This window comes from Mytilus trossulus, chromosome 2 (genome assembly GCF_036588685.1).
Source record: "Mytilus trossulus isolate FHL-02 chromosome 2, PNRI_Mtr1.1.1.hap1, whole genome shotgun sequence".
Lineage (NCBI taxonomy): Eukaryota > Metazoa > Mollusca > Bivalvia > Mytilida > Mytilidae > Mytilus > Mytilus trossulus.
This window is the reverse complement of record NC_086374.1, coordinates 84501679-84563926: the sequence shown is the minus strand read 5'-3', so window position 1 is coordinate 84563926 and position 62248 is coordinate 84501679. Positions and strand designations below refer to the sequence as shown.

Sequence of the window (62248 nt, the reverse complement as noted above, 5' to 3'; positions counted from 1 at the left end):
GTACACATCTATGATTGGTTAAAAGACCGAAGACACATAAGTTCTTCTATTTAAGTAAGGTTCTATGGCAACTTGTTGAAAAACACAATTGCTGCCTGTAAACTTCCAGGGCAAGAACTAATTTGCAGCAGCTTGTTCAATTATGCCTTGTCATATCCTGTTTTACTAATTTATTTTTAGATTCGATCTCGTGCTGAACAGTCATGAAAAATTTACAAACGGTTGTGAAGAAAACTGTAGAGTTTTTCTCATTTGTGTTTTCTAAATTTAAAAAAAAATGAGATGTGGTATAATTGCCAACGGAACAACTATTCACCAGTTACTGGCGACGATTAAGACTGTTATCAAAGGACTAATCTTAATATTATACGGATTACAACGATATTTTTCCGAAACATTTGACTTCTTTATAATTTTTAAGGGGAACTAGAACCAGAGTGTACCCCTTGGTGAACTTTGTTGCAGATCGTGCGTTACTCATTTTTGTTTTGTAACTTGATGTTGCCCACATTGCACGTTCCCATTTAGTTCTACTTAAAGTTTGCAGGTTAATATTAACCGTCGTTAAAATTCTCGAGCCGTTCTCGTATTATTCAAAAGATGTATGCTGCCTTTACACTGTCAACGAATTTTCAGTATGATTTAAGCAAATTTATTACAAATCTTGCTTTTGCATTTTCATACATCTTTAAAGTTTTACTATTGCATTTCCGAACTTTTTCGATTGGTCGATATTGTAGACAAAATATTCATACTTCTTAAAAGCAGTTCATGCCACAAAGAAATGCGCAATATATCAAAGGAATATTTAAAGTCATGAGTCAAAATAAACTGACAACGCCATGGTAAAAAAAAAAGGACAAACAGACAAAAAACAGTACAAAAATAAAACTGAGTTTGGTTGGCATTTCTAATGGACAAAAGTGTGATGTAATTTTTCTTGTTGCAGGATTGTTACCATACATTGTCATGCTTATCTTGCTTCGAATCATATACGTAGGATTTTTTCGCTGTTCCAATATTGTCCTTTCTTTTCAACATAGTCGGCTCGGAGATTCTTCCTCATTGTTTTTTTACATTTTGTTATGGTCATATAATATACACATGGAAAAAAGTATTGCAACACCTTGTTTTTTTAAAACTTGAAAAATCACCCTCTTTTTTTGGATGAAATATAATAAAATATGTGTATAATATAACTGAAATATAGTTTATGATAACATTGGCATTGAAACGAACAAAAAATGTTTGAAAAAAAAATGATTTATATAACCACAATTTTAATAACAAAATGAAGTTTTTTTTGTACAAAAAAATGCATTTTACAACTTTTACTGTAGTTGAATTTTACAAGGTCAGACATTTCAAAATTAATCTTCAGATGACTGTTCACATCATGGTTGATCGTTATACGCCAAAGAATAAGTACTTTGTGCGCAGCCTCCATTCAAACGGATAACCGCATCTAAACGTCTTCTGATTCCTGCCATAAATCGACTATTTTGTTGCTTAGGTAGCAGCAACCATTTCTGATGAAGGGCATTGTTTATTTCATGATGTGTTTGAACTGGGGTGTCTTTTCGCGAACTTTCCGCCCAATAGTGTCCCAAATATGCTCGATATGGTTCAAATCCAGGCTACGATCGGGCCAAGGAAGATGAACCGAATTCCATTTGAACATTGGATCTTCCTCCATGATGCTTATTTCCAACTTTGGCGAGCTCTGCACTACATTGGATACGGAAAAATTGGTGTCTGCTCATGAGCAAAGGTCTCCGAAATGGTCTTATCGCACGATAACCAGTAGCGATGAGTCGATCTCGAACAGTTCTTGTTAAAATGCTCATGTATGGCCACCACTCTCGTTTTAAGATTGTCTTGTATACGATGGGTTTCCTTCTGACCAACCTTCATTATGCTTGATTTCCCCTAGCAAATGTTATAGGGGGTCTTCGCTATCTCGGAAGGTCTTTAACAGCGTTTATTGCCTGATTTTTATTCTCAAAACGACTTATAGTGGAAAGATGATGACCAACAATACGTGCTGTTGTTATAGCGACATCCCTGCTTCTCTTATGCTGATAATCTGAATTCTTGCTGCAGTTAAGAGTTGTCAAGGACCCATTTCAAGGTGTCAATCACATTACTTTAAAAACTTGAAGAGTTGAAAACAATGAGGATAAAAACATCTGTTTTGCTGTTTACGGGTACAGTAGCTGCATGTGCAGATAAAAACATTATCGAGTCGATATTTATTGATTAAACTCAGGTGATACTTAAATAATGTTTAACTAGTATTATTTTACCAAATTATATCCCAAAAAAATAAAGAGTGTTTTTTTAATTTCAATTTCAATTTGGTGTTGCAATACTTTTTTCCATGTGTAAAGTAAGAACGCCTTCTAACCACTATCGGTATAATATTAGTTGCCAATGATTATACGAATCTTCCAAGGAAATCTGGATAAAATTGGATAGAGGCAATATGCCAATGAGACCAGCGACCAAACAGTAAAATTAAGTAGTCTGGAGCAGTTGTTCAGTGGATATCATCTGTTGTTGTTGTTCATAAGTGTTTCTCGTTTTTCAATGTTAATAAAGATAAGACCGTTGATTTTCCTGTTTGAATGATTTTATACTCGTAATGTTGGAGTCCTTCATAACTTGCTATTCAATGTGAGCCAATGCTCCTTGTTGAAGGTCTTACTCTGACCTCCAATTGTTATTTTTTTTACATTGTGACTTGGATGAAGAGTTGTCTCATTGGCTCTCGTACCACATCTTATTATTCATTTTCATTACTTCCATAAACTCCATATGTTATTAACACCTATATAGAAGCATCTACCCACACATAAACTGCGACAATATATATATATATTAGATTTGTTCATAATTTAACATGCAAGAGTAAGAACAGTACACTATTATGATTGATGTGCCACTTCATTGCAGATCTAAACTCCCAGAACAAATTATTTCCGACAGTCATGTTAAATTTATATAATCTGCTTTTAAATATTATAACATCCTGGAAACAAAAATTTATAGAACCGAATACTTCATAAACTTTTCATGGTAGTAATGTACCATCGATTAATACACGTCGATTATGGTAGTTTACTTGCGCTCTGGTGGATAGATAAATAAAATAATGTTTTATAAAAATCAATAAAAAAAATTAACTACATTTTTCAAATCTATCAAATGCTTTTAAGAATACTGCATCGTAATAATAATGAGATGATTACAAAGGATTTTTCAAAATAATTATAGTCATAATACAATGACAGGGTGTATACGTGGAATATTAAATGAATGTTTACAGCAATGTCTTTCCAGTTTTTAGCTTAAGCTCGATGAAATTTGAAAGTCAAGTACATGTAACGGGGATTGAATCTTTCACATAAGTTCAATGCCGATACATGGAAATGTGTCTGTCCGAATGCTGGAACTTTTTATAGGTTTTCTTCTGTCAATTGTTATTTGCCAAATATGTTGTTGATTGCAATCGATGATTGTTTCTGTTTAAAGTATTCTCATCTTTGTATAATTTTAACATGTATATACTGCACGGTTGTTCAATAGCTATTACTTAATCGGAACTTTTAATGGATCTGAAAAGTGTTATGAGAAAAACGGCAGTGCACATTTAAAAAAGTTTGATGTATTGATTGAATCATAGTTCCCGACATAATTAAAAGATCTTGAAAACAAATATTTTGCATGTGGCAGACATGATTGTTTCGCTAAAATACCGAGTTCAATTTAAATGTATTATATTGGAAATGTACTGAATTTCTGAAAGTATGCAATTTTTTCAGCATGAGAATTCGTTCCGTCACGTTTCGTCCATACCCATTTCTTCATTATATTAATGCAATACATATACTGTTATTCAGAGATATCCTATAATAGATAAATCTTAAAGTCTTCCAAATATTTGTTTATCAATTGTGTAGCATGGGTACTTTTTATGCTCATGGTACCAGGGGTCCTATTTCTGATAGGAGTTTGAAAATTATAGTTCATAGCTATATAGATTGTTCTGGTACTCCACCATAGTTTAGGTTTAACTATGGCTTAGTAGTAGATATCGTCAATATAGTAAAATTAGTTTTGTAGTACACTTAGAGCAGTGCTCCCAGTGGTTTTTATAAAATCAACTGCCGACATAAACATTTACTATACTATGGAAGAACGGCGGTTCCTGATCAATCGTTAACATTATATGTTCATGTTCTTCTGCATAATAAAAATTCGTTAGTCCAAAGCTTTTTGTCTGGATTTAACTTCATCAGGAAATTTCAAAGCCGAATTTTTGAAAGTCAAGGATTTGGAAGAGCAAAAACATTTAAAGAATAGACCTTAAAGTATAGCCAAATCCATTTAAGGTAAAGTTTGCCTACAGGTATATTATATCTCGAATTTTACATACACAGTCATCTCATTACCAGTATCTATGACAAACGAGACGGTTTTAATTTTGAAATTATAAATTTTCCCCACCTTTAAAGTTAGTAGAAATATACCAGCTTCACTTGCTTATGAGATATACATTTCCCAACTTGTTCAATATTCAAGAGCTTGCAGCTCCTACTCAGACTTTGTGAAACGTCACCAATGTGTCTGAGCAGAAAGTTGATGAACCACGGTGTGATATCATTTGACGTAACTTTGTATTTTTACATCCCGTCAATGTGATTGTATTATCTTTCATTTTTGCTGGTGTGATTTGTATATGCGACTTTTTGAGTTTCTTGTGTTTTTTTAACGTGACTCTGTACTGTAAAAGATCCCGTCATTATGTTATTGTTCTAGTATATGTCATTATGTTATAGTTCTATTATAAATTATAAAATACTTTGAACGACAAACGATAAAATTATTTTAATCACGTAGTGGTATTGAAAAGGAGTAGGTCCGGTTAGAGCCCTTTTTGGCCCCAAAATATAGAAGTTTTACAAAATTGTTAAAATGTAAACTTTTAGTTATTTATTGGATAGTAGAATGGTTCTGCTACTTAAATATTGGCTGTTTTTTTGGCAATACAAGGCACATATATTGAGTACTAGCACCATTAAGTCATGCTAAATTACTGAAATCATCAAAATTCAAGCATTTTAGTTAAATTTTAGACGGTTTCCGTGTTAAACAAAAGTGGCCGCATTCGTGTTCATCCAAAATATTAAAATGTAAGTTGTATTTGATGATAATACATAACTTATATAAAGATTGAGGATGAACACGTATGCGGCCACTTTCAAAAGTGACATTTTTTCGCATATTTGGTAGATTTTTCATATTTTAGCTTGAATCGGATCGTTTTTTATGACTAAATGAGTTAAAATCTTTCACAAAAAATAATTGAATCAAATGAAATAGACACTTAAGTGTTTAAAAAGTGGTCAAAATCTTTCGTCAGATGAAACTGAAATTTGATGCCAAAATCGGTCCTTACCGGACCTACTCCTTTGTGGATTCTTTGAACTTCTGGACAATTTAAAATCTAGGTTTATTTCTGATATTAATTCTAACATACTTTTGTGTTTTAACCCAACATTCCCCATGTGAAATTAAAAAAATCATTTGTTAAAACATTGAACGACAAAATTTCTTCCTATGTGACGTATAAATTTTCTGACTTCAGACACGCGAATCAATGAATGTGTTTTTAATTTGATAGATGCTTTTGTGAATTTTTTGGAAAATTGATTGTATTAAGATTGTTACACAGTGATGACTGCTGAACCCATATTTTGACTATTCTATTTTATTATGTCTGTTCACGCATCGTCGTAAATATAACGGAATTTCATGAAACTGTCGTACAAGTGAAAGGTTAAGCGCTATAAAACCAGGTTAAATCCACCATTTTCTACATTTGAACATGCCTGTACCAAGTCAGGAATATAAGAGTTGTTGTCCATTCGTTTGATGTGTTTTGTCATTTGATTTTGCAATGTGATTAGGGACTTTCCGATTGAATTTTCCTTAGAGTCTTTTTGTGATTTTACTTTTTACTAACCGGAATATATAAAACGATACTAATACACTTACCAATCTTGAAATTTAGTTCCTTATATATTCCATAACACAAGAACTACAATTATCCGTGCAGCCCCTTTTATATACTGTTATAGTAAATTTATCTAATAGAGAGTTTTGTGGCATCACCACATACTTTAAAGCTATATTATCAATTCCTTTTATCACTTTATGGCAATATAACATTTTCAGTGATTATGCATAATTATCGGTCATTTTTCAGGGATTATAACACAAATACCAATACCATTTTATTTACTGTAGTGACATGTGTTTTAAAATATAACACAATGTATCAATAAGCAACACCCGGCCCTCCGACCTTATAATTTAAGCATATAAAAAGGTATAATCGTTAGCGACCGACAAAATATTATATGAACATCCCTGATGTTGTGTATTCTATACATGCATGAATCGCTGGGTTTTTTTTTGTATGTATAAGCATACTTGTCTATGTTGTTTTGTGTATGTAAGCATGCATATTTATGTTATGTATTTTATATATGCCTGCATCTCTATGTTGTGTATTGTATGCATGCATTTTTTATGTTGAGTAGTGCATGTATGCATGCATCTCTATGTTATGTATTATATTTTTGAATGCATCTTTATGTTGTGTATTAGTTGTTAGTATGCATCTTTGTGTTATGTATTGTATTTAGGCATGTTGTGTATTGTTTGTAAGTGTGCATCATTGTGTTATGTATTGTATGTAGGCATGCTTCTTTATATTGTATGTTGTATGTATGCATGCATCTTTATGTTACGTACTGTATGTAGGTATGCATTTTAATATTGTGTATTGTATGTATGTGTGTATGTATGTATGTATCTCTATGTTATGCATTGTATGTATGCATGAATGTAATTTTATTGTATTGTTTTATCACACATACGTCCGAATGTTTTGTATTGTATGTATGCATGTATTTTTATATTGTGTACTGACGTATGCATGCATCTTTATGTAGTGTAGTGCATGTGTGCATGCATCTCTATGTTAGGTTAGTTTGTAATTTGATGTTTATTTTGTATTGTTCACATGTGCTTTTTTTTATCTAATGTGATTGTTTATACATATACATTCTCTATTACTAGCCTATGTAATTTATAGTGAATGATAAATAAAATTCATTCATACTATGTTGTTTTTTGTATGTATTCATACATATCTGTGTTGTGTTGTGTATTGTATTAATGCATGTATCTTTATGGTATGTGTTGTATGTCGACATTAGGTAATGTTTTATATGTATGCGTGTATCTCTATGTTGCGCATAGAATGTATGCAAGTCCCATTATATTGTGTAGTGTATGGTTTTTTATTACTATATTGACACAAGTTGGTTAAAGTTTTAACTACGCTTCCATGTTGGATATCGTCAATATGGTACACATGTTATAACTATTGTGCTAGGGGTAAAACAGTACTTTATAAATATTAACACAGTCGATAATCTGTCGTACGGGAACATTACTAGTAGAACAGAGCAGCGATTTCTGATTAAACTTTACATCGGTAATGGTAAAATTTTTCCGAAACAATCATATTCTACAGTAAAATGTGTTTTGGAAAATATATCGAGAAAACATTAAAGAAAAATCCCCTAAAAAACATCACAATTAGAGAGACATGAAGAGTAAAAAATAAAATTACTAAAAAGAAATATAACAAAAGACTAAATAAACTACCAATAACTGACTCTACAGAGAGAAATTCCACCAGAGTGGATTCTACTACGTGTAGGTTGCCGTACCCTATATGTACATATGATATAATATTACTAACACACATATTTAACACAACTTATACGCTTACCTATGTGAAGTAGTTCCTTGTTCATTCCATTCAGTCCACATGAGATACAAATCTCCAAGCATCAACTTTTATCTACTTACTAGGTTACTTTAATAAAGAGTTTATGTCATGACCACATTATTTAAACAACATGATCAATTTCTTTTATTACTTTAAGGCATAATATATAGATACAAAAACAAGATGAAGAGATTTTATTGTAAAGATAAATTTCAAGTGAAATTGAACAAATCGACTGTAAATAAACATTAATCTATTCGGACAAAAAGATTTATACCCTCGGTTTTATAGGGAAATGAATTTACTATTTAATATTTTGCGATTGTACACTCGTTTGAAGTCCAATTTTCGACAAATATTCAGAAGGGTAACAACAGAGTATGTTAGTATTGAGTACGATTTTATATGTCCTTGCAGACTTCTAATGTATATATCCTTTTGTATTAAGTTTTATTTTTATTGATTCAGAAATAAAGTCCAGACATTGGACGATCATTAACTACGACAATTACAACTAGAGTCTCCAAGAAACCTTTTTCGCTCACCTGATATTTTTATTAACAATTATGCATGAAATAAAGCAATTAATAAAGGGCAATAACTCCTTATAATTTGAATTGACCATCTTGGTCAAGTTCACTTATCAGCAGATTTTAATATGCTGAACATTATTGTTGTTTACACCTTATCTCTATCTATAATAATATTCTTGATAAAAACCCAAAACTGTAAAATTTCCTTAAAATAACTATTTCAAGGGCAGCAACACAGCAACGGCTTGTTTGATTGGTCTGAAAATGTCAGGACAGATAAATTTTTACCTGATGAACATTTTTACCGATATCAGATTTGCTCTGAATCCTTTAGTTTCACAAAATATAAGCTAAAAACTGCATTTATCCCTATGTTCGCTTTTTACCCATGTCGGCAATGTTGGTTGGCAGGTGGGGTCATTGGACACATTTTGTAAACTAGATACCCCAATGATGATTGTGGCCAAGTTTGGTTAAATTGGGTCTATAAGTTTCAGATTTTTTTAAACGTTAAAGGACGAAGGACGACGGACGCCAAGTATGAGAAAAGCTCACTTTACCAATTGTGCCAGGTGAGATAAAAATGAACATATATACATGTGTTTAATAAAATGGAGCAAATTATTAAAAAAAAACACTGAACACAACACTTATCATTATTAACATGGCTGAGTTACTTACTGTATATTAGGGTCACGCGATATCTCACGGTTAATCTATTCGCATCGTCAAAGAAGAGATACATTTAAATTTCATTTTTCAACATAAACACTTACCATGTTCAATTTCCGTAAAAATAAAAATAAAATGTGATTTATCTAGTTTATAAGTTAAACAAAATTGTAAGCATTCTTCCAATAATTTACCAACACTTAATAGTTTTATAAATTTAAAGAACAATTACGATACTTGGCTTTCTGATGTGAATGTTATTGGTTGAAACAAACTTCTTAAGAAAAGGCTGATTGATGGAACTTTTCTCACCAATTTATTTTACTTTCATCTATCAAGGAGTCCCCGAGTAAAACATTTTTAAAATGCGAATTTCTCACGATGAACATAATTAAGAGGAAGATACGGTCAAAACGAGGGTCATTATTAAAATTCCTACTGTACTAATAAACGTGACTTAAAACAAGACATCTAAGATATTTTGTCCATTTCTGCCCAAACGGGGAAAGGGCGAAATTTAACAATCAACAAGCACATGCATACACTGGTTGATTTTTTTTTATATAGAAACATGAATGTACTGTATTTAAAAAAAATAGAAAATGTTGATTATAACATTCAGGTAGTACATATTTTTACATGCAAAAACATATATATTTTATTCGAAAAAACCGAAATGTTCAAAGTAAAAAAAGGAGGCACCATTAATCTGCTCATCTGGAATTGTACCTATATGAGCAGAATTTACACAAGGACCCATCGTTTTGGGTGTATAGTAGATGCTTCAGATTGAACAAGCGAGACGACCTGATTGATTCGTGCCATAAACCAACCAACTCTTTGAAAGAGATGATTTGTGACATATCGTTTATTAAGGTTTGTGGAATGTTTGAAGTAATTCCCACTCCATCACTTTGAACACTTACATTATTCCTTCGACCTCTTAAAAAATGTTAATGGTCGTTCGTTTTAGATCAAACCATGCCTCTATGTACATACAAACTGTAAAATTGAGCTTCAAGCTGATCAATTCCACCATTAAGGATTTTTCGCTTAAAATTTGGCGAATTGGAATTGTACCTACATAAAAATTTACATAAATCACCCATATAATTGGGTACATAGTAGATGCTTCAGATCGAACAAGCGAGAAGAAGAACTGATTGTGGCGAATGACAGACCGACCAAACCCTTGCACGTGGCAATTTAAACAGATGATCACAGATAAGTGACGGTGTGAAATGTTACCAATTCCACCTTTTGGAGAACGAAACTATGCTTCCAGGTACATAAACAATTCAATTCAATTCAATTCAATTCAACTCAAATCTGTATTGCCATAAAACTACATATTCATAGTATGTGACACAACATTACAAAATGAAAATAAAAAATAACAACAACATCATTAATATACACAATAAAAGTAAATATTTTAAGAGTCCCCTGTCCTCAGTTCAATAGACTGTTTTAAAAAGGATCCTAGCTTATTTACCTGAATTTGTGAAATTGGGTTGAGTATATATGTTATTTTATCTATGTCATTTAAATTTATAAAGTGGATATTCTCATTTATCAAAAAATCATAATAAACTTTTCACTGTAACACGGAGCTTTAAGTTGACAATCCGTCAATAGTATGTTCCACCATTTTGGTATTTTTTTTTCGCTTTTATGGTCTGTCTGTATCAATGGACTTCAAATTAAAAAAATCACCACATTGATATTATTGTTTAAACGAATAAAAAATATGTAATAATCAAATATGATATCGGTTATATTTAAATGTTACACTGGTTTTCATACCAAAATAAAACAACTCTATGCCTTTGGTAATGGTGTTCTCGGTAATAATTTTAAAAATATATAAATCAACGTGTTTTCTTGGGTGTCATTCAACCGAATTCAACTTTCATGTTGCGATAATTCGAGCTTGAACTCCTATAAAACTGGGAAACAATGTACCGTAGATGAACTTTGTATTCCAATATTAGTTTAGAGGCATTGATTCGTACAGTAGACCTCGCCTTTATTTATGAAAACCAATAATGCTTAACGTCCAAAATTTTTTGCAATTGAAATTCTGCAATATCCTACCTCTGATGAGACACGTAGGTTTATGTTAATGTATATCAATCGCGTAGGTGAGAATGGCAATATGAAAACGCTACTCACAACTTTCTCAAGTGCAGACTTCATGATCAATAAAAACATGGTATAATGCAAACCATCCAAAGTCTCAACTAACAAGTATATTTATTTGGAAATGATGTTAAACAGATGGGACTCAACAATTTAGTTTTAAAGCAGCACATAAGGACATATTACACACAAGAAGGTTCTAACCTACTCTAATATATAATTGTCAGTGAAACAATTCTCTGCTGAGAGTAGATTCAAGTATATAGGATAAAATGTTCCTACAACGCAATCATTTGATTCCTGAAACGGTGTTTATAAATTTGGTTGTAAATTTCTAACGCTTTTCTTTTAAAACTTTACATGCATAATTATATTATACTTTCTAACCGGTTTTTTTATCAGATTGAAACAATATAGACATTATATTCGGGGGGAATTTAAGGCATTACCGATCTCACTACCTTTGTATACGTATACCCTTTTATTATTAAAAACAAATCACGAATAACTATGTTTACACTTTTTTTACATGATAGTGAAAACTTCATTGCATTATCAATTTCAGGACAAAAGGAAACGAAATGAAAAATTATTATACAAACTTATTCGGTCCAAATATCTCACGCACACGGTATTACTACTAATATTGTATACGCTCATTTAAATACCGCAAGGGAGATTATAAACTTGGTCAATGAACAATTATTCCCAGGTTTTTTTTCTATTATCACTATTAAGTAACAATTATGTATTAACTTGGGTTCCCAATACTAAACTTGTAGATAACAAATCATAAAAATGTCGATGCATTTATATATTCTCCATTAAGTTATATTCCTGACTGGAATAGCAGAAACACAGTCCGTTGATTATTTTATTGATACAAGCTCTTGCGCGTGTAACGTATCAGCTATTGCAAAGAAAATGATCTAGAGAGAATCGAAACAACATAGATGAAAATATACACTTCATGTATATTTTTAAATGTTAACATCAATCCAAGCATTTAAGTCACAAGTGGTTCCCACAGTTAATGTCAGCTGTGGATGAAGAAACCAGGCAGACGTGTTATTGGTTTTCTCAATTTTAAAAGCAATAGGATAGATGTCAACACAAACCATGTGATTTGTAGTAAAACGTAAAATCTCAAAAATACTGAACTCAGAGGAAAATTCAAAAAGGAAAGTCCCTAATCAAATGGCAAAATGGATAACAATTGGTATATTGAACCTGGTTTTATAGGGATCATTTTTAAAGTGCAAGGGAAAAAGATCAGAAAAATATGTAAAAATTTCATAGTCGTGAGACATACAAAAACATGGTTAAAGAAAAAATAATGAAAAGACCAACAATATTTTCCAATCCTTTACGCATCATTGTAAATATAAAGGACTTAGATGAGACTGTCGTACAAAGTGAGAGGTTTAGCGCTATAAAACCAGGTTAAATCCGCCGTTTTCTACATTTGAAAATGTCTGTACCAAGTCAGGAATATGACAATTGTTGTCCATTCGTTTTTTATGTGCTTTGTCATTTGATTTTGCCATGTGAGTAGGGACTTTCCGATTTGATTTTCCTCTGAGTTCAGTATTTTTGTGATTTTACTTTTTATACCGAATACTGAAGCTTTGATTAACAAAAACGCCACAAAACAAAGAGACATTAGACATCTTCAAAAAGAGTAAAGCTGTTATAAAATGTATTTTCGAAATATAAGTTAAGAACATAAATAAAGGAAACAGTAGTATACCGCTGTTCAAAAGTAATACACAATCAAATGAGTGAAAACAAATCTGGGTTATAACCCAAATCTAAGAGAAAACAACAGATCAACAGAATGAATGACGTGCAACTAAAGCAAACGCAAATGCATTAATGTCTTTTCAGTGATACTCGGGTTCAGAATATTTATAAAACAAATTTTAAAAGCTTACTGTTCTAGCTTAATTCTCATTATTTTCTCTAAGAAAGCTTCAAAATGACAAAGTTGTTTTCACAGTCATTTAGATTCAAGTAGACAATAATGAAAGCAAAGAGATAGTTATACTTTTCGTCTCAAATAGGACAGCGTAAAACATTAAAGATTACCGAATTGTAAAAAAACCAGTGTAGTCTACCTCGTCGTTGATCGAAAGCACATACAGAATTTTTATTCCCAAGTGAATGACAACTGCCAAATCGAGTAGTAAATATGTACTGTTCAGTCATACTGAGTAATGTACTTGTACTGTCCATTATTTCCATCTCATTGCACTTCTGCTAGCAATGTCATAAAGATGGATGGTTGAAATAAAAGAAGTACGCCTTGCTTTATTTGAAATGAAAATAAATGATATGTATTATCATCTGTAAATGATAAATTACTAATATGCATCATGCCTTGTGCTTTCCTTTATCAGTTAGAATAGAATGAATATACGGGACCAATGTCAACACACAATAAAACTTAAATAATATGATATCGAGAAATTAAAGAAAGTCAACCTTATCATTAGTGAAAGTGATGTCTTTTTAATCTTAAATTGTGATATTAATACATTTATTGAAATAAGAACTAAATTATTTTAAACCGCTTTCTCTCGTTTTAAATCAATATTTACAACGCGTTTAAATGAACATCTTAAAATACATGGCGAAACAGCTTCTACTCTATTTGTGATGATGGACGGGATGTAGGGAAATGTATCTATACATCCCCTCGATCTTGGTCGTATTGAGGTCCATGCAATAATATGGCCGAAAGGATCATACATTAACTTTGATATTTCACTGTCCCGTGTTATAGGGGAATTGTAATTTGCACTGATGTCTCGGTGGTCAATATGCGAAAGTTGAAATAACTATAATCTCTAACTCCATGTCAATTTCAAAACGGAAAGACCCGTAACAAATGGTGAAATCAAAAGCACAAGCACATCAAGCGAATGGACAATAACTGTCATATTCCTGACTTGGTACAGGTTTTTCTTATGTAAAAAATGGCGAATAGAACTTGATTATATAGCTAGCTGCTAAACATCTCACGTGTATGGCAATAGCATAAGATTCCATTATATTAACACTAACGTGGGAACAAAATAACAAAATTACAGACATAATATTAGTAGGTAAAATGTACAAAACAGAAAACAGCCGCCAACATTGTGTAACAATCTTAATCACGATAAAACAAACAAATATATCAACAAAGAATAATGAAATGGGACATATAAGCAAAAATGAAAGGCAGGAATACCCAAAAATGACCATAAGATGCATAAGTAGCGAGTCACATCAAGCGGATCTCTAACGGATAACACTAGAACTAAACTTCTATATTTTTTACTCGTTCTGAATATTTTATCAAATTCAGAAGATACAGTTTTTTGACCGAGGAATCAAAAATATTTGAATAAGTTAAAAAAAAATCGGTTGCTGTATCTAATTTTTAGGAAAATTTATTTTATAATCTTCAAATTTATCAAAATACGAGAGAACAGCCCATTGTGACAAAACGCTGTAAACATATGGGTCTTCTCATATGTTTTAATGTAAACAAAAATCTAAATACAGAAAACAGATGTATTTGGCTTCTTTCTTGTGAACATGAAGAAACATGCAACACTTAAATGCTTTATAATAAGTAAACATCTGCTATAGTAAAATCTGTAATTTCATAAGCATTATCATTATCATTATTGATTTTTTACATATGCTTATTTGTAGAAAAAAATATTAATATATGTTTTAATGACCGATAACTGGATTAATAAAGTATTGTTATACAGTTTGTAGATCATTTGAGGAGTTATTTTGATATTCTAATCCGTGACTATACAGTTCAATAATAACTATTCAAAATGTCCTTTTGTTTCAAACTAAATTCCTTTCCTTAATTATTCGCTCAGTTAATCGTATTGTTAAGAGAGAAAAATTTAACAATTATATTGCACAGTATATCTTCAACCAATATAGGAAAATTTAAGTTGATAGTTGATAGTGGATTTTTTCGATTACCTCTTTTGATTGCCTTCCTAGAAATAGTAAGTAAACTTCATTAAATACATGAACATTGATTAGGCTACAATAACGAATACTGTTATACTTTTTGAGTTATTAATGTGTTCACTATTTTTTTACAGGCTTCCTGAATAATTAACCACAAACATAACAATGTTAAGCAGAACTTCATTAGAGGAGAATGACTCACATGGTGTCGGGTCTTCAGCAAGTTTTCGACAAGGAATGGATAGTTTACTCGAAGACTCATCTCAAACGCAGTCTAGAGGGGAGACTGAAGATGAATTTGACACTAATAAATATAATCAGAAAAATGCTGAAACAACTGCAAAGAGTGAAAAGTCAGATATAAATCTAAAAACCTCTACACAATCTCTGAAGAAGCTTGGCTCAAAATTGGGTACATCTATGTCAGATGACTTTGATATGGAAATGTATAAAACTGCCAGAGGTAATCTAACCTCCAGACAGAAGAAGACATCCGTAATTGGGAATTACCCTGATAGTAAACAGTCTACTAAGACAGATAATATGGTGAAGGCAAGTTATAGACTTACAGAAGACGTTTTAGATCCTGACAAAAGTGGGGAACCTTGGGTAAATACTTCACGAGAACATAAATCTGTTAGTGTTGTCTGCTCAACGCACGATGACGCACCTGTTATCATGCACTGCAAGACATGCGATCGTCTTGTTTGTGATGAATGTATCACATCAACCCACAAACCACACGACCTCGTAGAAATTCGGAAACAAGGCCTGCAAGATAAACTAATTTTAACAGAAAAACTTCCTGACGTAAGAACACGCGCTATCCCGTCACTGAAAAAGAACGTAGATGCATTAGGTCATGCAAAAGCAAAATGCACGGAGGAATTTGATAGCATGATTGATCAAATCAAACATAGGTCATCCGTTTTGATAATGGCTATTGAAACGGCAAGGGATCGTTTGATTGACAGATGCTCTTCCGACAAAGATGCTAGCCATGCATTTCTTAACAAGCTAGAGGATAAACTTTCAACAGGCTTAGTGAGTATTGAAGCCTCGGCTAATTCTTCCGATGAGTCACTCTTAATGGACAGAGATCCTCCGATCGTACACGAAAGAATTAAACTTCAATGGCTTCTTGACAAATATCGAAGGAGCCATCCTCAAATAACCTATCCAAAATTTCAAAACGGAACTGCACCAAGAGAGGAGGCTACTCTTGAAAAAATGATAGGGTATTTTGATGGTATGTTGAAATGCGAAGCAAAAGATCAACTACACAAGATTATGCTAAACGTAACACCACTCGGATCACTGAAACCAATGTATGTAAAAACAGTCTCATACATGCACAAAGTAAGAAGCGCATGTGCGGCAGGTGACGATAAAATCTGTATTATTCCTGTAATTCCCACGACATCATTAGACATCATGACATCGGATGGTGTATCAGTATTGACTCAAGTTCCCCATACACGCATATATGATATCACGAGAACAATGGATAGCCATTTTTTAGTTTCGGATCCTCGTAGTAGAAAAATCATGAGAATAACAGAGCACGGAGTCGTTGTCAAATGGACAAATGTAAATGGTATACCAAGAGGTCTGCACGCTTGCAAAAATGGAGATATTCTTGTTTGCATTGTCGATAGCGTAGCATTTTCACACTTCCGTCATTCAAAGCGCTATATCATTCGAATGAACGAGAATTTCAAAATTATAGAGACCTATGGCCAAAAAGAACATATATTTAACATACCAGACCGTATATTCGAAAACATCAATGGTGATATCTGCATCATTGATAGAACTGGTGGTTTGGATAGCAGGCTTGTTGTTATGGATTGCCATGGCGGTGTACGTTTTGAGTATCCCGGTGAAGGAAGTTTTGATGGGTCGTATGGAGATGGATATATACCAGTGAAGCGACAAGCTTTCAGTGATGTCTGCTGTGATGGTTATGCCAACATTTACCTTTCAGATGAAAGAAACAATGAAATCATTGTTCTAGATCCCGATGGAGCGGAGCAAAAAGGCGTTGGCGAGATCTTCACGAAGAAAAGGGATAAGGCTGAAACGAACATGGTTGCACCACACAGAATAGTGATAGACACAAATGGAAGACTGTGGGTCATTCAAAGACGAAAAATCACACTATTTGCATTGTACAATTATTAGAACTAATTTGTAAAGTTCAAATGAATATTTATAGCTGATTGATATATATTCAATAAAATGAATCCCTATCTTAGTTATAGAGATATCTAACAAATATGGTCTACATGATGAGATTATAAAGTCCATGAAGTGTAGATTTACGTGATTTGATATTTCTTTACAACCTACCGGTTTATCGAGAAAGCGTTTGGTTACCTATAGTGGCTCAAATTTCTTACAAACAGATGAAGAATATAGAACTTTTATAAGTTTCGTAAATGAATGAACAAATACAAGAAAACAAAATAAATGCTTCGTAGACACATTATGTATACGTGGTTTTGTTCGTTTAGGAAAACGACAGCCATTGAAACTTATCATAGGCCAAGTTCTTATACTATTTATATACACAATAAAATTGAGAAAGGAAATGGGGAATGTGACAAAGAGACAACAACCTGACTAACGAGCAGAACACAGTCGAATGCCACCAACGTGTCTTCAATACCACTATAAAATCATGCAGAAGCACGCTTCAGCTGGCCCCTAACCCAAATGTGTACTAACTCAGTGCAAATATACGTCATCCTAAACTCCCAAACATCAAATTGAACTAAAATGATAAATTACAAGTACACAAGGCTGACTCCTCACTTGGACAGGCGCAAAAATGTTTTATGAGATCTCAACCCTTCTCTATACATCTAGGCAATGTATACAAAACAAACACAAAGCAATACTCATAGTAAAACTCATTTTAAAAGAAGTCCGAGACTGATGTCAGAATGGATTACAAAAGAAACTAAAATGAGAATGATACATAAGATAACAAGGGACTCTGAGCAATCACTGATTGCCAGTTCTAGACCTCAATTAAGCTGATTGGAGGACTATGACTTCATCAAAAGAAATCAATGACAATCCCTCCCGTTAGGGGTTTGTTTTTACCACCACAAAAAATATGAGAAGAAATTAACCGTATCATGCTAACAACTGGTTTTAGAATACATGTGCAAAATTTCAATGAGTGAATCAATACTAATACCAAAATATGCCATCTTTAATGACCTAACAACAGTATTGTAACTATATCATTTCTAAAGTTTGTTTAAAGATTTGGTTAGTTTTTAAGATGAATGCTGACGTTTTTGCTGCTTTTAAAAATTTACACAAGACTGACTCCTCACTTCGACAGGGGCAAAAATGTTTTGTGAGATCTCAACCCTCCTCTATACATCTAGGCAATATATAAAAAAAAAACACAAAGCAATACTCACAGTAAAACTCATTTCAAAAGAAGTCCGAGACTGATGTCTGGATGTGAAAAACCTGAACGTATAAGAACTCTGCATGTTGAGTTATATATAATTTTTGTATCAATTGTTGTTTCGATGGGTCTTTGCTGATGTTACTCATAACAATACAGAAACAAGTCCGCAATAAGTGGTACACAATAAGTCCACAAATGGAATTTGAATTTCCGATTACTTGACGATACACGGAATCTCCGTAGCGAATACAAATGTTATCTGGTGAAAATAGAACTATTGTTTTTGGTTACTAATTTAGTTAAAAGTAAAATAACAAAAATACTGAACTCAATGTGTAATTCAAATCGGAAAGTCGCTTATCAAAAGGCAAAATCAAAACAACTGATATAGTGGATTTTTTATTAACTGTTGTATCTAGCACAAGAGCCAATTATTTCATGCACATGAAGGATTGGCAATTATTTTTTTTCATTTATAAAATTGAGAATGGAAATTGGGAATGTATCAAAGAGACAACAACCAGACCATAGAAAAAACAACAGCAGAAGGTCACCAATAGGTCTTCAATGTAACGAGAAATTCCCGCACCCGGAAGCGTCCTTCAGCTGGCCCCTCAACAAATATATACTAGTTCAGTGATAATGAACGCCATACTAATTTCCAAATTGTACACAAGAAACTAAAATTAAAATAATACAAGACTAACAAAGACCAGAGGCTCCTGACTTGGGACAGGCGCAAAAATGCGGCGGGGTTAAACATGTTTATGAGATCTCAACCCTCCCCCTATACCTCTAGTCAATGTAGAAAAGTAAACGCATAACAATACGTACATTTAAAATTCAATTCAAGAGAAGTCCGAGTCTGATGTCAGAAGATGTAACCAAAGAAAATAAACAAAATGACAATAATACATAAATAACAACAGACTACTAGCAGTTAACTGACATGCCAGCTCCAGACTTCAATTAAACTGATTGAAAGATTATGATTTCATCATATAAATATCAGGCACAACCCTTCCCGTCAGGTGTTTAGTATCATACCATCATAACATATATGAGAAGAACATAACCCGTGTCATGCCAACAACTGTTTTTTTGGAATAAATGTGTTTAGTTCCGATGCAAAGACCCTATAAGTGAATCAATATTAACGCCAAAATATGCAATCTTTAATGACTTGACAACAGTATCGTAACTATATCCCTTCTTAATAAGTCTATTTAAAGGTTTTGTTAGTTTCTGTGGTGAATACTGACATTTTTGTGCTTTATAAAGAATATTTCCATAAAAAATTGGAAGTGAAATACCTAAACGTATAAGAAGTCTGCATGTTGAGCTATATTTACGAATGATGTCCTTATACCGATGATAAAATTTAGTAAATGTTTTGACTAGTTTGTGATATCGAAAACCCTGGTGTAATAATTTTTCAGTAATACATAAATTTATCTCGTTAAAATCTAAAACATTGTTACATACACGAGCGATTCGTACAAGTTGAGATATATAAACTCCGTAAGATAGTGACAAGGGAACGTCACCATCTAAAAATGGATAATTAACGATAGGAAATGAAAAATCATCTCTTTTATCATAAATTTTAGTATTAAGCTTTCCGTTAATGATATAGATATCAAGATCGAGGAAAGGGCAGTGGTCATTGTTAATATTAGCTTTATTTAAAGTAAGTTCAACAGGATAAATTTCTTTAATATACATACTGAAGTCGTCATTATTGAGAGCCAAAATGTCATCCAAATATCTAAAATTATTATTAAATTTGTTTATCAGATGTTGTTTTGATGGGTCTTTGCTGATTTTTGTCATAAATTGTAACTCATAGCAATACAAAAACAGGTCCGCAATAAGTGGTGCACAGTTAGTCCCCATTGGAATTCCGATAACCTGACGATATACAGAATCACCAAAGCGAACAAAAATGTTATCTAGTAAAAATTCAAGGGCATATATAGTATCAAAGCATGTCAAATTGACATAGTTTTTTTGTTTATTGCTACAAAAAAATGACCTAAAAGAGTTTGAACATATGTATTCACATTCTGACTTTCTAAATGCCCATTTAATTAGGTGGGTGCATTTTTTTCTTAATGAGAATGTGAGGCAATGTGGTATACAGGGTAGAAAAATCAAAACTTTGCACAGATTCAAAATCACCAATATAAGCATGCAATTTGTCAAGTACATCTAACGAGTTTTTGACACTCCAAAAGTAATTAATTCCACTATTTTCGAAAGCCTTATTTGAACAATTTATTATCAGGTTTTTTATTGTACCAAGTGTACTGGTAAGAAGTATAGACAATTTAGTTGTGGAACAAGGGCTTGAAGACGAAATAAATCTATATTTGTAAGGTGTTTTGTGAAGCTTCGGAAGCCAATACATAGTTGGGACTTTCATTGTATTTGGTTCTGCTTGTAAAGCGGAAGCTAAAAGTTTATGTTTGTTACAGATGTCGTTTTCTAAAAATGAAGTCAGTATACTTACATGATAATCGAAATCTATTACTTGACTACGAGTTTATCGAAAATACATAAATGTCGTTTAGTATTGTATTAAGTGGTGGAAAGAAAAAAATTGTAATAAAGATAAAATTAAGTCCAATTGTATGTCAAAATAAGGTCCTCTACTTCCTAATCATCAGGAGCGCCCCAAACATCATCTCCCGGATCCGTGCCTGATGTTGATGACACTTAAAAATGTGGAATCTTCAGAGAACGACAGTGTACAGTCGGTTGTATCTTACTATATGAATGAAAGTTTTACATTGTACAAATGTAGAAGAAAGGAAATGAAAAAAGAAATCAGTTAGCTAAAGAAAGCCAATTGAGGTATAATGATTTTACATAAAGTCGTGATATTTATTGATAAAAACTGCACTTGACACCAAAAGTTGACAAGACCTTCTAGTATCAAGGTCGTTTTTACATGAAACATAAAAAATAAAAGTTAATTTAATAGAACAATGCCGAGTTTAAGATTTAAAGTTTATAAACAAAGAGTCATTTAAGACTACCCTTTTGAAAATGTTTTGTTTGATATTGTGGTTTCTATATAGATTATCTAATATAGAAGGAATACACATGATATGGGACACATTTGAAATTTAAACTTTACATTTTTTTTACATTTCATTAACTCTTTTGTTTTAATTTAAAAGCTTTCCTTAATGTGTCTATTTTTGTTCTTTTGTGTCACTTTTTTTTATTGCTTCCAGTTACACTTTTGTACATAATTAGTGTTTCTTGATTATTAGTTCTAAAAGTCATCGACAAGGCATAACAAAATGGATAGAATGAGCGTAAGTTATTCATTTTACTCTCAATCATTTTAAAATATGTTATAAATGGTTTGGCTGTATTGAGTTTCAAAGCCTTTTGCCATGTGGTCAAAGTTCCTCGCATGCTAAAATATATATATATCTCTAAATAGTATAACTTTATTTTGAAATAATATTTATTTGCATTCATATTTACAGGTTAATTTGCTCAACAGGTGCTTGGTTAATAGCTACTAGAAGTTCATATTGCCGATTATTCAAACGGAGCTCTGTATTATCAAGGATTAAAAGCTTTTTTTTTCTAGGTGTAAAACAAATGAAAACCTCAAGCAAAAGCAGCACAATCTTTACTTGTAAGCATGACAATATTCAAATAAAGAATTTGTGTTGTAGACTGTGTAGATATAATAGGGGAAAAGAGATTTCAGAGCTTGTTAAATTTATATAGATCTATATTGTGTTTTTTTAAATTATTTATATATATTCTGTTTAATATTTACTCCTTTCTGTTAAAGATACGCACAATCACCAAAGATATTCCAAGCAATGTCAAAATCAAAGATGGAAAAGTTATTTGCACCGAACATGGACAAGAGGAGGTTGGGATGTACTGTAAAAAATGTGGAGTTCTGGTATGTACCGGGTGTATTGAATTCCGCCATAGATCGCACGAGATAGTCAGTGTTAAAATTCAGGCAGTGGAAGATAGAAAGTTGTTGCTGAGAACAATCCCAGGACTGAAGCAAACATTTATTCCTAGTTTAAAAGATAATCTCAAAGCTATTAAAGAATCAAGAGATTCTTCCAAGACAGAATTTTCTAAGCTTATAGAACAGATCAATGCTAGGAGCCTGGAACTAATTAAAGAAATTCACAAAATACGAGATCGTATGATTCAAGAATGTAAGGCTAATCAAGAGAAGACAACTATATTTCTTAACGAAACAGAATCTAAAACATTACATGGAATAAGCACTCTAGACAAATCAATGAAATATTGTGAAGAACTTTTAAGACAGGAACGTGCTGATCGAAATGCTGAAATCATTCTAGAGAGAATAGATCTTGACTCAAATCTTGATGAATTTCCAAATAAAAACCCAAAATTAGGCTATCCAAATTTTCATCCAGGAATCAATGATGAAAATGTCTTAAAACACATGTTTGGTGGATTCCGGGGTCAATTCAAACGAGATTTTGATGCAGTAATGCCGTATACAAAATTAACAGAAATTACGAAAAAGCTTAAACCAAATATAGTTGCAGCATTCAAATACAAAACAGACATACGCGCAATGTGTATCGTGGATGTAAACACAGCTTGGTTAGTACCAATCAGTCAATATAACGAATTGGTCAAAGTGGATCGATCTGGAAGAGAATTGGAACGGCGAAGTACCGGATTCCAAGTTTACGATTTAACTCTTACTAAAAATCAAGATATTCTAGCAACAAACTCGGAGAACAAATCGTTAATACAACTAACAGAGGATGGAGGACATAAGGAAGTTGCAGATCTTCCTCTCCGACCACGTGGTTTAAGTGCGTGTAAGAATGGAGATCTGCTGCTATGTTTGTGCGATGCGGTTGATTTCCCTATTCATAAAGAAGGAAAACGCCAGGTTGTACGAATGGATAAAAAATATAAAATCAAATTGACGATTGAGTCTTACGATGGCCATAAGTCATTTACTCTGCCTGACAGAGTTAGTGAGAATACAAATGGCGATATTTGTGTTATAGATCGCACAGGAGGAGGAAACAGTCATCTTTGCGTCTTTTCAAGCCATGGAAAATTTCTCTTTTCATATCCAGATGTAGAACTTGAACTACAAGAGCAAATAATTCCAGCAAAGATCCAAAAGAAGCATTCGTTCAGAGATGTCTGCTGCGATTCGTTAGGAAATATTATTATTTCTGACGAAAAATACAACGAGATTGTAATTCTAACTAAACATGGCGGCAAAAGATGTCTGCTAACTCATCGTCTGCAACGCACCGGAGGACTAAACATAAGTCCTCATTTCTACCGACCATCTTGCTTAGGTTTAGACGGTGATGGGAAATTATGGGTGTTACAAAAACAAGGAATTACCGTTGTAGATTTGTACAGTCAGTGGATGCCAGGTAACTCCAGACAACCACTGACATCAAATACCCCACGTTAGAATTAGTTTGTTTCATTTCACTGTAGAATATTTATTTTAGTGAATGGATGATCTATCATGATGACTAGTCACTATAGAAACCTTCTTTTGTAAATGTTTTCATTAAAATTTTACTTGTGGTCTGTTGTTTGTTTTTTGTTTTTCTTTTTGTGCTTTTTTTTCCAAGTATCCATTATTAATGAGATCTTGGTTTATGTTAATTGTAGTAAATAGAAATAATGACTGCATTGTAATACAGGGTCATAACGGTTATCGATGGCACTCAGGTGTCGTTTGTTCTAGAGACGTCAGGCGAAGTGATACGTTTACCAATTACCAGGTTGTCTGCATATTAATAAGGAGAACATCAGCCGCAAGTCACAATTATGTTTTGCTTTTTCCGAGTGAGCACACATCGAACGAGTTCAAAAGGCTTCATATTGTGTCAATCAGTACAACAGACCACTGTACATGCATGCCTTGTAAAATTTACAAAGTTTACAAATTAACAGTTTCTTTAAATGGATTTTGGAGGTAGTAACCTCTAGTATTCATCTGTCTTTAAATATCTATCGTTTGGTCCTGATCGTTTCAGATCAAGTATGCTCAATAATACATGTAATACGTTACCAATTTTGTGTTTTTGTTTACTAACATGAGCGCTGAACCACTACTGGAATACGGGCATCCGTTTAGGAGTCACAATATTGGCACATGATATAATGGATAGATATTTAGAAAGTTACTAATTGATATGTATAATCGTCAAAACACTTTATCAAACTGATAAATAGCCTTCATACAGAATTAAAGACTAAAAGTAACCAACGTGTTTTGGTTTTTCTTTATTACTCCAATTTATCGCCTTTTATCACTGTTGTTCAACCTTACGGATCATATCTACTAGTATTATATTAGTTGTCAATAGTCCAAAATATGCGTAATAACTGCCACTGCACATTAAGCAAGCGACAAGCAATCAATCATTTGAATCTGTGAATTCTGGATTCACGATTGCAAAATAATGTAGTATAAAAAGTTGATATATTTTTATTTTTATTTTACTATTACCTAAAGGAAAAAGATGTGCAATTGACAATATTAGAGCTAACTGTTCCACAACGTATGAGTTCGTTTCCAACTTTCATGCATGGGGTTTGTGTTTCTTAAATTGTAACGGTCTGTTTGTTATTTGGTCTTTCTTTTGTTTTTTACCATGGTGTTATCTGTTTTCCCATCTTACGATTTAGATTGCTCTTAGTTATATTTTCACAAACAAACAAAAATTGGTGACAAAACCATAATTTGAAAGTGACGAATAAGAAATATACCAATTAAGAGAGAAAGCTAAGTTTCAAAACTTGCATAGTCCGAGGGAAAACGTGTTAAGAAGAAACGCCTAAAGTCAAAAATTTGAAAGAAAATGCATCGTTGTAACATGTATAATGGTCTTATAGTGTTTAGAACTTTACAGATAAATCTTATTAAGTAATTCCTGTTGTATAATTAAGTCATGTTTTATTGTTATTCTAGATTTGTAAATTGAGTACAGAGCAAGCTGATAATGTGAATATATTGTTTATTCAAATCAGGTAGATACTTATTAAAATTGATACTGTTTACGTTTCGTGTTCACTACTGTTTAAACATGGTAATCCTTTTTAAATTGCATAAATGTATGAAAAGTGAAAATTAAGTGACAAAATAAAATAAATTCATCATAGATACCAGGATTGCAATTTTGTATTTGCACCAGACGTGCGTTGACATCTGTTCGGTCGAATCGAGTATTTGTAAAGGCTAACCCCAGGGTTCGAGGAAAACGGGACAAGATTTCTTATGATAACATGCCTATATTTTTTTTAAGAGTACAGATCAAAGACTAAAACCTTCCCCTGCATAACGATCCAAAGTTTTCCAGTTCTGTCCAGAACAATTCTCGACGGAGCAACTAAGTTGATGCCTTTCCTCTTCAAAACTTTTGAAAATCTGACAATTTCATCTCCGTCACTGTTTAACACAATGATGTCATTATTCTTCTCGTCTGCCACGAAAATGTTAGAAAATGAATCACAACAAACATCGCTAAATGAAACTTTCTTTGGCTTGGTGGTTGCCGTGAAGTCGTACTCAGATGATTCATGGGGATAAGTAAATTTGAGGGTTCCGTCTTTGTTTAGAACAAACAGCCGACTGCTCCCGCCTCCTATTCTGTCTATTATGCAGATGTCGCCATTATCATTCTGGACGACGCGATCGGGAAGCGTATATTCAACATTATTCAAATCGTCGCTATTTACAATATTCAATTTTTCATCCATGCGAACTATTTTCCTTTTACCTCTTTGTGTTTTGAAATCAATAGTGTCACAAAGACACATTAATACTTCGCCATTTTTGCAAACGTGAATTCCGCGCGGAATAGATCTTAACTCCTTCTTTTCAGTTACGCTTCCATCAAGTCTAAATTTAACTATGGTCTTATTGTCAGCGTCTGTTCCAATGAATTCATTTCCAATTGATTGTGACATGTCGTAAATACGGTGATCAGACATTTCCGTTTCCCGCGACTGTCCATTTGCCGCCATTGTAATAAGAAGTCTTTGTCTAGTCACCGGAACCATTAACATTGTATCGCTTTTTACTGTACTTGCCGAGCGGATATCGTACTTCAGTGGCAGAGCAGCTATCAAATAAGGTTTCATTCTCCACGATGAGAATGGCTTTGCTTTAAGCAACGCCTTGGATAGTAATTCATCCCTAGTTTTTAAATGAAGACCACCGCTAAATACACCTATCATCTTCTCAATTGAATTATCATATGAACTTCCTGATACGAATTCTGGAATTTCGATTTGCGCGTGACGCTTTTTGTATTCTTGAATATCCCAGTTAAGTTGAAGTCTTGTTTGTATTAATGCTGCACCTTTGGCGTTGCCAGATTTGACAACCTCTTCTGCAGATGCCAGTGATAGTTCAAGTGCTTTGATTCCACTTGTCATTTTCTCTTCTAAATCTGATAGGAATATTCTAGCTCTTTCTTGGTCTTTTCGGCAACTCTGTAGCATCTGATCACGTGACTTTTCTATCATCTTAATCAGCTCAGTCGTTCGTGTCATTATTTTGTTCATGAGATGTTCGAAATCTTTAGAGGACTGTTCTTTAGTTAGACCTATGCTCTTAATGTGTTCCTTTAAACCTGGCATCGTATTGTTCTTGACTAATGGAATCTGTTGAGACAGTTGCATTTTGTCTTCTAAACTTTGCTTGTTCAGTGACTCTAGGTCGTGTGGTTTATGGGAATTTTTAATGCATTCGTCACAAACCAGTTGGTCACATGTTTTACAGAACATGACAACAGGCGTATCGTTGTGTTCTTGGCAGACGACATCTCCTCCTTTCTTCCTTTGAACACTGTTTAGAGATCTTTTTTCTGTGGAGCTCATATCAAACAAAACTTCACAACCTTCAATAAAATATGTGTATATCCGTCAACTTATTTAATAATTTTACAGTAAATTGTAAAAAAAAATACAGTGCATAGCAATTGATGCATCTAATTGATTTAAGAATCACACATATTTTCTTGCATTATACATGCAAACAAAACAAACATGTTTAATTCCGCCGCATTTTTGCGCCTGTCCAAGTCAGAGGTCTCTGGCCTTTGTTACGCTTGTTTGTTCTTTTTAATTTTAGTTCATTTATATATATTGGATTTCAATCTGACGTCCATTTTCACTAAAACAAATAAACATATTTTTTTAGTGGCCAGCTGAAGGCCGCCTCCGGTTGCGGGCTTTGCTCACTATGTTGAAGGCCCATTGGCTGTTTTTCTAGTCTTTCCCATTCCCTTTTCCCATTTTCAATTTTAATACATGTAATGTGTTTCTGTTTTATTGTGCCCTATGCTTGCAAATACCCAGTGTTGGACCTTGATATCTTATTTGTTTGATTTTATAAACTTCACAATAATTCACATGTGGAAATTGTGTATTAAATTTTGGTCCTGAAACATTCAATTAAATTCAAATGTTTCATATGTAGGCATTTTCATTCCCATATATCCCAATTTCCTTTCACCACTTTATTGCAATACACTGTAATGGCATCTTCACTGAGTCGATTAATCGAGGCAATTAAGGCCCAAAGGGCATTTATTCTTTGAAAATATGCTACGCAACGCATGTTATTGCATTTTTTTTTCTAGTTCTGAAACAGAAATGGAAAGTCTTTTATCAAAGAAAGACGCCACCAACTGATACTATAATAACGAAGTATCAATAATTCACGTCTTACGCAGAATCATTACACACAGAGAAAGACATATTGTCACACCTTTTGGTTTGAAAACAATTTTACAAAACATTTAAAGTCACTCATTACTTATTCATCCTTTTACGTAATTTTTAAAAGCATTCAACCCATTCAAAGCTGTCGCCGTAAAAAAATACTGTTTATAATAATCAAATCAAATACTATACAATAATAGATATTGCAGATATATGCCTCTCTTTATATGACAAATATTTCTCTGTTTTGAGGGGTTGACAGTTTCTAAAATTAATCTTTATAATTTATGAAACTCAATTAAAAAAAACAACTTAAATGAGTTTCTTCCAAACAAATGCACAATTTTGTTCGTAAATCATACTGATGAAAAAATAGTAACTGGGCAGCTATTACGGTATAAAGTATCTTAAAATAAACAGAAGCAACGAAGGATCATTTGACCATCCCGGGTGTATAGTAAGATCATGAAAAGTACTATAAGTTTAATAATATAATGTACATCAAACGTAATTAACATTGATGGCATGAAGAAATGAGAATAGTAAAACATACCTTATTTTAAAAAGAACATTTAACATTAAAACATACCTTATTTAAAAAAAGAACATTTAACATTAAAACATACCTTATTTAAAAAAAGAACATTTAACATTAAAACATACCTTATTTTAAAAAAAGAACATTTAACATTAAAACATACCTTATTTAAAAAAAAGAACATTTAACATTCGTATGTTCCTGTATCTGATATACAATGGTAACACAGACAAAATTTTATCTTCAAACAATCTTTATAATTTTATAGTTGACTGAATATTAATTAAGATGTTATAATGACCGAAATACAAACCCATTGTTCTATTAGATACAGATTGTGTCCTTTATGTTACCTTACATGTTAATATATGAAGTATCATACCGATATGTTCAACCTAAGAAATAATATATATCTGACTGTGTGGTAACAAGTTCGTATTAATTAGGACTTATTAACCCCAAAACAAAGAAAAATGCGCAATGAAGTCACTTCATAAAATGTTTCATTATCAGAATATGTTTTTATAAATATAGATTTCATGATAAGATTGTGCTATGACGTCAAACAATTCAATTTTTATTTCAGAAAAAAATGATTCAAATCATAAAACACGTTCCTGAATTTTCATGTGTTACATACAATTATAACTTTTGAATGAAAACTTACACATATAAAAAGCAGATGCGTCAATCATACACAGTTTATCTGACAGCAACCCAACGATAAAAAAAAAAGTAAACAGAAGTGCCTTCAGTTTCTTTTAAAATTACTGTACTGTATCAAAATATGGATATGTGGTACATACTGTGATTGCCAAGGAAACAGTTGTCCATCATAAACCAAAAGACCCACCTGTAAACTACATGGACCGAGAGGCAATTATTTTGCACACTTTTAAGGAGATTATACCAAGTTCGCATTTTAGAGCTAGCGAGTCCACGGGAGGTCTTTAAGCACTCAGACACTGACTTGGAAATCTTTTCGTTCAGAATATATATTCTAAAATATGTTGACGTGATGTTTCTTATCCAATTTGAGTGAAACCAGAATTTAACCAGAGGCTCCTATGAGGCTGATTTGCTCACCTGGTAGTATCGTCAAACATAAATTAATACTAAGCAAAGATAATGTGGGTAGAATGTAAACTATATGGACCAATTCTGACTTGCTGATCATTTTGGATTGTCCCATTTTCCGTATATCTTTTTGTCGTTTTAATGATTGAAAGAAGAAATCAAAAATGAAACTGGTTAATGTACGTCATGTTGATAGATTACATTGTTTAGACTAGATTCAATAAGGAAAATGTAAAGTTTGGCGGCATTAGGACCAGAAGTTTCAGAGGTTTTTTTAAAATTGGTACGACGACGAACGGCGATAACGGACGTCAATTGGTAGTAAAACTTATATGTTCCTTAGGCTGTTTCTTTCTCAAATCCTTTTGAAATAAAGATACCCAGTCAAAATTTAATGAGCTGATACCCAGTCAAATTTTAATGAGCGGATGAACATTTATTATAAGTTCAACAACATCATAAATTTAAACAAATTTTATTTCTATACTAAGGCATCAACCATTTTATTATCGGGGGGGGGGGGGGACTATGTTTTTTTTTGGAAAAAAAGTTTGTTTCCATTTCTGGAGAAAAGAATAATTTGTTTTTGATTCTGAGAAAAAAAAATTGTTTGTTTCACCCTCTGCTGCCACTATATGTTATGCTAAAATTGAAAGACAAAAATTGTTTTCGACTTGTTGCGAAAAAAAATAATTGTTTTTCGCAACAGGCGAAAAAAAAAAATTGTCTAGAAAAAAAAAACATAGCCCCCCCCCCCCCCAGAAAATCAAATGGTTGCTGCCTAATCAGACATTGCCACAGGGAGGATGAAAAAGATAATCTTGTATACCCTGACTATTGTGAAATAAGAACAATATTTAGAAATACAACAAAAATACATTGGTTTTAACTAATTAAAATCCAGCATTAGATACAAATATGTTGACAACACAACAGCTGTTTTCTTTGGGACTATATTTTATTTACCATTATAGACATTATAAGACTTGAAGCACAAGGTCATGTTTTTTCTCTGACTGTTTATTAGGGTTTGGATGGGGTTAAATGATTAAAGAATAATGCCCTTAAAAATGAAGATTAGAGAGTAACAGGCAAAAAAATGGAGATTAGAGAAATGTGTGGTCTCCACAACAAACCATTATGCAGGTTTTATTTCTAAACGGCTTCAGATATTGGACTGATTTTTGGTATGTGAGTTAACCATGATGACTTACAGATCAAGGTTGAGTTTCGTTCCGCTTCACTAATTTTTGTTGAAATTACGGGCTTTGGACTTTGATAATTGTTGAAAATCACAGTTATAGGGATTTTTTTCTAAACACTTTCAGATATTGGACTGATTTTTGATATGTGAGTTAACCATGATGAGTTACAGATCAAATTTGAGTTTCACACTATTTTTTGTCTAAATTATGAAATAAATTGTTTAAAATCTCAGTTATATGTTTTTTTTGAAGGCCTTAAGATTTTGATAAGATTTAGTATATGTGAGACTACCATCTTGTTTGTGTCCACATGTGCATGTTGTTGAAATTGCAGATTTTTCAAATTTTTGGAACGGGGCCATTCGTGTTGTTTTGACACATCTAGTTTCTATTTGTATCCATCTGATGAGTTAAGCCTTTTTTAACTGATTTGTATATTTCATTCTTATGTTGTACTGTTATACCACTGTATCAGGTTACTGGAGGGTTGGGATCCTGCTAACATGTTTGACCCTGCAAAAATTTGTATGTATGTGCCTGTCCCAAGTCAGGAGCCTGTGTTTCAGTGGTTGTCTTTGGCAATGCGTTACATATATTTTTTTCATTTTTTGTACATAAATTAGGCCATTAGTTTTCTCGTTTGAATTGTTTTACATTTGTCATTTTGGGGGCTTTTATAGCTATGTGGTGTGCTCATTGTTAAAGGCTGTATGTTGACCTATAGTTATTAATTTCTGTGTCATCTGGTCTTTTGTGGAGAGTTGTCTCATTGGCTATCATACCACATCTTTTTTATATACATGAAGCAGGAAATTTCTCTTTCTGCATTATGATTGAACAAAAAATATATATCAGGTAGGTCAAGGATACTTTTGTGGATGTTGAATGACCTTTGAAGCCAATATTCAACTCTAGAGTTTAGACACAACTAAGTTTCAAAAGCATAAACAAACACGTTTTAATAAAACAAAACAAATGTTATGGACCTAGTTGATGCAAATGATCTCCTTTTGATTACTTCTTATTGATGCTATCATGTAACCTTGGTCTATACAGAAATCACCATATTGATGAGAAACAATTTGATTCAAGAAGTTTATCTTCAGTTCTTAAAGACTTATGGATAATTGTGTCAAATAGTGTAAATAGTGTTTTGCTTTTCCCTTAGTAAACAGTGGTTGTTGGGGTTTCTTTGGTGGGTTTTTTCATGGGTAATGGTATTGTCATGGTGGACAAGATCTGGATTTTATACAATTTTTATATTGTTTATTTGGTAGTGTGTCATGGTAGATTATCCATGTGTGCAGACTGAATTTCTATTTAGTACTAATACATTTCATTTGTTGACTCATGCTGTGACCTTGATCTTTGACCTTGAATTTCTACAGTGACAACACATTTTGCAGTCAATTAAAAACAACATCAACATACTTTCAAATTTTATTTTATGTTCTTCTCTGGAACATTTTTAAATAACATAACATCCTTAATCTATTTTAAATATCAACACATTTGGTAAATCATGTGTATCAAAAGTAAAAAACTCTAATTTTAAGAAAATAATCTACATTTTAATTTATAACTCTATTCATAAGAGTTATCTTATAAAAGATTATCAAGGAAGTAACCTTTTAAAAAAAATTAAGTTCACTATCTTATTATAAGCAAAATAAAGAAATTATTTTTACCAATTGGGGTACCCTTAGCTTATGAACTTGGTCAATAACAAATATTTAACTTTATATCATTTTATGGTCAATGTAAATTTTTAAGAAAAAAACATCTTCTTTGGTGTTTCTTGTCAATCAAAGTAGCCTCTATGACTACAAAAATTTAAAAGTGACCTAAGCTATAACAATTTTTGGTTTCCCTAACAGCACAAGAAAAATCACTTCAAGCAATTAACCTTACTATTAAAAACATTCTGAACTGAAACATAAATACAAAAAAATAAGTAAATGGCCATAAATCATACATATAAAAACTTTAAAAAAATCAGAACTGATTATCCATAGTATTGCATTGGAATTATAAAACTTATCAAAAATGAGTCAGGTAAAACTGTATAAAAATGTATAACAAGTACAAATTATTTTAGAAAACTATTTTGTCAACTTTACACGTTGTGGATATGAATCACTATCGGTATGTTTTTCTAAAAAAAATAAAAAATTACAACATCAAAAATATTTTTGAGTCCTTAAAATATTGTTTTTAAAATTTTAAAAAACACTATGATAATAGAAAATATCAATAAAATGCTTAGATATCAATTTAAAAATCTACTATTCAGGCAAACAGTATAAAGCTTGAAATATCTGTTTGCTATGTTTCATAACAATCTTGGTGAAGAAAAAAACTGAAATCGAGATTGTTAATTAATATTAACTAGACAAACATATGAAATACTTCATGTTTGTTTTTGTATATCCCAGACAGCCAGCCATTTATACAGTATGTCAACAGAAACACAAGATGATAAAATCTAGATTTTTTTTGTCAAAACCCAAAGCTGGCAAATATTGTCTAACAAAACAAAATCATTATAATAATGTGTTCTTTTGTTGCAAGTTTCAAGTTGACATTTCCACGACCTCATAGACAGGTAGCCAAAGCTCTAACCTAAAATTCACAAATTAAAAAACATAATGACCCTCTAATGTCATGTGCACACAAAAAAATATTGATAAATTCAATATTTGTGATATTTTATAAAAATCTTTTACCAACTCTTTTAAGAGGACATTGTGTTCATTTCATTTTCTTTTTGTGAAACAAAGATAACATCTGGGGATCTTATTGCTATTATAAACTATCCACCAGGGTTTTAATTTCAATATTTTATGCTGTTATCCAGGAATTTAAAACCTCAATTTTAATAATCTTAAATGAAAACAATCAGTTTTAACATTTTGACCACATAAAATGTACCCATACAAAACCTGTTTTAGAGACAAGAATACACAATTTGAACACAACAAAATGTGTTTTTTCTACAACATCGTATACAATTGCTGTCATCATTGAAAAGAGGTAGACAATAAGAGGTAATAACACAAAATATTTATTGCAATGTGAAAAATAAATAATTGTACAACAATCGGTGCATGAGTTTATAGATAGCACTAATGGTGCATAAGAAATGTACAAATAATTTACAGTGAAAACAAAACACACTGCAGACAAAACAAAACATGCAAACAGTAATCTTCAACAAAAGTTACTATTTCTTCTGTCAACGTTTTTGTTCTAAAAATCAGTTTTCAGTCACAAGCTGCTCTCAAAACTCTAAAACTACACTAAACTAAGAGTATTTTTTAAAACAGCCTAACAAAGTACAAAATTGCTTAAATAAATAAAATCGTTTGTATTTCTCTTTCTCAAGTTCTCTTTTGATCATACTACCATCTTTACTGCACAAATTAGTCAGAAAATTGTTGTTAATAAAATTCTTGTCTTTTCGTGTCAGTATCTTCCTCAATCATTTATGACTTCTCTGTCTCTGTCAGCAACAGCACTCTCTGTTCACACACTTACTGTGCTGTGTTATTAAGGGGAGATAACACATTATCTAGCAATGTTATCCAAGGGAGATAACACATGAGTCAATTGTTACCAAGGGAGATAACACGATTTGTCAGTTCATATCAGTACACCTGTCTCTGAACAGTCACTCATAGAACTGAAATGCTGTAATTGTCCCCCAGCAGATGTCACTTTCTGTTCTAGTAAACTTTTCCACGTAAATTTCTGTTCCATATTTGGAGCTCTGAATAATAACTTGGCATGTCGCATTTGATTGGTGGCAAAGTCTCTCAACAGGAAATGTAAAACAAATTCTGTACCTGGAAAAACAAATCAAGATCAGTTAATCAATATGCTTAATTTACATTGTAATATTTACACATATTCCTATATCTCCTCATGTCCTCCTTCATCAAAATAAGCCTTGACAGCAAGATTAACAAATTAAAAAAAGTTTCATTTTCCAAATATTTTTGTTCCGAGTGTCGAGGGCGTTAAGCAAACAACAATCAATCTGTAGAGTTAAAAATATACAAAGTATTCTTCTCTTTTTTTTTTTTAAATAAGTTGAAATTAAGACTTTGTTGGTTGCATAAAATCAGTGTTGTTTATACACACAAAACCACGAAGATGTGGTATGATTGCCAGTAAGAAAACTCTCCACCAGAGTACAAAGAACAATATTAACAACACATATAAAGTGCTTACCATGACTTCTCAAAGCCTCTATTCCATTTAAGTCCTTTAGATTAAGTGGCTCATGGATGACTTTTAGGTGTCCATCACGGTCATGTTCAGTTTCAACTAACAAATCAGAGAACAACATCACATGGACCTGTAATTAAAAATAGAGTATGTTTTAGCAATAGATTCATTTGAACAATTGGAACAAGACAGTGTAAAATATGATCAAAACTTTTATCTTTACCCAATTAAAAATGGATAAATTCTTCTCAAAACACTGTTGACTTGTAAAAAATATACAAACTATTGTATTGAAAGAATTGTTATATATACTACCACTTTAAAATCTTAACTACAAAAAATTTTAAGAGTTCCAGGAATGGAAATTTTAAATTGTGCATTACAGAAAGGGAAACAACTCTTACCTTCTTCCACTGGTTCCCTTCACATTTAAACAGTTCACCAGCATAAATCAAGTGTCTTTCTTCTTTACACAGTTGAAACACCTAGAAAAATAAAAAGTTTGAATATAATCAAAATGGTGCGCCATTAAAAGTTCCTTTTTTAAATCAAAGACTTTGAATTAAAACTATTTTTTTTTTAAATTAAACATTTTCTAACAAAAGGGAATGAATTCAATGTTTTTATCATTTAATTGAAAACTGTCCAGCAGATTTCTCCTTCAAATTAATATTTATTTACATTTTGTTCAGTCCTTGTATTACTTCTGTGTGTATCATTTTACAATATTTTAGTAAGAAGCAAAAGACAACATAAAAATGAAAAAAAATCACTCCAGATATACACAAACAACTAAAAAAACATCCACATTTTCATAGTTCAAATAAAGAGGTTTCAAGTTATATAATATACTTACAGGCACATTAGGTGGGAACACCAGTTTATCCTGGATCCTCATTACTTCAGAATCCATAGATCTCATAGAACAGGAAACGGGGACTTTGGAGGGATGTGAACTAACACTGTCAGAACTGGATGACCTTGACTTATGACTTTCAGAAGCAGATGATGAGGTTAATGACGACAGACTTAAAACTTGATCAACACAACTGTAGTTTGAGATTCCACTGACACATTCTTGTAAAACTGAAATAAAGAAAGAGAAAATATTGTATTGATAATGTATTGCTTCTTGTAGGCTAATCATTTTCAAAGATATTGGTGAACATAAAAATTCAATTGGCTTGTAAATGCTCTGCTTACAACTGAAATTTTCTTCTTATTTCTTTTTATAAATGTATGTAACAAAACTTTTAATATACCATTTTCAATATAGTATGTTCTTCAAAAAAAGATTTCAGGGTTTTCATTGCTCACAAATAATGGCTTTGTCATAACTATAAGATAACCTACCTTCTACAACATGTTTTAATCCCTGAAAGTCTCGACTCTGATTGTCTGTATTGAGGAAGATTTCTTTAAGGGTCTGGTATAGTTCATTAACATGTTGTACAGGTCTGTAGATAAAGGCACTGATAGATGGCTGACCGGATTGCAGTTTTGGTTCCTAAAAGAAAAAAATCTAAATATGACTTGCTATTTAAAACTTTGAACACTAAATCATATACTGAAATTCTTATTTGCTAATTAAGAGCAGCTGCTTGGACAGTTGTCAGGATTGTGTAATTGAAGATAATTTTGGTTCATCTTGTTTCAATTGTATCAACAAATTAGATTCTGCACATTTTTTTTTCTTTGTATATGTAAAAAAATCTCATCACATACTTAATATCTTTTCTTTTATGTATAATGCAAAGGAATTTACAAAATATGCAATAGTGGTGAACAACTTTGCATTTCAGTTTTCAAATTTAATTACTTATTTTAACATATTTTTTGACATACCTTGACAAACTTGACAAATTCTGGATTTTTTCTAAGTTCAGCTAATGATTGATTGGCTCCTGCTATTCCTCTTGCGTACAAATCATAAGCTTGACAAATCATGTTCACCTGAAAAACAAAACATTCCAATATATAATAAATATGTACATCAATTCAATGTATAGCATGCATGACTATGCTGTATGGGCTTTGCTCATTGTTGAAGGCTGTACAGTGACCTGTAGATAATAATTTCTGTGTAATTTGGTTTCTTGTGCAGATTTGTCTCATTGGCAATCACACCACGTCTTAATTTTTATAAATCCATCATGGATGGTCAGGATTTCTGTATTTAATGGCATAAATGTGATTGGAATTAAAAGATTGTTACAAAAGTTAACATTGAAAGGGTAAGACAATTTTTTTTTCATTAGAAACAATCAAAAATAAAGATGGTAACTAATATTTCTTATAATCTGTTTAAAGTTAACTTACCTTAGATTGATAGATCATACAGAGATGTTGTACAAACTGATGACCGTTATCACTACTGGACACTGATGTACTGGTGTCTGTGTCAGAAGAATTCATGTTGTCCTGCATCTGTTTTACGTGGTATTCTGATATTGTCACCAACTGTAAAAAATAAACAAGTTATAAAATTTAACAGTTATGTATATCATCATGTTTAGAATTAATTCTGTCTAATGTCCAATTTTGAACGTGCTTATTTTTCCTGTAAAAGCTGGTTCTAATAGTTCATTAATTATCTTTTTATATTACATTTTTACTGTTCAGAGATCATTTTATCATGATATTCAACTTGATCTGATAAAATTTATTTCAACAGGGCAGTAAACTCAAATATGACAAGTTTTTCATACCAATAATTTAGCAAAAACGAACAATATTGCTCTCCACTTTGAAATCAAATGTTATATTATTTTGCTAGAACTTACCTTTTCAACATTCTGGAAGAGGGCTGAGTGTTGTCCCTGAGATAGAATACAGTGACGTAGAGGGCGTGAGTATCTCTGTATCCCAGCATGCATCAGATCAATAAAGTCCATTTCTACTGTCAGCAGACGATGAATGGCTTCCTGTCTTCTTTTCTCTGTTGATTGCACTGTCTGAAAATATTATTCACATTTTATTATATTATGTCAACACAAATCTTTTTAAAGATAAATTTTGTCTCAAGATTCTTATCTTTAAACAAAATGAAACATGTTTTCACTACAAAAAATAAAATATGGCTGAACTTGAAATCACCAGTTCAACTGATTTTTTCATGTCATGTAAAACAAAGAAGTGAATAGATAAAGAATAGTTTTATTTTTAAACTGTGTTTATAAAGATGAAACTGGTCCTTACCTGATATCCATTACAGAGAAGTGGCAGAGGTGTACTGGTTATAAGGTTACTCGGTAATGAGTAAATCCCCTCGTCAACAGAGAACTCATTCTCTCTACAGTCATTATCTGAGTAATCAGCATCAGAACCATCATGCTGATCATGTGTGTTTCTCATGGCAACATAGTTTTTATTCTGATAATCTGGTACCCTGTTTATAGGATAATCCAGTCCTCCTATGTTCTGGTACTCTGTCACCCTAACATCCTGTTGATGAACTGGTACTCTAGGAAAGTCTGCCAGCTTTCTGGTGTGCATGTTTTGGTATGTATTACAGTCAATGTTTTGGTAATTCTGCATAGTTCTGTAGTTCTGGTAATTCTGTAATTCTCTCATGGGAAGATAATCATAGGCCGACATGGATGGCTGTTTATTGACTTCAGTCTTATCTAATGTTTCCGTGGATACCTGTTTTAACCTTTGTACTTCTACTATAAGATGTTGTCCTCCATTTCTGTAATAAAAAAAATAACCTTTAAATACATATCAAATTAACAATCTATTTTTTAAATATTTTGAAGAAATAATTGTCTCTTTACTTTTTTTAAATTTAATTTAGAAAGCCTATTCTTTCATTAGAATAAAATTTCAAAGAAGGTTGAAGGTCGGAAATTCAAAAATGTTAACAAATTCATTGACAAATATTCATGAAGATAACATTAAAGTCCTGTTTACTAGACTTACTTGACAAGTTTTGCCACACTACCAGCCTGTGACCTTGACACATTCTGTCCATTGACCTTGATGATACAATCCCCAGGATGTAAACCAGCTGTCTCAGCAGGGGAAGCCCTATCAACTCTTCCTACTTTTACAGGGGATTCCTCCACAACAGAGAATCCATAACCATGCTTCCCTCTCTCCAGTGTAATCTATAAATAAAATAAGTAAGGGTTTATGATTCAAATTCACATAAAACTCAATCCCTTGTGTACTTTTAACTTCAAGGGCCTAAACCTACCTTTATAATAGCTTTCATTTTTATCATTCTTCTTTAATATTTCTACTTATATATTTCTTTTCCTTTTATTTTTTTTCACACCTCCAGTTAAGCTTGTTAAAACAATACTTGAGTAAAATGTTAAGAAATTGTACTGAGAAGTGAATTTAAGTTCCTTGCACCTGACGAAAGGGAGATAATTTAACTTACTGTAAGAGATTCCATGCCCCAAACATCCTGGTTAACTGGTGGTACTGGCTGATCTATAAACAAATAAATATAACATTAATACAATAGAACTTATTAGAGAGATTTTAAATGAATTCATGTTATACTTTATACAGTATATTATATTTGTTGGTCTGTTCCTTTAACTCAATAACATTTTTGCAAGAGGACATTAAATAACTTACTATTTCTTTGAAAATTAATAAATTTACATATAAAAGAAGTTTGCTGGACATGCTGAATATTCAATTTTGAATGTCGCTTCTTAAACATTACACTTAACAACAATTGTGTCAATTCTAAAGTGTTGTCACACTTATATAGCACTGATGAGTATAATTAATTATAATTGTTGACAGTTTTGTCACTTCCAATCAGTACTTTTGAGTATTATTAAATCAAACACTGCTATATTTTACTTTCTTTGTGACTTTATATGTAGTATACAAACATGTAAATGACTTACGTTTAACTTGTATTGATCTTTGTTTACTAGATACTTGTAAATGTTTCTTTCTACCAATCTCTTCTGTTAACAAATAATACCATCCAGTAATGTCCTAAAATATACAAAAAAAAATCAAATTACAAATTTATACCACATTATTGTACAGAAATATCCTGGTAAAAAATAAAAGTTAGTTTTAAATAAGTATGTGCATGTGGTGAAATTTTTTAAAAGGTTTAAAACATTTCATTGTAATTTTCATAGAGAACATGTATCATTGTTTAATAAAAAGCAGAACAAGAAGATTGTTGCATCTTTTTACAATCATTGACAATGACAAGGTATATGGCTTCTTATAATCTTGTTTCAAATAAACTAGAAAAACACTAATTTCTCAGTTGTTGAAATATAAATGTGTTAATACTTGTTTAATTTGTATCTTTCTGCAAGTTTCGTACTTTTTTTTTAATAAATGACATAAAGAAATTAATGTGGCAAAAATAAATCTAACAAAATCATGAATTATTTCACTGCATGTATGTTTGCCCGGAGGACATAAATTCTAGTCTGACCTAATTAAATACAGTTTAAGGTAAAAAAGGCGTATATAATTACAATAGTCTGACCTAATTAAATACAGTTTACGGTCAAAAGAGGCGTATATAATTACAGCTTACCTTGTTTGGATTCAGCAAGTGTCGGACTCCAAATGACATGCATCCAAGAAATTCACACATGCTAAAAATGTAAAATAATTAACGTTTTAAAAATAAAGTGTAACTATGCATAAATAAGTCACAAAAACTTCAAAAGGACAAATTTGCACCTATTTACCAGATTAAATCTAAATGTGTCCATTCTATGGAATAGATTTTAAATAAAGTTTCAATTTGACGATAGTTAAAGTCTTGTAAAGGTGTCAATTTAATTCACAAAATTTCAATTTTCTGTCATTTCTAAATGTGACAATAATAGAGTGCATTGTTGGCTGATCTTGATCGATGAAGATCAAAGAGTCACACATGTGAGATCAAAGGGAGACTATCTAGCAAATTATCCTCAATGTACCTGATAAAATCTTTTACCAGATCAATATCTATTGACTCTTGCTACCAAAATGTGACAAATTATGGGTTGTGAAAATAAAATGTTGATGATTTTTAATGATTAAATTTACCTTGTAGATTGGTCCTTATTCCATACAGAAATATATAATCTCTTGTGGTAGTCTTCTTCTAAAAGCTCACTGAAAAAAAACAAATATAAAATTTCAAAGTCAAGAATAACTTCATTTTTTAAAATAAGAAATAGTATTGATTTAAAACTGTACCAACTGAAAGCTTCACGCAGAATCTCATGTATTTAAAAAAAAAAAAATTATACATGAAAAAACTCTTGAGGTTCAATATATCTAAAAACAAATTTTGGAAAAATAGATTTCTTTTTCCATATTGATATTCATATTTAAATATATTTCCTCAATTTTGAATTCAAATTTCTAACGTAAATAATAATCCATAGTTTTTATATTGTCCATATCAACATTAACAGATGTCGTAGAAAACAAAATTAATAAAAGTTGACCAAATTTCTAGAAACAATGACCAACATGTGCATGTAATAAAACTTTGAATCAAATGTCCAAAATCACCAAGAGATATGGGCTTTAATTTATTTGTCTCTACATGTTTGGAATTATTGTAATAAGCTTAAAGCATGGCTCAGCAGCAGGAGTCTTATAGTCTTAATATGGAAGGACAAATGTTGGGTATTCAATGTTAAATGGATTTCAATATCTCCAAGTGTGGAATCATATAGAGGGATTAAAAAGTTACTGACCATTTAATTCTAAACAGGTTCAAACAAACAAATGCTGGAAACAGATGCGGGAAAATGTTAATATCAAATGTTCTAGGGACAAAGTACATATTAATGGCATATTAAAATATTTGGACCAGAACAAATCAGAAAATAAAGAGATTTGGTATGATTGTAATGAGACAACTACATAGTATTTACAGTAGATTATTGAATGTGTATAGTACACCAAAACATTAACCATCACTGTTATTCACCTTTTCTTTTGAAAATCTTAACTTATATTTGTTTGTATAAATAAACCAATTTTTCAAGACGTTTCGGCCATGAAAAATTGGTTTATTTATACAATTATATACAGTATTCCTTTTGGAATTTTGAAAACAAGGATTTATATTTGTTTATGAAGACTTTAACCTGTCATTTTGCAGTGAAACACAATTGGTAATAAAAGTTTATTTTCTATTGAGATTATAATTTTCAGAATACAAAGCCTACTTTTTATGTAAACAAATTTCAAATATTTATCAAGTAGGAGTCTTGGAGAGTCAACATACAACACAAAAGCCATGATTTTCTCTCTATCCCTCCTCTTAAGTAATTGTTATCAACACAAGTCGAGGTGATAATTTGTCTTTCAATAGAACTCTACTATTACATGTATTTCTATAGAATTATGAAGCTACCATTGAGCCTAGCCTTTCATGTTATAGGATTAAGATTATCTTATGATCGTGTAAACATCTAAGGTGTGAATCTTTCAGGTAAAATCTACAGGTATGTTACTTTGATGTTGGATAGTCAGATTAACTAATACATTATCATGTTTACATAACATTCAAATTATCAAAATAACTAAAAATACTTTTTATTTATACTTTTCATTTCTTAATCTACAAAGTCTTAATAATATGATCTCTATTCCAAATTCCCTGTATGGAAAAGATCTTTAGAAACCATACTTGAAAAACCTGTTCTATAATTTGTTAAACTCAATATTTTTTTTCATATAATTAATTATCAATTTAATATATTTTTTATCTCATTGTTAATCATGTAACTTTAATCACTAATTAGAAATATGCAAATAACTTGGCAAGACAAATTATGGTGGCACTGATTCATCATTGTCAGGACTGTCAAATGACAACTAGAACTTTCTGTTGTAACTTGTTTTAACATTTTCTAAATGCATAACTGCTTTTAGCATCTTACACTGAAACTAATTGAAAGTACAAACCAGAAGAAAATACAAAATATGCAAATTTTTATTGTGTTTTGAGTACTTACAAAGAGAATTTCTCATCATATAATGGGTTGTTGGTTTCACCTCTAACATCAGTTTTACATCTACATCTCTTACTATCATCAGGAATTAGAGACATCTACGGAAAAAAAAATTAAAGAATATAAAAATAAGACATACAGTTTATAAATATGTTAAACTTTAAAACTAAACAATCAATCTAACATACATGGTATTTACTTTAATTTAATAAAATGATGAAAAAGACAAATCAATACATGGTTTAGCTTTTATCTTTTCATATTTTTAAAGATCTCTATTTTATACATGTAAGATCTATATAATGAATGCTGAAGTTAAATTGACTTATCCCCCTTTGATAACAATAAACTTACTTTGACAAAAGAATCACACAGTGGTCTCTGTTTTGATGACAAATGTCTGCCTTGTACAACTGAAAACATAATATTAATATTTTAAATACAAATATAATCCTGATAATAACAATACACAATAAAGAAGCTTATAAATATAAATAAACAAACAAAAATAATTAAAAGTAAGTGCATAATCTTTTCATCTTTGAAGATGTTTTTTTTTTAATCTTTTGTAAGCTACCAATTGAATAAGTATTTGAAGTTTATAATCCTTTTATTCTATTACATCATTGCAATTTGAGAACACTTTCTAGATTAAACTTAAAAGACAGTTAGTATCCCAAGCTGAAGAAGACTACAGGAGATCTATCAAAACATACTAATTAATTAGTAAGCTTACCATGGACAGTTAAAAGTCCAAAATTCATATAGGCTGAAATCTTAAGCTGACCTGAAAAAGAAAATAAATATGTTACTAAAAATCAGAATTTATCTTGAAAATCTATATTAATGTAAGTTTAAAATATGCATTTTTATTCAAGATGCTTTTACTCAAACATTCTGTTTTTTCTTACATTGATGCTTAATAGCAACATTGCACATTGCCCATGTACAACCATTTCAATCCTATAACAGTGTTTAAGATAGGACTTCAGGTAGGCCATGCACAGTTGAAAGACAATGGTCACATTATTAATTTATTTTAACTAAAGGAAACAATATGATCATTTTTCTTTTATAAAAAATCAAACAATTGAATAACATCTATGACTAAAACTAATTTTTGATTAACAAAAACTTTTTTAGTGTTCAAAATGATACTTCAGCACCAGAAAAAAATCAATATTAGTGAAGACAAAATGTGCTGTATAATATTTACAAACAAAAATATTTTTTCTCCAAAGTTACTTATTTTATATCTATTTTACATCAAGACTTAAATCATACCTTTAGTAGTAAACATTCCTTTTTTAGATACACTAATTTCACTGTTTAGATGATTTAACATCATTGATGAATTTCTCGTCATTTCATAAACTTGAGATAAATATCCTTTTTACAAATGTTTACATATATAGGTGCAATCCAACAATCTAAAAATCCCTTTCAACTAATACATGTATGTAATACATCAAAATTCCATAATAAGATCATGTGCTACTTGCAAGGTGTTTGTTTACATTTATCTAATTATCATAAACTTCTGATTAATGAAGGATTTTGATTGGTCAATATTTTTAAACTTGTATATTTCACCTATTGATCACATAAGTAATAAACACAGGTGTAAACTTAGACACTTTCTTGAGTACCAATACATGACACTTTATGATTATATTTATGCCAAATATCAACAAATTATAATTTATATGAGTGACATTTTCATATGTGAATACTTCCAAATCATAAAGTTTTATAATTTTAAGGGTCCTTAGTTTACAAATTTGTATGAGTTTATAAAACAAGTGGCTTCGTTGAAGAGTAAGTATAATCTAAAATCGGTAATCTATCAAACTATTGCCCATGTCAAGTACCGATACAGTCTTGAAATAATAAAAGTTAACAGTTATTCCTAACTTATAAAGTAATAAATTTTTCATACTAGGTATCAGAAATATCATATTCTAACTTTATTTACAGATCTTTATTACTTTAAAGGGTTGACCAGGCAGTACTTAAAGAAAGCCTTTTAATTTAACTATAATTTATTACATTTCCAGCAATTAGTGATTTTTAAAATTATAGTGTTTATCATGTTTATAAATATTGATATGAAAATCATATTTATATGAATAATCCGCTTCATTACCAGTTTTAGTATTGGTTCAGAATAGGTAAAATGATTTACTTGTATATTATAATGAACTCTGTATCCAATGTCCCTATGATTTAAATGGTCAGTTACCAGTTTCCATATGTTCTTAGTTATTATAAAATTGTTAAGGAGTAATCAGTTACAAAAATGTCAAGTTTGTTATAAAAAATACAATGCAAGAATTTGATAAAAAATTATAACTTTTTTAACAATAAAAAGAATTTCAGTTCAGTGACTTTAATTTCAAATATAATTCAAACTTCAATGTTTGGGAAAAGGGCACCTGTTCCGAAACAGAAGCTAGCAATCCACCTTATAATTAGTTTAAAGTGGCACACACCTGTACCGTTAGTGTATAGGAATTTGAATGTCTTGATGATGACATTTGAAATTTTGAAAATTTGAAAACAGCTGCTACTGTTAGTTAACATAAAAAGAGAGTCAGGGTGGCGTAGTCAGGGGTGGAAGGCCATTGACCTAGAAGGGCATATACCACAAAGGGGTAGCTATCATCAAGAACTGTTGCTTAGTTATCTCATCACAGAAGGAAATTTCTTAGCTTCTTATTTTGTAAGCATTATGAATTTAAATTAACAATTCCCCCTTCAAGTAGCCTCATGATGACAGTTGCACCTGTCTTTTCTTTGTTAGGAAGGTAAATTTAGGATTATATCATGACATAAAATAGATCTTATCTCCTACATATGATGGCTGATGGTCATGTAAATTATATGTAATCTTAGTAATCAATTATATTTTTTGGAATTTGAATTTGAAAAAAATCCTCATGCCAAATCTTTTTATTGGCCCCTAAAAATCATATTAAATAAAGCAGAATAAGGATATAAATTGCACATTGCACTATGAATAAATTGTTTTGTTTTTCTGGGCAAACATCAAACCCTTTATTATATGCCATGTCAGGTACTGCCATGTGACAGCAGGCAGGTGTTTTGTATGTAACAGCACTCTATTTTTCTTGCACTAAATTTTTCAACATTATGAGGATTTACATAAATAAATCAAGGTCCCTTAGCTTATATTAACCGTGGTACATTAATCACAAACAAAAACTTTCCCTCTGATAGTGTTACCCTCTTTATTTGAAAAATGAAATTTCAAATTTTTAAATCTATCTCAGTTGATAAAGATATGCAGGCCTTGTGTGGGCCACGCGACTTGCCAACATGTTAACCACAATTTAATACCACAACAATAAAACCTTAGGTAATCTATTTAACTGTTCACAATGACTTCTCATACCTGTTGATCTTTACCCTTTCAATTTAAATATTTTCATTTAAATTAATAGGTGAGACATTTGAATTTATCAATAAACTGACAGAAATGTAAATAAAATTGACAAAAGATGTTTAATATTTTACTGTAGCTGCTCTTGATATAGATTTAATTTAGATTATTCGGGAAAGTGGGTATGTGGTATGTGAAAGTGTTTGCATCAATAACTTCATTGTTAAAAGAACTGCTGTTATAAACCAATATCATATCTAGAAAATTTTATGAAATCATAAGCTTTCATCAGTGATTTTGCTAGTCTACGAAAACAAAAACGGCTAAAAATTAAGAAGTAATTCAAATCAATTTAGTCAATAAAATTTTTCAGATACACAACAATCTGGACACCTGACAAGTATGATCAAGTGCAGATGACTTTAGATGACCAGTGTCCAAACTAATGTCAAAAGTTATCTTTTATTTGATTTGAATAGATGACCAGGACTCATTCAATATATAAAATTACAGATTCAATTTAAGAATATCTAGTTTGCATTTTTATGACTTATTTAAGTTCTCATAAAAAAAGATTTAAAAGTCAGATGAAATTTGACTTATTTACAATGATGACCGATCATTAATGTAAAAATTCTCATGAATTTGTACTTGGTAATTGATCTACTTTGAATGACCTATACATTTCACACTTGCCAATGTCAAAATAAGTTCATGTTTCCAATGATGAAATATTCCAACTAATTTGTATTGCTAGTGTGTCTTGATTAAGCATTATATTTCAGAATTCTTTACAATCTTTGAGAATTTTATATGGGTTTAGGAGTTCATGAAAGTCACAAGGTGTAAATCATACGCTGTGTCAGTTAAATCTGATCAGATCAAATTTGTCATAAAAAATCATAGAATGTAAAGATATTGCCAACTGTTCAATGGTCAGTTTCCTTTAATTGTCCTAATTATCTCTGACCATCAGAAGACAGGGTTAAACTATGTCCTGGTCAAGTGTCCAGTTAGATCAAAAGGCACAGTAGGAAATTTGACAGTTTACAAATTTTATGGTCATTTTAAAAGTCCCAAGGTTTTAATCTTTAGTTTAAATCATCTAATTTTTGTATGGATGAACAGAGACAGATTCATAGAATTTATGTGTACAATTCATCACTTAAATCACAAAGTCAAAAACCTTGGAGAAAAAACTAAGTTTTTAGATTCTATCAACAAAAAACAAGATCAAGTTATCATAAATATTTGCTACTGTCTTATAAGAAAGAAGATGTGGAATGATTGCCAATGAGACAACTCTCCACAAGAGTCTACATGATATAGATATATTTGAGGAGAAAAAAAATCAAATAAATTTTTGTACAAATTCAAATACTGATTAGGCCTAAAATAAAATATTGTGTGTTTCCCCAATCCCTACCGACCCTTCAAAAGTGATCCTACTCATAAAATTTTATTGTCAAAACTAAGTCAAATATTATTTTATTCATTTCTGATTTTCGGGCCTGCCAGATCATCCAATAATATTCAGGCTTTTTGGAAATATTTTTTTTTACCTACCTACCTACCCACACCTGGCTTGGCAGGGTCGGGATTGGGGAAACAAACAATAAATTGATTTAGGCCTTATAGATATTTTATTTTGAAGAAATGAAAGCTTATATCAGTGTTATCAAGTTCCAAACTACTTGACAATAGGAAGTGATCATTACTAAAGGCTTTAATCCCTATCAAGAGTTAATTTCCTTATAGCAAACAGTCTGACGTAACTATCTCTCTCCTGAGAGGGGGATTTGTATCAACCATGGAATGGACTTTCAACTGATATCTAAATTATCAAATATTATCACAACCACACTGATAATTAGGGAAGCATGTTAACAATGTAAGATGTAAACTACTGGTGAAAACTGGTGTCAATTAGAGGGTTCTGTAATGATCCAACTTGCCTTACACCTGTTCCAAGACTAAATATCTTAAATACTGAAAATTAGCAAAACTTTGAAATTAGATGTCAATTAGATTTGTCCCCCTTGTCAGTCCGATTGAATAGAATAAAACAATATTTAATTGAAAGCATGTCTGACCATTTTAAATCTAACAATTACATCCCACAGGACTGCTGAGTAGACATTTTAAAAACATACCATGAAATGTGTGTAGCTTGATAGCATCATTAGAAAGTTCAAATGTTAATATTTATACAAAAACTTGTTAGTTTGGACATGGTTTGGCCATTTCAATGACCAGTGTGGGCAAAAGCAGCTGTTTTAAGTCACTGTCTAATTTATTTATTCTAACTGTCCAGATGAGGAATTTGTCAGGCATAATTAAGATCTGTCTCCTGAAGACAGAAGATTATAAATGATATTTATTTCTAGCAACATGTTGCACCAAACTAAGAAAGGAAAATATAACTGAATCATTTACTGATTATATTTTTTTTTTTTTCATAAAATATCCAATAATAACAGAAATTCTGTATTCTGAGAATAACCCAAAATTCAAATGTTTTGCAAGTAAATTTTATAATTTGACCCTCCCCCCAAATCACTAGTTGTCATATTGTTCTACAAATTGTGAATTACTATTAACAATTTGTACACATTAAAATACAGAAAATTCCCTATAATGGCCATAAAATATGTCAAAGAGTGACCACTGGCCACAAGAAAACAGCATGACAACAATTACCAACTACACAAAACAAGATCATAATGGGCTTAAAATGACCCAGTGTTCAAATCCCCACAGTAGGTGTCTAAACAGACACAAAATAAAATATCCAGGAAATACCCACTAACACATCAAGAAATCAGCCATTTCCAAATCTATTACACACAGGAAATGGACAGTGACAAGAATTGTATAATGTCCAAAAGTTGTGTAATGACAGAGATATTTAACTTGACCACTCTATCATTACACCACATTGTAAACTTATCAACAGACAATAAAATCAAATCTTTATTACCTTAATTACTATCTAAATACAGAATTTTATGGTTTAAACTTCTTACTGAGGAATATATTGGAATATATAATTTTAAAGGTTTTAACGTGGTGGGTTTTAAATTTTATCATTCTATGAATGTTCTATGATTTGAGTTCAACTTTGTATTTTAATATTTAATTCCCTTGCAAAAAAGTTTTTAGATTCTAATTGAGGGTTATTTTGAAAATATATCCTTGTATCATTATCTTAAATTCAGTGTTTTATGAAATGTTATTTTTTATGCTAAATGTGAATAAAAATTTCAAAAAAAATTTTGAGCCAGGGCAAAAACTTATAATGGACACTCGATAATATATGTCCTTGACCAATGGAAGTTTAGTAACATAATTTTTCTCAATTTTGACAATCATATACCTTGATTCTGCAACACTTTCAGGGGTTTTGTCTTTGACTTGGGTACCAGTCTCTGATTATTGTTGTTGGGAACCAGCACACCAAATGGTCTGCCCTGGTTACTGTGTTGGGAGCTACAGCTGCCTGGATGTGAATCCTCGGTACCAGATGAAGTCCTGCTAGGACAGGAATGGTTGGCCTTTGGTGTTGAACTTGACTGTGGATATGAACTGTCTGGTTGTAGGCTACACACATCATCTTCAAGTCTCATCTGTTTTATGGGACTGGCAATCTCTTCATAAACATGCTCCATTATAGATTGATAATATGGACTGTAAGGGGAGGTTACTGCATAATCTGAAAAAAAATCACAACAAATTAGTTAAATTCAACTTTTTCTTGTAAATTGCTACAAAATTGAAATGCAAAATTTGATTTGATAAAATAAAAAAGATAATATTTTATCCAAATTTTCAATACATAATTCCAGAATGGTAAAAACATTGTAATTGGTCATTCTAATAATTTCCATCAACTTAGGTTTAAATAACAGCCAAATCAACACAATTTAAAATCCCAAATTTGCTATCCATAAAAATACCAACTTCTCATTTTGATAGTTTTCTGTTAGTCTGAACATGGAAAGATTTATATATATTTCTGGTTGCACAAGTTGTAATATGAGCTGTCACAAGTATTATGACAAGATCCTACCAAACTTTCTACTTTTGTATCAAATCTTTCCATCTTAAGATAACTGTTTAACTATTGTAGACTTAGGCTGATCACTTAAACAATAACACATGTCAACATGTGCTGATTTGATCTGGGGTAGATATACAATTCTTCTTCCAAACTGCATGTACCCTAGGGGTCTAACTATGGACAATTACATGTATATCTGTGTAGGAACAATCGAATGACACAAATCCAAAATGATGTGACATTTTACAACTAAGACTTCATTAGGGAAACATCAATATAAATAAGTTTTGTGTGTATTGGGACATTAGTTGGCATGCTAGAAGTATTGAGAATTCCAACCATAAGGTACCCATACAGACAATAAACTTTCAGTATTATATTGCATATATGTCAGTCTAATAACTTGCTCCAATCAAAATGTTGTTGAAATATAAATCTGCAATTTTTCTGCATTAATTTAAAAGAAATGACTTGCTTCAGAAATTCTTTTGGGGCCTGTTAGTTTTGTTTATAATACATGACTGCAAAGAGGAGAAAGCACTGACGTTTATCAAGGGCAATTTTTGTTTTATTAATATTTAATTTATTGTGTTTAACAGTTAGATTGAAAATTTTGGCATGTTAACAACACTTAATTTCAACCTGTGTCTGTCTAAATTTTGTGTTACTGTAAATTTCTCTTATTGGCATACAACCAACTTACATCTATAGTAAAATTATTCTTTTCTAATAATTTATCTATATTTTTAAAAATGAACTTGCTTAATCAGTATGATATTTTTTCCCCAATACTAAAACCATATTAATGATATTATCATATAAAATCATATCATTCTCTTGAACCTAAGGCTATCTTCTCATTAAGTTATTATTTAATTTGTGCATGATGATAAGGAATGACACTCATCTTCTACTTCATAATAGGTCTTTATCTTAATTGAATGTCAGGTATGTTCTCCACAATACAACTTTAGATGTTATCAGGAACATGGATTTAGGGGACTAATTTACTACTCCCATTTAATTAACCTGAAGAAGTTCTGGGTCATTGAAATTTTTAAATACTTTATCTCTGACATGTCGAAACTACAAAACTCTGAAAACTGTGTCAATATCCAACAAAACAGTGAGTTGGGAAAATTTTAGGAGTTGTTTCTGATTGACTTTAATATATTTGTATCATTTTTTTTCTCTAAATGATAGCACTTTTGTTCTTGATGTGTATTAATTATAATATATTTAAATTTCTGGCTTATGTTTTATAATTTGCAGTCTATTTTTCAAAAGTTATCTGTCATTTGTTTATTCGTTCATTGTTTTTTTACATGAAACAGGCTGTTAGTTTTATTGTTTGGATTATTTTACTACGGTATTTCCAGGTCTTTTAAAGCTGACTATGTGGTAAGGGTATACACATTGTTGAAGGATGTATTACTTTGCTGTAAGGTGACCTATAGTAGTAAACTTAGCTATAATATGGTCTTCGGTGAACAGTCGTCTCATTGGCAATATTATACCACATATAAGTACATGTATTTCAACTTTTATATCTACAATGTATGATTTTATGTTTTGATTGAGTAAGTGTTAATGGTCTAACAACCTTTACACATTGGGAATCTTTACCGAACAGCAGATGAACGAGAATGTCAAAGACCAATTAAACAAAACAGAAAACTTATTAATGCACACATTTTGATTGGATAACATGGTTAATACAGCTGTTAGTCAAAATGCAATATTGAAAAATTCTGATTTCTGCAGCTTCATTTGTATATACATGTAACAACATCAGGAGAAGTTCTGCACACTGTTTATAAGATTTCCTACATGTATTAGAATTCAAACACTTACTTTTTGATTGGCCTACTTGTTTTGAAAACTTGAAACAAATTCTTATATATTATATGCCCCTTGCAAGTTCAAGACATCTTTCTGAGTAGACATCTCTGATTGATGACCATCATGCAACATTGGTAAAATTTTGTACATGGCAACAAGTAATGTTTAAATCTATCACAACTTATAGATATATCTACAACTAACCACTATGTCTTTATAATGTAAATGTATCTCAGCACCACATGTTACTCTTCAGAATAAAGACCTGTATTTTCCCATAGTCGTCAATTTAAAATTATCATGACAAAATGTTATAAATGTTTGCCTAGTTTTATTCAAGAGCACACAACCTGAATCGTTTCAATGACACTGTTTGATACAAGAAATCATATCCTAGAGGAAAGCTTTAAATTGTATACAGTCTGGCTACTCTTAATCCCTCTAAAACATCCAACACAACAATACTTAAAGTCACTTAATATCAATCTACCAGTTGCTTTGTGGTCAAATGACCGCTGAGGGTTAAACTGAGGTTATGTTTTCAGTTAAAACATACCTAGATTGCATGCTATCATGGATGACATGCTCTTTTGAATCTGCACTGTATGATAAGTACTCTTATTGCTTGTTAACGGTCAATGGGGCTTTCATAGGAGTTTAAATCTACCGTGGAATATACAAATAATAACTGCCAATGATTACTTAGTGCAGAAATACAACTTAAAATAATTGAATCGAATTTGGAAGTTCCAGTCTTTTTTTAAATAAAATTTTTATTGTCAAATATATGTTAAATTTATTATACAAAACAAAAAGATAATTCCCCCATAGTTCCAAGTAAATGAAAGGCCTTTTGTGGTAAAAAAATGTATCTTTTATTTAGTGCAGATTTGGCGCAGCTTCATAGGCAATGTGAATCTTTCAAGCATAATGGTATTGATCTTTTTACAATTATACCATTAATGTCATGTACTACATGTTTCTATGAAGTGCATGTGTACTATACATTATAAAACCCTTAAGAGAAGTGGTACAATTGTCAATAAAAAAATAACCATTCTATATAGACACAAGGACAATGTCAAAAGTGAAATCACAAAGAAGCTGAATTCCAAGGAAAATTCAAAACAGAAAGTCCCTTTATCAAATGGCAAAATCAAATGATAAAACACATCAAACAAATAAAAGACCCCTGATTTATGTATAAACAAGAATGTTTTCTAGTAGTACAGGATGCCCCATCACACTCTCATGTTTTATGTTCAGTGGACTGTGAAATAAGGGTAAAATTTGGCCTTAAAATTAGAAAGTTCATATCATACGGAACATGTGTACTAAGTTTCAAGTTGATTGGACTTCAAAAACTACCTTGTTTAAAAAACTTTAACCTGAAGCAAGACAGACAGACGGACGAACAAACGTAAGAATGAACACAGACTATATAAGCTAGTTTCAATTCTATATGGTCATAAACAGCTACAAAGCATATTGCCATGTGACAGATATGAAATACGTATTCCTGAACGCTGATACCAGAAACTAAGTTTTTCTTTAAAGAAACAATAGAACTATATTTGCAGGTCACTTGGAAAACTGACCATTCAGGTCAATTATGATCAAATTAGAATATACCTGACCTTTCAAATGTAAGGTTGAACTCAAAACCTCAGTGTTGACAGACTAACCAAAGATTCTACCTTTCCCTACTAACTCAATGAAATCTGCTGTAACTTTTCATGAAAAGTCCAAGATTCCAAGGTCATAATTCAACTTATCAGAAAATTAAATTCAATCTGAAAGTTATCATTATCCACTAATGGAATATGACTAAATGATTATTTGTTTTAAACACCAATTTTTCACAATTGATTATCTTGGGGGTGGCCTGACAGGGTGTAGTTCTTTAGTTTTGGTGGAAGTAAAAGCTATTGACCTTCACTTTGAAAACTGACCATTCAGGTCGATGATGATCAAATTAGAATATACCTGACCTTTCAAATGTAAGGTTGAACTCAAAACCTCAGTGTTGACAGACAAGTGATTGCTGTGGATGAAGTTATGTTCTACTTCCACCACTCTACCTGAGGCCTCATTAATTAATGGATTATGAAAGAACAGAATCAATGAGAACAGTATCACAATATTCCTTAACCACAGACATAGAAGTATCCTCATAGAAATCTGTACTTCACTTTTAACATAACAGGTCCATCATATATTGTACTTATTGGATTATTACAATAAAATATGAATACATGACTTTACGTAAATGTATATAACTATAAATAATGAAAAAATCATTATTTTTGGAAGAACAAGGCTGTTGAATAAAAGGTGAAATACATACATGTATTATACCTTCTTCTAGATAAAATTACCACCTTAAATTGTAAAATTACTATTATTTTATTCAAGTTTCTGACTTTTCTTAACATTTACAATAATTTATTACCTGTAAGTGATTTATCATCAATATGTCACATTTGTCCCCAAATTTTACCAAAGATGTGAGAATTGAACTCTAGTTAATTACCCAAACAATAATCAATCTAAATTGTAACAGGTTAATATAAAGAAGATAACTTCTATCATTATGTTATAATGTATGAAGGGGGCAAACAATGACAGTCAATAGAGGTTAATTTGAATAGGGAAAAGGGTTCCCCTTGTCCGATTGTAGTATCTATTCTAACAGGCCATTGTGAATTGAATAAATGATACTTCAATTCAAATAGATGTCTTGATTGAGTGGGTCACTAAGTAAATAAAGAATTCAATTATGTGGGAAAAAGGTTTAAATTTCAAAAGAAACAAAATAGTGTCAAACCATGTTTTATGTTTCATCTTTCAATTAGTATCAATAGAAACAGAACCACATAAAACGGAGACATCACAAAGTAACTAGACGATTTGGAGTGGAACAGGTAAAGTTTGGCTTAATAAAAAAAAGTAGCTCCTTAAGGTGGACCAGGGGTATACACCCTTTTAAACCACATTAGACTACAGTATGAAAATATTATGCTTTTGAACAACATTTATTGATTGCAATTGATTGTCTGTGTTTGATACCACCTTTAGCACTATTGGAAACATTGGTGGATCCAGGGGGCAGGGGGTTCAGGGGGTTGGAACCCCCCCTTTTTTTTGGCCGACCAATGCATTTGAATGGGGACATATAGCTGGACCCCCTCCCCTTTATACTAGATTGAGATCCCCATCCCCTTTTATACTGGGTTGGGAACCCCCCTTTTTAAAATGGCTGGATACCCCCTTGGAAATATGACAATATACATGTACATTTTGTACAATATAGAGGCAGCATGATTTAATGATAGAGGAATCAAAGATGCCCTAAGACAACCACCTACATGTACCATGGGCATGACTGGCAATCTAGTCAATTAAACTATTGGAGTGGTACACACTTGCCATGTGCAGGGTTTGAACTAGTCCAAATAATTATGCCGTTTTTGTATGGCTTTTAACCTTTATGATAAAAAAAATTTGGTCGTGAATACATGTGCGAAGGCATAACAGACAAATCAAAAATAAATTTTAGAATGCAAATGGGGAATGTATCAAACCGGCCATAGAACAAACAGCAGGAGGTCACCAACAGGTCTTAAATAGCCTTTCTAGACAGCATAATTTTTGGACTAGGTTTGAACTCACAATTTCAGAGTTGACAGCCTAGTGTTTACTGTAGATGAACTAGTCTACAAATAGTTCTTACATCTTGAAAGGCTAGTATGGAGTCGAGGCAAAAAATTAAAATTGCCTTCCAAGACGTCATAATTATTTATTTAATTAATTACATTTTGTAGAACAATGTAATACCACTCAGTTATCTCGTGTATGCGTCCAACTACAATTTGAATGATAACAAATAACAAGCAAACTCTATATACATGTATAAAGTGTAAAACAACAACTTTTAAGTCAAGAGAATATCTAAATAATTATTCATACATTTTAGAAATTGTTCTGATAAAACCAAATAGTGATTGAGCATTACAATTTACATGTATAACAAAGCAAAATAATAAACATGTAAAGCAGGAATACATGTCTGACAAGAAACTGACCCTTTGGACATTTGTGACACCAGGAAAGTGTTAATAGGGGGGTGTAACAAACAGAATATTAGACTGGACATTACCCTTAGGGTTAGGATACACTATAATTTACAAGTCACACAAATTCTGATATCATAAAAGTGTTAAAAACATGACAATACATTGTAAATACCTGCACTTTTAAAATTTCTTTTTGAATCTGAATAACCGGAAATTGATAATTTGAGAATATTGATCTGATACAGAATCACACAGACATTAAGGTCTGTTTAGGGATTTTTATTAAAGAAAAAAATAATGAAAAGTTTTGACGTCCGCATAATTTATATTTTTTTTTCTCAGTTTTAGTCTTGTTTCATTTTCATTATTACTAACAAAATATCTTTAAACTCTCATACTTTTCCTGTAAATCATGTAACTTGTAGGACACCGATTCGATGCCCCCTTCCGTACCTCACGTGGTTGACTGCTGTGAAGAACATCTGCTACTCGATGACAAACTGACCAAATCAAATTTTCAATTCAGCAATTTATTATGCAGGTTCAAATGAATAAAATAAAAGTTACTTACCTTGCAAAGTCAGTATATATTAAAAACTTTCTATAAAACTAATAAAACTCTGCAAATCCACGCAATTATCGATAAAAATTGTAGTGTTTATAATATCCATTTACACATTGTTGTCATAATCGTAGTTGAATTCAGCGCCGGTGCGTGACGTCACAAGAGCGACCTCTAGCGACCAAGGTGCCCGCTATAGTCTATTTTAGATAACTCTGTTTGGCTTCGTTAGATTAGTGAGAATTAATCAAGCCATACCTATCCGAGTATGTTAATCAAGGATTTGTATATTATACTATACAATTCCTTGATATAATCAAATAGACTCATAAATAAAAATAAATTCTTTGGTATTGAAAAAAGAGATCTTTTATAAAATTATCAATTTATTTAAAATTATGTAATTTAGTGAATTTTGAGTCAAAACCGCCTCCTGTCTGACGCTGAAAAATAAATGTAAAAGTCACACAAGTTGTATGTCATTTACAGCAATATTAAAGTATACATACTGCAGTGACATGTTTTGAGAAAAAGTGAAGCATAGGTTTCCACTCTATAATAGACACCAAGGGATTTTGAAAACTACAACGTGACGTTTAATTATTATTTGGAATTGGAAATTGTGCGTTGTTCTCATCAAATTTAATATATTGATATTGATACACACAGAGTCTGATACACACAAGAATGTCCTCTACATCGCCCTAGTTATATAAGACGAGTACGGAAGCTGTTAATTGAGATAGTGCATACTGATACATACTGTTGTAGAACTAGAGCTATAAAAGTAGTCTACTAGTTGAATTTTTTTCATTGTCATGCGCGTAGCTACGTTTACGTCAAAACGCCCGGGCGTACACTTGAATTTTGAAAATAAAATAAAAAATCGACATAGAAAATGAAAAACTGGTCAAAAGCACACCAACCTCGTGCTTCTTTTTTCAATGGATTGTAATTTTGAATGAAAAGGGACTAAATTTACTCAAATAGATCATTTAATATATGTGTTCGATTGTTTTGTAAAAGTCTGAATCAGCTATGAATTCTACGTACTTTTTGATCATACCATCAAACCCATCTTGCTATACAGCTGTGAGATATGGGGTGCCTTTAATCCTATGTCGTCTAAATATAGAAATGGAATTTTTTCATTTGACCATATTTATTCTAAATTACCTGCTGAAAAACTTCATACTAAATTCTGTAAATTTATTCTTGGAGCTCCAAAAAAAAGCACCAATTTTGCAGTATTAACTGAGTTGGGAAGACTACCAATATATTTTAACATGATTAAAGCAATGACTAAATACTATTACAGATTAGAAAAGTCAGACACTAACTTTCCATTGTTATATAATGCATTTATAGAATCAAAGAAATTGTATGAGTCAAAGAAACCATCATGGTATATGTCATCTGAAAAACTTCTTTCACTGATTAATAATTATCAAATATCCTCAGACATGGCTAAACCAATTGACAACAGAAAACTAAGAATTGCCATGTTAAAAGATTGGGAAAAGAATCTCAAAACTCACTCAGAAGGAAAACTTTGCACATATGTTACGTTTAAAGCAAATTTTGGTTGTGAAAAATATCTTGATATTGTTAAAAAATTTGAAGATAGACGGAGTCTAACAAGATTTCGCATATCTGCTCACCATTTACTTATAGAGAGAGGTAGATATAGTAATACTCCCCGACACAATAGAATATGTAAGAGATGTTGTAGTAATGAGGTCGAAGATGAAACACATTTTCTTTTTAACTGTGATAGTTTATCAGATCAAAGGAAAGACATGATAACAATGATAAATAATTGCTGCAAGAATTTTCAATATCTTGACCCTAAACAAAAACTGATATGGTTAATGAATAATGAAGATGAGAATTTATTATCAGAATTATGCATGTTCATTAAGAAATATGAAAAGTTTTAATGGGATTTATTTCCCTCTACTACTTGTAATTTGAACTTTATATTTTCTCCATAGTGAGTTCCCTTGATGAATATTGTCCAGTAGCAATGTTAACCCTTGCTATTGTGCATTAGTCATGAGGAGAATCACTATTGGAGTAATCTCATGTATATGTAGCTAGTTCTGAAGGATCCCCCCTTGATGACCTTTGCATTGTTGTGATGAAGTCCCTCACTACTGTGCACTGGTCATGAGGAGAACTACTGCAGATTGAGATACTATATTCCCGGTTCTATTTTTGCAATTTTTTTAGTTTCCGTATTTTAAAATAAACTTAATATCATATCCTTTTAATATTAAATCGGCCTCATTGCACTCAATGTCTCTTAATACTATAATTATATCCTACATTGCTCATATTATCAATTTATTATTTGTGTATTACTTATTGTGTATTTCACTAATGTTTATATAATCATTGTATTATGATGTTTTTGTATCTTGCCTGACAAGGGCCCATGATTGGAAAAATAAAATAATGTCTAATGTCTAATGTCTATATTTAAAAAGCAATTCACTATCTGCTCAGATTCGATATGCTGATTGTATTTTTTGTCGAGCCTGTGATTTATGTCCCAAAAGAGTATATATTCAGATCACTATGATAAAGCAATTATATCTTTAAGTTTTCCGCATTTTAAGACAAAATGTATTTCTTTCTGCAATTAATAAGTGGTCGCAGTTTTGGCTTACATTTTGTTATTTCTCAATACATTAACTACTTGTCGAACCTTCATCGAATTTTATGAAAATGCCGAAGAAGTAGTTTTTCTATGACTAATGTCTAAAGCTAAAATTTTGATAGCATTTGTTGTCGTTCGAGGGATTTAAAAAAATAATCTAAAATTTTTTTTTGATATTTTTTTCTTGATCTGGAATATTTCATGACAATCTCTGAAGGTTTATAAATTAAGCATGTACAACAATTAATTACGTAAAGAAGAGTCCGGCTATCTGTCTATCAGAAAAGAACAGAAAATTAAAGGAATGATAAATTGACTCACTTTTTGTGGGAAGAAATCCTAGGTGTTTCAATTTTTTCTATTGCATCTCTTAGAAATATTTCTTTTCGAGTTAAAAGGTGCTTTTGTCGATTGTATACTCAGTCAAGGCACCCTTTAAACTTATTTAAAGTAATATTGGTTTGGACGTTTTCTCTCAAACAAATGATCATTAGGCTAGCTTCCAGTTTAACACGATGAATTAGTTAACCGTGACGTAACAAAATTTAACCAAAACAAATAAACCAATTGGATTCAAAAGTATGTTGCTATCAATGATTTTTTACTGACAGGAATCATTACGGTATTTCATTCTCGAAAGCTTTCCGGGGCTTAATTCGTCCTGTTCGAACCCACTACCAGCAGGTGCTTTAGATTGAGCGGTTGACACCCCCCATATCCCTCGCCAAGGTTCGGGCGTACACGTAAAAATTACCCAGCTACGCCACTGATTGTTAATATTTGAATAAACTTTTATCAAAAGAAAAAAAAGAGCTTAAGATCTAGAAATTGAGGGTTCGAATCCCGCTGCTACCGTTCATGGATTTTCACAACATTGGCGCTTCGAGGATCTAGCTTCTACTGGTTACAATCAGTTTATATATAGAGTATTGCCTGGCAGTTTGAGTTTGATGTGGTCATGGTGTTTGACCAGCCGTCCATAGGATAATCATCACATGTCTAGGTGACATGCGTGGAACTGGCAAGAGAGTTGTTCGGATGGATTGCACGCAGCCCCCTCCTCCAAAAAAAAAGAAAGGGGAAAGAGTTGTAGACCTACAGATAAAAGGCTCGTTTAGCCAGTCAAGGTCGTTGAAAACTTCCATCATTCAGTAAGAGAAGATCTTCGTCATGAAGGTATATCAGCCTCGATATCAGCACTCTTAAGATTTGTTGTAACCTGATTCTCTAATTATAAAGTCTTGAAATTCATAAAGCCTAAAATAGACGCTTATTTTGCAGCACACCTTTTTGTTTATGGGTATCCACATATATGTTTAATAAAATTCTGTATTATAATTAATAATTTATAAAAGAAGAATATTTTGATTGACGCAGATGGCCATCATTGTTAGATGTCATAAACTTTCATCTGATAAAGTTTATGTTTTTATAGATATTTAAATTATAACACAATCAATATATGACTTTACTATTAAATTCTGTCAAACATGATCATTTAATAAAATTCATTGTCCGAAATATTAATTAAAGTGTGTCCATCAGAGGATAATGATCGGTCACCTAACATCTGTACCATGACGGATGGATTAATGAAATGTCGTAAAACTGTTCGTCCTTTGTTACACAGTATTAATTGGCTGTTGCAATGACGTTGTAGAGATATTTTATTACTTTAATTTTGGTCATAAACCAAGGAACCATTCTTTAAACATACTTTTTTTTAATAGATATTATGATGGGCTGTACAATAGAGAGATGTTCCTGACTGTAAGCATGTTATGTGATTTTCAGGAAAAAAGTGATGTATCAAAATTAACCCAACACGAAGGAAAATTCAAAACGGAAAGTCCCTTATCAAATTGCCAAATCAAAAGCTCAAACACATCAAACGATTGAAAACAGCTGTCATATTCCATACTTGGTACAGGCCGGCTTTTTTTATGTAGAAAATGGTGGATTAAAACCTGGTTTTAATGCACAATGAACTAATGGATTAACTATTGGGATATATGCAATATTCATCCATGCATGACTCAAAATCAGTACATACACAGCAAGAACAAAATACAAAAAGAAAAAGAACAACGCTTTTATTATAGTTCTGCATCTTAATAACATGATAAGAAGATGTGGTATGAGCGCCAATGAGACCACTCTCTATCCAATTCACAATTTTGAAAGTAAACCATTATAGTTCAAAGTACTGTCTCCAAACACCGCACAACAAGCTATAAAGAGCTCCCCCCCAAAA

At 31.5% G+C, this 62248-nt stretch overlaps 4 protein-coding genes across 6 annotated transcripts; 2 read left to right on the top strand and 2 right to left on the bottom strand.

Annotated features, from left to right (window-relative positions):
* The first annotated feature begins 15162 nt into the window (after positions 1-15162).
* Positions 15163-17423, top strand: LOC134708202 (uncharacterized). Its single transcript, XM_063568555.1, has 2 exons — positions 15163-15239; positions 15339-17423. Exon 2 carries the CDS (start codon positions 15370-15372, stop codon positions 17386-17388), a length of 2019 nt encoding a protein of 672 aa, XP_063424625.1. The 5' UTR covers positions 15163-15239; positions 15339-15369; the 3' UTR covers positions 17389-17423.
* A 4445-nt stretch (positions 17424-21868) lies between these two features.
* Positions 21869-24149, top strand: LOC134705467 (uncharacterized). Its single transcript, XM_063564190.1, has 2 exons — positions 21869-21963; positions 22458-24149. Exons 1-2 carry the CDS (start codon positions 21949-21951, stop codon positions 24108-24110), a joined length of 1668 nt encoding a protein of 555 aa, XP_063420260.1. The 5' UTR covers positions 21869-21948; the 3' UTR covers positions 24111-24149.
* Positions 24150-25769: 1620 nt separating this feature from the next.
* On the bottom strand, positions 25770-27536 carry LOC134705466 (uncharacterized). Its single transcript, XM_063564189.1, has one exon. It carries the CDS (start codon positions 27533-27535, stop codon positions 25952-25954), a length of 1584 nt encoding a protein of 527 aa, XP_063420259.1. The 5' UTR covers position 27536; the 3' UTR covers positions 25770-25951.
* Positions 27537-34249: 6713 nt separating this feature from the next.
* On the bottom strand, positions 34250-57529 carry LOC134708201 (uncharacterized). Of its 3 annotated transcripts, none has more exons than XM_063568553.1 (19): positions 57342-57529; positions 50169-50504; positions 44126-44176; positions 43744-43802; positions 43393-43487; positions 41462-41530; positions 40962-41022; positions 40303-40396; positions 39819-39871; positions 39353-39540; positions 38630-39122; positions 38215-38385; positions 37751-37891; positions 37277-37384; positions 36785-36938; positions 36288-36517; positions 35836-35916; positions 35435-35561; positions 34250-35046 (listed from the first exon to the last, which is right to left on the bottom strand). In XM_063568553.1, exons 2-19 carry the CDS (start codon positions 50458-50460, stop codon positions 34844-34846), a joined length of 2670 nt encoding a protein of 889 aa, XP_063424623.1. In that variant the 5' UTR covers positions 50461-50504; positions 57342-57529; the 3' UTR covers positions 34250-34843. The 3 variants fall into 3 exon arrangements, with proteins under 3 accessions (XP_063424623.1, XP_063424622.1, XP_063424624.1); XM_063568552.1 differs by lacking the exon at positions 57342-57529 and adding an exon at positions 50753-50884; XM_063568554.1 differs by lacking the exons at positions 50169-50504; positions 57342-57529 and adding an exon at positions 44674-44841.
* Positions 57530-62248: the final 4719 nt, after the last annotated feature.

Bases quoted from the DNA above. Each gene is read 5' to 3' on its own strand.
- LOC134708201 (XM_063568552.1), bottom strand. The intron at 39,872-40,302 runs GTAAGTCATTTA...ATTTGTTTATAG, and splicing joins AAGATCAATACAAGTTAAAC to ATCAGCCAGTACCACCAGTT. The intron at 36,518-36,784 runs GTAGGTTATCTT...TCTTTATTTCAG, and splicing joins ATTAAAACATGTTGTAGAAG to TTTTACAAGAATGTGTCAGT.
- LOC134708202 (XM_063568555.1), top strand. From the start codon at position 15,370: ATGTTAAGCAGAACTTCATTAGAGGAGAATGACTCACATGGTGTCGGG.
- LOC134705466 (XM_063564189.1), bottom strand. From the start codon at position 27,535: ATGAGCTCCACAGAAAAAAGATCTCTAAACAGTGTTCAAAGGAAGAAA.